Source organism: Hakea prostrata, chromosome 2 (assembly GCF_041222555.1).
Source record: "Hakea prostrata isolate BN-2017 chromosome 2, UWA_Hpros_2, whole genome shotgun sequence".
In the NCBI taxonomy this organism is placed as follows: Eukaryota; Viridiplantae; Streptophyta; class Magnoliopsida; order Proteales; family Proteaceae; genus Hakea; species Hakea prostrata.
In genome coordinates this window covers 47,931,553-47,989,363 of record NC_142601.1, presented here as the reverse complement: position 1 = coordinate 47,989,363, position 57,811 = coordinate 47,931,553, and the positions used below count along the sequence as shown (strand labels likewise).

At 37.5% G+C, this 57,811-nt stretch overlaps 2 protein-coding genes across 3 annotated transcripts; both read left to right on the top strand.

The window, feature by feature from the left end:
• Nucleotides 1–8,228: 8,228 nt before the first annotated feature.
• Nucleotides 8,229–13,730, top strand: LOC149024570 (subtilisin-like protease SBT5.4). Its single transcript, XM_089144807.1, has 7 exons — nt 8,229–8,492; nt 8,594–8,703; nt 8,798–8,895; nt 8,989–9,153; nt 10,769–10,877; nt 11,717–12,924; nt 13,015–13,730. The coding sequence occupies exons 1-7, from the start codon at nt 8,406–8,408 to the stop codon at nt 13,551–13,553; spliced, it is 2,316 nt and encodes a 771-aa protein (XP_089000933.1). The 5' UTR covers nt 8,229–8,405; the 3' UTR covers nt 13,554–13,730.
• Nucleotides 13,731–21,277: 7,547 nt separating this feature from the next.
• Nucleotides 21,278–43,940, top strand: LOC149024569 (enhancer of mRNA-decapping protein 4-like). 2 transcript variants are annotated; one of them, XM_089144806.1, is made up of 12 exons: nt 21,278–22,289; nt 24,076–24,125; nt 24,200–24,356; nt 24,497–24,715; nt 33,011–33,139; nt 33,901–35,499; nt 36,183–36,542; nt 37,695–37,814; nt 38,339–38,509; nt 41,414–41,578; nt 41,663–41,788; nt 43,031–43,940. In XM_089144806.1, the coding sequence occupies exons 1-12, from the start codon at nt 21,501–21,503 to the stop codon at nt 43,337–43,339; spliced, it is 4,194 nt and encodes a 1,397-aa protein (XP_089000932.1). In that variant the 5' UTR covers nt 21,278–21,500; the 3' UTR covers nt 43,340–43,940. The 2 variants fall into 2 exon arrangements, with proteins under 2 accessions (XP_089000932.1, XP_089000931.1); XM_089144805.1 differs by having other exon boundaries at nt 41,660–41,788.
• The last annotated feature ends 13,871 nt before the right edge of the window (nt 43,941–57,811 follow it).

Below are 57,811 nucleotides of genomic sequence, written 5' to 3'. Positions count from 1 at the left end.
GCTAATTTTCTGCAAAATATTATAGAAAGCAAGGAAGCAAAACAAATTTCAAAATTTTCTTCAAGAGACAGTAAAAGAGATCGATCTTGTTTCTCGAGAGGACAAAGGATCACCTCAACCATGTTTGCTTCTCGCTCAATTTTTGGAGTTTCCCGAACTATTGAAGTCTTCTTCTCGAAGCTATCTCTAGTTTCTTCTTCTTCAGGAGGCTCGATACAGTCAAGGGTCAAGTGGGCGGAACGGCTTGAAGAGCATGACACCCTTAATAGAGGCAATGGCATATCTCGGAGAACCCGGCTGGGGGCTTCTCGACTCGACAAGACTTTAGAGAAATGATGGCTATCATTCAAGACGACGCATTGGAATTTCTTCAAAAGAAAAAACCTTCAAAGAGGTGTGAGAAAAGCATTCCATACACTCGGGAGACCGATCGCACGGAATGGGGGGCTCTGTTGTGGAGAAAATATAGCCTGAGGGGCCCCCCAAGACGAACGTACACCCCCACTCGGGATAGAGAAGTCTTCTTAAGGGAAGTCCTCTTAGGAGGATTCTAAGAATCCCTTCTGGAGTAAAACACATACCCCCTCGGGACATGTGTTTTCTGCATGCTCGGGAGAAATAGTGTTCTCCCTTGAGAGGCACAGAAAACCCCCTCGGGACATGATTGTTCTGAAGACTCGGGAGGAATAGTGTTCTCCCTTGAGAAGCACAGAAAACCCCCTCGGGACATGATTATTCTGAAGACTCGAGAGGAATAGTGTTCTCCCTTGAGACACACAGAAAACCCCCTCGGGACATGATTATTCCGAAGACTCGGGAGGAATAGTGTTCTCCCTTGAGAGGCCCAGAAAACCCCCTCGGGACATGATTATTCTGAAGACTCGGGAGGAATAGTGTTCCCCCTTGAGAAGCACAAAAAACCCCATCGGGACATGATTATTCTGAAGACTCGGGAGGAATAGTGTTCTCCCTTGAGAGGCACAGAAAACCCCCTCGAGAGGAAGCATATTCACCCCTTCAGGGAACATGCACGGAATAAGCTCAAGAAGCCCATTTGGACTAAGTCCAAGAGAGACGTTGAAAAAGACGGCCAGGTCAAGAGAGTTAGTTACAGATAACTACTCAGTAAGAGCCGTTCCGAGAATTGGGGAGATGAGTCAACAGTTAACGGCTCTATTTGGTGTGACAAAGAAGGAGCCGTTATTCCAAGGACACTCCACTCACTCTCCAACGGCCGATCCGAAACTCAAGGAAGCGTCACCTCCAGGTAACCTCTATATAAACCCACCTCCTACATGGAGAAAGGTACGAGAACTTCATTTGATAAATTATTCATTACGTTATTGAGAACTCTCTCAAGAACTCTTATTGTTGCTTAGGCTGACTTGGGCGTCGAAGGCGGTTCCCCGGCCAAAACTAGGCCGGACCGTTCTTGCTTTCTTCATGTGTGCAGGCATCCCAGTTATTCCAACTTGGCTAGAGAGCTCTTAAGGTGGTCATCTCAATATCCGGCCCTCGAAGAAGTTCTAGACGCAACAACCCCATTTTGAAGGTGGAAGTGAAAACTGATGAGATAATATAAGAAGATAAAGGAATACTTTCCTTTTATGATATTTTCCAAGTTTTCTTTTTAGTAAGAATGTCTCACGTTGATACCATATTTAGAGTTACAATTGATCTTTTTCTTTTCATTTCTTTTCTTTTCTTTTCTTTTTTTTTTTTTTTTTTTTTTTTTTTTTCCTCTTTTTGGGATTGGATCAAAGGTTGATCCAAAGCTATAACTTATGCGTATCTCAACTACATCTTTAAAGTTATATATAAGGGTTTGTTTTGGAGGGAGGGTCAGATGTGTAAATTTATAACCAAGTACGAATTTGTTTAGTTAATTGGATTTTCGGAAATTTCAAAGCAATCGGATATTCGGATGTATAAAAATATACAAATCCAAATGGGGTCTTAAACTCATTCTTGAGTGTTGGGCCCAATTAATGTAATAGTGTATTGGTAGTTTAACGTAATTAGTGGCTATTGATTAATATTAATTATCAATAATGACCCCAAAATTAAACTTTCATCGCATCGGATGATAATCGTCAAATATCTAATCGAATCGGATTATATCAAACTTAAAATTAGCATAGCCGAATTCAAATATGAACCCAAAAAAGTTGAATTCGAATGCTTTTAAACGGAAAGGAGATCGAATTTTTGACTATCCATTTACATCCCTTTAAAGGAGATAACTATTTGTTTAGTTTATTGGATTTTTTTTTTTTATTTTAATATACAATGGAGTGTTACCGTTTTACACTATTAGGGGTTGTCTTTTACAAGCTAAGGCAACCTCTTTAAGTTTGTTTGAATTAATATTTTCATTTAACAAGGTGGGATGTTATAGTTGATTTTCTAAATTAGGTGGCATATGAAATTTACCCTTACATCGTTTTTATATTTGCTATTAAAGAAGAACTCTTCACCCACCTAAGGGTTGGGTATGGGAAGGTATTAAATGAGGGTAATTAAGTCTTTTACTACCCCATCAGTATTTGGTTATTTAAACCCCAATTAATAGAAATGGTACTATAGGCATGAATTGTAGTGAAAGCATGACTAGAGTGATATTTTGGTTTATGGGTTTATATCTCCCCATCTTAAAATTCCTCTAGAGACTTGTGTCCATTTGGTGACATAAAAAGTTAGTCAGCTTTTAATAGATTTGAAGTATCTCACAATATGATACTAGTCGGTACATATTCATATTGCATATAATCGATACTATATATATATATATATATATATATATACTTTATATTAGTATATTCAAATATAATAAACCAAAATTTTGGATAAACGCATTTAAAAAGTCTTAAATCCAAACACGCATGCGATGTGCTCTTTCTATAAATATTAGATATTAGGTAGTTGATAATCAAATCAGCTTCACATCAAACGTGGGTATTATCAATTAGAGGTGTAAATGGATTAGATTCGAATTAGATAATAATAATAATAATAATATCATATCAGCATCTTATTATATTTAGATGGATTAGGATAATATTCTATCGGTTTTCGGACATATTCAGTCAGATTTGGATGATAATCGGATAGTTATTTTCTTATGTAAATTCTTCTAAATAAGTATGAATACAAATTTTCGACTACCTATTGACATCTTTACCATTTTACTTGTGAGTCTAGGTTTGACATTTAAGAATTTAACAACTTTAGTAGTTATTTTAGTAGAAAATCTAGAAAAATAGTCACATATCTCAAGTAAAAAAATTATATAAATAAGAATAATAAATCCAAATAAGTACCTTAATCAAATAATTTTATCAGATGAATAATAATCGGTATGAAAGGGGAATATCACATTTGCATCATACTAGTAATCGGACGAATCTAAATACCGCTAAATAGATACGGATGCGAATTCAGGAGTAGATTTTGGTTATCCATTTACACCCCTCTTTCAAATAAAAGATTGTCCATGCTCACCTAATTTATATGACAAGCCCACTTTGATAGATATCCACCGACAGCATGGGCATGATAACTTCTTTGTTTATTTGAAGGGAGCTTTTACCAACATGGGCCTAATAACTTCGTGTGTGCTCACCTAATTTAATATGCAGCATTGCTTAGTTGATGAAACCAACAACTTGAACAAATTGATCATGGGTTTGATTCTACTTGATGGCAATATTGTTATCAATTTTGTTTCTCACTAAAATTAGGGTCAGTGTCAAAGTAAATTAGCGCCAACACGATCCTATCAGAGTATCAAGGTGGACCGTGTTTGATTGGGCCCTTGTCGGGTTTGGTTAGAATTTTGGATCTTTAAACCTTGACAAGGTTGGATGCTTGGGTTTCAATTTCAATCTCTAAGGTAGGATTAGGGTTCCAAGCTAACCTGACCCATTGATATCCCTAACATCTCTCACAAAGTTGAGAAGAGCCTATGGGAGAGAATATATATATATATATATATATATATATATATATATATATATATATATATATATATATATTTGAAACATGTACATATGATGAAGGGATGATAAAAAGGCAAGAAGCATCCGCCTTGTCCATTCAATAATCATTTCTAGTTCTCATGCAGTTTCCAACAGCAATTCCAGCCTCTTTGGAAAGAAATAGAAAAACTCAATATCTTATAAAAACTACAAAAACATAAACGAAAACCCAACTGGAATTGATATTATTTAATGCATTATCCTTTCGTACTTGTAAAGAACAAGAAAATAAAATAGATACAGAAACTGAATACAATCTTGCAACAATTTGGAAGCTCAAATTAAAACCAAACTAGCTTACAATTTGTTTGTTGCAAGATTGTGTTCAATTTCTGTATCTATTTTCTTTTCTTGTTCTTTGCAACTAAGAAAGAATTGTGTCCCTTATTTGATTATTTTAATAGCATAAAATCACACAAAACGTCATACCTAAAACCATGATTTTCTAAACAATTGTAATCAATTCACTAAACAAAATCTAGAATGGCTCATCTAAGCAGCCAATTATTTATTGCGTGTAATACTTCACCTTTAGCGTCTAGATATCATTTTGGTTTTTAGTTACGTTTTTTATATTAAGTTTATTGAATGCGCATTGAATAAATTAAACCCAATTACAGAAAACACCATCTGCTGTGCAGAACAGTACTCTTTTATGCCAAATAAGTGGTTGAGAAAATTTTAAAACTTTTGATGATTTTTTTTAGTTTAAAATTACACTTTTAATCATAGTCTTCTATTTGACATATAAATGCACTGCTGCGTGCAGTAAAAAGACGTGCGCAACAGAAATTTGTTTCCACCCAATTGCTTGCTAGAACCAAAGTCAAGCAATGAGATTTTCCAATTTTTATTGATATTTTTATTTATTTATTTGTAACTTGAGGTCAAAGGGTCAAATAGCATCTTAGTCATGGTCATTGGCATAATATTGTGTGTAACCCCCTTTTCTCGAACCTCTTCCAAACTCTGCTTGTTGATACGATTAAGAACTTATTTAAAGAAAACGCCTCTAATAAATCAAACATTTAGGTAAACGTCAGTAAAAAAATTTTTTTGGGGGTAAAAGTCTACTCTCCCATGCGTTTCGGAGGGAAGTCCCCTTCTAAACACTAACATGATGATTTTGCTTGGATTAATGTGTTGAATTATTCAGCGAGACATCGTGCGCTATTCGATCTATATCTGAGTCAAGATTTTGATCTTAACCTATTGAGAAATGAACAGTCGAGCGAAATGCGTGATCTAACGGCTTCAGATTTCACTAAAACAGTTTTGCACATTTACTAAAATAAAATCGTTAACAATATAATTTTTTGAGCAAATTGCGCTGGCACCCCCAAAATGAAAATTTTAAAGACTTGACAACCCACTTTATGTTTAAAAAACACAGACACCCAAAATTGAATTTTCACCGGATATATTAGTCCAATTTAACATTGGAATCTGTTAAATTACTATTTATAATAAGGATATTATTGAATTAAAATAAAATAAACTATGATTTCATAGTTTTTAGTGAAAAAATTTGCTAATAAAAATTTAATTTTGAGGTCTCTGTTTTTTTAAACATAAAGTAAGGATGTCGTGAGTGCTTTAAAACCTCAATTTTAGGGTACTAGTGCAATTTACTCCATTTTTTTATAATCAAATACTGAGAAGATGGACCGTTACCAAACACATGATGGCAAGATTAGAACAATAATGGTAAGGATAGAGAACAATAATAGTAAGGATAGAGGAATCAAAATCCACAACATGAACAGATGATGAAGACATGAAAACCTATTCCTTGTTTCTGAGAAAGGGACGTCAGCAATGGTGGTTCAGTTCGACAATGAAAGCAAGCTAACACCATCGAATCTGCTTTGGACTTTGTAGACTTTGTGGATTTTTCAATTCATGGAGATAGTCTAAAATTGTTTGCTTCAATGCCTTGTGACTTTAGACAAGTTCCATTCTCTTCTCTCTACTTGGACTATGACTACATGTTATCTATCCATGGGTCACAATCCTTGTGCATATGACTTGTTTGATAAAATGCCGAAAAGAACTGTAGCTGTTGAATAAATGCCCAATCAGACATGGTTTTTTCTAGTTTTGGAGCAAGAGGTAAGAACAAAACCATGGCCAGGACCACCTTCCGGTGTGAGAGAGATGGAAGGGCTTATCTATATCTGCGCCGGCGTTGACCATGAGCTTCTTATTGGGAGAAGCACTAAGAACCTCCACGAATCTCCATTTCAATTCAAGACTCCGAGGGTGGTGCGCACGTCAAACAAGATCAACCTCACCATCCCCACCAAGCGGCGATCATCTCAATGAACTAATGAAGGTGGACTGGAGATAAGTAACATGTGCTTTTAGCAGGCGACAATGACGGCGCAGGTCAAATGGAAGGTTCCCCAAGAGCTGCGTTAGATCTCATGTCAAGTTTGACTAATATTAATTCTAAATCGACGGCCATTCAAACTCTATGCTATGCGTGGAGCAAAGCACTTTATCCTATTGGAAGCTTCCAAGTGCCAAGTGGGTTGTTGATTCTGTTCTAACAGGTTTTGGCTCTTGGAAGATCTTTTACCTGTGGACTCACAAATTTGAAACTAGTGCCTTGGTTTGTATGATTGCTCATGAAAAGAATTTTATATTAATCAAGAAATTAGGATTCATGAATCTACCTGATCGAATTCCAATTTAGATCAATTTTTTTTTGGTCAAAAAAGTAGAATTTTACTAGAGAAATAATTTTAGAGGCACAAAGAGTTTGGTTTACAAAGAAAGCTGGTGGGCTATACCACCATAAATGAGAGACATTTAGCTGCTTTGGACACCTAGCAAGAAAATCTGCCTAAGTATTTACAGACCTAGGAAGACAACTGAAAATTAAAGACTTAAACTGTTAATGAAACTTGTTGATGACCTGAGCTAAGCTGTTACTTACCCAGTCTAAAGATAGGGATTGCTCATTTAGAGCCAATACACCTGATTTGCAGTCCAAAAACACCTACACTTTAGGCAGTTTTAAGGAAAATAGCCATGTCAAGAGCATCCCTTGTGGCTTCGAGTTCAAGTGAAGTGGTTAAGTACTAAAATAGCCAAAGGAGGAGGTTAATTTAGCTGTCATGGACTCTAATTCATGAGAAGAGATGAATGAGGAAGTGAACCCTAAAGTTTTAAATTTTGAAAATGATAGAGTGATAGACACGCTCCCAAAAGAGAGGGCCTATACGAAGTAATTTGCACAAGAGAAAGATTCTCAAAATTCGATTGATGGGGAGAACTTAGAGTCTACCACACAATAACTCGAGAGGGCCCACGTGGAGGGTGAATTGGTCTTACCAACCAAGCAACCTTGCGTTGGCAAAACCAGGGCATATTGGAGTCCTCTACCTACCTCACTGCCCTATCTATCACATATTTAGAAGGAATGTCCACCTTTGAATACTGACAAAATAAACCTCTCTTAGGTGTATAATGGAAGAAGGTCAGGGTCAAATTATCTAAACTGAACTCTTTATTTTTGGGGGGAGGGGGGTTTACTCGCAAATTCCTCAAAAATGCAATTCTATACAATTTATTTGGCAATTTTATTCTCTCTTGAATTCAACATGTGGGCCCTAAGAAATGGAATATGTCAACTCTTTCCTATAAAAATTTTATGAGAAATAGAGCCACAAATGTGAATTTGTCAAAGTTTTGGATCAACCAGCAACCCAACTCCACAACCGTATATACAAAGTTCATACCTCCAGAGAATAATAAGCATTCCTTTTCTTTTACTCTTAAGCTTAAAAATTAAGTCAGAATCTATATATAACTTTTCCTTTTTCCTTCTTTAATTTAATTTTCCAGAGACTTTTTTTTCCCTGGACTCTTGAGAGAGCAAATAAAGGATTGCAGTTTTGGGTAAGTGGATGAGTAAATCGAAAGCAATTTGTGCAGTTTTTCAAGAAACAGTAACCGTAAGTGAGTAATTTATGGAAATGGGTTGGTCACGTAGAAGGAAATTATTTCAAAACTTTAATAATAAGATTGGCATGATTTGCTCCATATCTACAGCTTCCAACAATATTCTGGCGATCACTTAAAGATTCCAAGCAGATTTTTGGTTTTTAAAAAAAGTTAAAATTCGTCTTTAATAATTAAATAATTATGGAAGATGAATATGATGTATGATAATGTATGTATTTTAATCTGGATGGTTGGTTTGAATAGAACAATTCCACCACTACATACCGTTATCGAAAAGATTTAGATCCCACAGGGATAGGGAGCTTCAGCAAAGCTTTTAAAAACGAACAGAGAGGGGGAAAGAAGAAGAAGAAGCAAAGCAGAGCAAATCAAATCTACAGAGAGAAGCTAGAGATCATGGGTTTTCCTAGGCTTTTCTCCCTTTTCATTCTTCCTCTATTGCTTTTCTCTATGTTGCCGAGAACAACTTTTGCTGTCAAAAAGGCAAGCAATCAACCGTTCTGTATTAAATCTTTCATCTTTTTGCTGTTTTCGTTTTTGTTTTGGAGAATGATTCTGAGACATCTTTCTTCTCTTTCTTTTAGTCTTATGTAGTATACATGGGAGCCCATTCTCATGGTCAGAGCATCTCTCCTAACAATGTTGAATTAGTTGCAAATTCTCATTACGAGTTTCTCGGATCTTTCTTGGGAAGGTAATAAGAAATGGACTACTTGAAATTTATAAACTGATCTCAAAATCCCTTCTTTACTCTTGAGAATTGTTCTTAAATTTGTTCTCAAATGCAGTACCCAGAAGGCAAAAGATGCAATTTTTTACTCATATGCAAATCATATCAATGGCTTTGCTGCAACCCTTGAAGAAGAAGAAGCAGCGAAGATCTCCAGTATGAACAAAGCACCCACCACTCATAACTCTCTTCTCCTTGTGTTCCTCTTTTCTGTTTCAACTCAATTTGTTTTCTCTTCAATCAATGCAGAGCATTCCAATGTTATTTCAGTCTTCCCAAACAGAGGAAGACGATTACACACAACAAGATCATGGGATTTTCTTGGGCTGGAGAAAGATGGCGTAGTTCATCCCAATTCTATCTGGGCAAAAGCCAACTATGGGCAAGATACAGTTATTGCGAATTTAGACACTGGTAAGTCATTCATCTGTTTTTCTCTCAAAGTCTCTGAATCATTTAAACAACTACCTGTTCTTCAATCTTGATTAGTGCTCACATCATAAACAAGTCACTGTCCATTAATCGTTTTCTTTTGAATAATTAAAAAAAGACTTTCTTTATCATTCAAAGACGGCATGCATTAGGTATTCTCTTTTGATTTCCAGTTGTTCCAGATTTGAAAATAGGCCTCGGGTAACCAATTATTACTTATTCTACTTATTCTCTTCGGAATAAACTATCCCAAATGGTCAACTCTCTGCACATTTTACAATAGGAATTAAATAAATTCACTGGTTGTTTTGATCAAATTGAGAACCATTTGTTGGGCTCTTTGTGATTTAACTTGCAAAAATTGCTGATGCGTTTGATAGTTGGAAAGCCTTGTGGGATTGATTTTTCTCTTCTTTGGTTTGATATGTTTGGTCATGAATAGATAATAATGGTAGCTGAAAGTTTAGTAAAGGAACCTTTTTCTTAAAATCATTTGAGAGGGAAAAGGGAGGTGGGGTTGTGGAACATGAGAATTTTTTTCTCACAAGATTGTTACTTTTGGAAAGTTTAGAAGATATCTATTTTAATTGATGATATGTTTATTCCAATGATCGGAACTGAATATTGAATGATGATGTATTTTAAACTATCCATAGTCAAAAGTTTAAGTCACCACGATGTTCCAACTATTAATGATCTAACTTACTTGGAAATTAGGGGATTGTTAAAGAATTTAAAAATATTACAAAAACTTGTGACACTTGCCTACTCAAATTAGCATTGAAATTGTCAAGTTGATTGCCTCAATTTTTATACAAAAGATACATCCCAAGAAAATGTCCCTACTTCCTTGATTATAGCCTTAATCTAAGCATTTATCCATAAAAATTTGCATGAATATGTATGATATTCGAAAGCTGAAAACATAATCAATTGCTTTGTTGTACTCAAATGAAACATGGTTCTTGTTATAAGTCTCTTTCACTTTGGGAGAGGGGAGGATGTGTTGAGAGTATTGTCTGGGGGAGGGTGTGCTGGGAGAGTAGTTCGAGGATAAAGGATAATCTTACCGTGGACCCCTCCTCCTCTACTAGCATATATTCTAAGGGATCTATCTTGTCTTTGTTTTGAGGTGAGCCTCTTCTTGAATGTCATGTGAATAAATGTTAAGTTGGATTAGCCTTTGCCTTGATCATAGTTCATGTGCTAGAAGTACGGGTCATACACCCGTGTCAATGCAAGGTTTGTAGAGTGGTAAGATCCATACTTCTCAGTGGAAAGGTCATATGTTTGACTCTTGCGGACGACAAAGCTCCCTTTGAGGACTGGCACGGATGAACCTCTGACATCAAAAAAAAAAATACACATGGGTTATAGGTAGGGTATAAGTGTCTCATTTCAGCACGTGGGTCTATATTCTATGTATGATGTGGATTTATCTTCCTTTGGTTTCTCCCCTTGCTCCTATGACTCATAAAGTGTACCATTGAATTGTGCTTATTACTCAAAGAGTTAAAAAGATGAGACATTCACTTTTTTTCTTTTTCTTATTATTCATTTTGGTTGTTGGTTTCATAACACTTTTGTACCCTAAAAGGTGTATGGCCTGAATCACAAAGCTTTAACGATTATGGGTATGAATCCATTCCATCAAAGTGGAAAGGGAGCTGTGTGGACATGAGTGATGATAAAGTTGTGTGTAACAGGTCAGTCTTTCTTTCCTTTTCCACTACTTTCTCCACTTTTGGATGATTTTATATTTTCTTTGATTTTTATAAACCAAATGTTTCCCTAGTTCCAAGGTCAAACTTCTAAACCAAGCTAACTCCAAAATTGGTGGAAGAAATTTTCTCCTAAGATAACAAATTCTAGAATTTGTTTTGGGAGATTAGAAAAATTATTGTTAAAATTGGTTTATTTTTCAGTTTAATATTCTTTCACTAAAAGCTGATTCTTAACAAGATTATGAAACTAATACAATTATTAGACCTAGGCAGTTTGCCATGTAACACTGATAATTGTCTAAGAAGAAAAATAGATTAATTGGTATTACTAAAAATTATTGAAATATAAATATAAACTATTTAATGAATCAAGTTGTCAAGTCCCATTGAATTTTGAGATATTAAGTCATTTTTTGTCACAAAAAAATCCCTGATTGGTTGTTAGGTGATGGTTACAAAAATCATTTTACACTTCTTTAAATTTAAGTGTTGAGCGTAAAACTTTTAACCTTTGTTAGGATGATGTATATGGAATTACCCGTTTTTTCTCGTACCATTGACATGGATGAACTGTTAGCTTTGGTGCTGACTCCAATTTGCCGTTTCCGAAAAGTCATTTCGCCCCGTTTTTTTCCTACCAATGTTAATGGAAAATTTCAAGTAATACAGGTTTTTTTTTTTGGGGTTTTCTTGTTTTTTTTATTTCTCCTATTATTTACTAAAGATAAATAAAATTTTTTTTTTTCGGTTTTTTCTTATGTGTATTTGGAGTAATAAATTTAATATCAAGATTGATATTTGTTTTCCTTTGGAATTTACAGGAAGTTGATTGGTGCAAAGTACTTCAACAAAGGTTATGATGCGGCTGTGGGTCCAATGGACTCATCCAATAACACGGCTCGTGATGTTGATGGTCATGGAACTCATACGTTATCGACAGCAGGAGGTGACTTTGTCTCAGGAGCTAGTGTCTTTGGATATGGAAATGGCACGGCTAAAGGAGGATCACCTAAAGCACGAGTGGCAGCTTATAAGGTGTGTTGGCCACCTGTGAATGGTAGTGAGTGCTTTGATGCTGATATCCTTGCAGCTTTCGATGCTGCTATCGATGATGGTGTTGATGTCATCTCTGTATCATTGGGTGGTGAAGCCACTGATTACTTCAATGATGGCATAGCTATTGGCTCATTCCATGCAGTCAAGCAAGGGGTCGTAGTTGTAAGCTCAGCTGGCAACTCTGGCCCAACTGATGGCTCTGTCTCTAATGTCGCTCCTTGGATGATTACTGTTGGTGCTAGTACCATGGATCGTGAATTCCCAGCTTATGTGAACCTAGGTAATGGCACAAATTTGACTGGCCAAAGCCTCTCCCCCAATTCTCTTCCAACAGAAAAGAAGTACCCATTGATGAGTGCAAGCGACGCGCGATTATCAAACGCTTCGGCTGAAAATGCCTTAGTATGTGAGTCTGGTACATTGGATCCAAAGAAGGCTAAGGGGAAGATACTAGTGTGTGTGAGGGGTGTGAATGCAAGGGTGGACAAGGGGGAGCAGGCACTTTTAGCAGGGGCTGTGGGGATGATTTTGGCCAATGACGAGCTGAGTGGCAATGAATTGATCGCTGATGTTCACATGTTGCCTGCTTCCCATATAACTTACCAAGATGGTCTTACATTGTTTGCCTACATAAACTCAACAGAATCCCCAACTGCTTACATCACTCGCCCATCGACTTTGCTAGGCACTAAGCCAGCACCCTTTATGGCGTCTTTCTCCTCAAAAGGTCCCAACACCATAACACCTGAGATACTCAAGCCTGACATCACTGCCCCAGGAGTGAGTGTCATTGCTGCCTTCACCAACGCAACAGGCCCAAGTGGTATGCCATATGATACTCGACGTGTAGCCTACAACGCTGAATCAGGAACCTCCATGTCTTGCCCTCATGTTTCTGGTATTTCCGGCCTCCTCAAGACTCTCTACCCCAGTTGGAGCCCTGCTGCTATTAAATCTGCCATCATGACTACAGGTAAGCTCTTTCATTTTCCCTTTTTGGGCCCGAAAAAGCAATTGTATATATATCATCTGTTTGGTAATATTCTTATGTGTTGTGGTGCAGCTAGAACTAGGGACAATAATATGGAACCGATGTTGAACTCATCATTCGAGAAAGCAACACCATTTAGTTATGGAGCAGGACATGTCTTCCCAAACCGCGCTGCAGATCCTGGCTTGGTCTATGATCTAACCACCAATGACTATTTGAACTTCTTATGTGCTATTGGCTACAATGACACCCGTATCAGCCTTTTTTCTAAATCAACTTACAAATGCCCTAAGTCTGTTGATCTCTTGGATTTCAACTATCCTACAATTACTGTCCCCAACCTTTCTGGCACTATCACTGTTACTCGAACCTTGAAGAATGTTGGCACACCCGGTACTTACAAGGCCAATGTTCATGGACCAAATGGAATTTCAGTTACAGTTGAGCCATCAAGCTTGACATTCTCCTCTAAAGATGAAGAGAAGACTTTCAGAGTCACTCTTAGCTCCAAAGGAACTAGCGCAGCTAAAGACTATGTGTTTGGTCAGCTTTTATGGTCAGATGGTAAACACTATGTCAGGAGTCAAATTGTGGTTAAGGCTGCAGCATAAGCATCAAGTATTAGTAAACAAACTTAGTTAACTTGCATAAGTTCTTGGGCAAGATACGAATCAAAACATTTCAAAAGCAAAGAAAGGTAGTATCTTTTCAACCTCATGTAGGGATTTTTAACCAAATTGTTTCAGTGTAATTTCATTTTGTCAATTGATTGAATAAATGAAATTCCATTTGCTGCTTCTTTAATCCTTAATGGCAATCCTGCAACTATAAGGTACGACCAAGAGCATAAATAATTTAATGAATTGAGATAAACAAACATAAGAATGCGTCTAGGTAACTTTGATTTGTTGGTTATGTTATTGGAGAACAATTTTAACATTTTTTTGTTATCTAAGGAAGAACAATGGCTTACAGGTGCTTCTTAAAAGGGTTTAATTGTTGCTTTGTCATTTTAAGCAACATATGGGTTCGATGACAAATGGGGTGGAGGGGTCTTAGGGAACATGTTTGATCATTCCATCTAGGATTAGGGTTTAGGACTCATAGTAATGTAACTTGGAATGGGTACATAACTCCTGTTAGTCTAGCTCAAAGATTCAATATTAGGAGTCAGTTCACAACTGCAGGGAAGTTAAGCACTTTGATTTCTCTGGTTGAATAAATATTCTTGTTAGATGTTGGTACGGGTGTCCAATTTGTAACCCAAATTGTTAAAATTGACTTGAACCAACACAAACTGAATCTTAATGGATTGTGCTTTGACTGAGAGGACAAAACCCAAAAGGTTTGGGCTAGTTCGCCAAACCGTTTCAGCCAGCCAGTATGCAGGCCTATTAGTCTGTTAGTCCTACTAAAATATTACTTTGGAGAGGTTTTAGTAGAGTAGTTCTACTAAGTCAGATTTTTTTTTTTTTTTTTTTTTTTGGGGGGGGGGTGGGGTGGGGTGGGGGAGGCTATAGTTTTAAAGTTAGAGCTTTCTATTCAATAGGTTCAATTTTGAACTTCAATTCTCTAAGGGCCTGTTTAGTTATATGAATCCAAAGATTTCAAATACCTGGATTCATGAATTGGAGATATATATATATATATATATATATATATATATATAATATATTGTTTTGTTGTAAAACATCTCTGGATTTAATAAATGCAAGGATTTCACATTTTTGCCTAAAAACGTTAATTAAGCCATTCTTTGGTATTGGGTAAAATCCATGGATTCCACTATAAGTGAAAAGTTGATGAGGATGTCCTTAAGTAATGAAGTCCATAATGGACCTTATGGACCTTGTCCTTAAGTAATTTTTATTATTTGTCCTTAATTAATTAAGTCCATTAAGTCCTTAACTTTTCCGCCATAAGTCCCTAATGGACCTAACTCAGTTAGAAGTGAGGGAACAAGATTCCTTTAGTAATTAAGCTATAGTATTGGGGGACAACGGTAATCATCCCTAGATGTTAAGATTTGAATAACCTCTCTTTCTTTGTCCTACCCAAAAGACAATAATCTCTCTTCATAGTCAATGGCACACGTTGATATCAAAATTCATATGCAAACTTACTAATGATGAAAAGCCTATGGATTAGATACTAAGAGTAGGTTTGGTAATGGGCCAAGGAACTATTTTAGACGTTCTGTCGTTCTCAGAGTACGAAAAAATAATAAAAATGTATTTTGCCAAATGAGTCGTTCTATCATTCTCAAGATGGTCTAAATTTAGTGCTTAAACTTTTTTGCAAAACAATTTTGGCTTGTTTCATCATTCTCAAAAATAGAAAGAGCTTCAACATTAGAAAATTCAAAAAAAAAAAAAAAAAAGTTTTTAGACAGCACACAATATTATTTAGATGAAACTAGTGACCATTCACTATTATTCTCTAAATTACATGGCACTCACAGTCAAAATTACAAGTTATTCATAATTAAGATTTTTAGTTAAATGATGGGTAAAATTACCTAAATGCCCTTATTTTTATTTAACTCATTTAAAATTTAATATATAAATTACCTAAATGCCCTTTGAGTAGTAAAATTACGTTATTACTCTCAATTTTGATTCACTAAATGACCTAAATGTCTTTGTCTCATTTAACTCATTCAAAAATTTAAAACATAAATTACCAAAGTGCCCTTTGGGCAGTGAAATTACAAAATCACCCCAACCTTACTCAACGCCTCCATCTCTCCACCAACCATACCACCTTGTGCAACCATCTTCTCCAAACAAGTTTGATTGTGTGATGAAAAAACTACATTGTACCAAGATATGGTGTGATCAGAATGAATGTGCTTATCTTATAAATGCCAAAGCAACTTTAGCTAGATAAACCGATTAATCTGAGAAGTTTCTTTGCCTGTTGTTGTGAGATTTTTCATTTCTGTCGACACATTTGCTGATAAAACTTTTTATATGTTTTTCACTATCACTTTCTATTTTATGAATATCTGATTTGATTCTTAAGTCTTATGAGTGAAAAGGAATGAGAGGGGAAGTTTTCTAGCTGTGGTTGTGAGATTTGTCTCTATCGACACATCTGCTTAGGGAATTGTTACATATTTTTTTGCCATCAGTTTCTGTTTTTCCAAATCTGCTTATCGATTTGCATTTGATCAATCTCAAATCTCTGGTAGCAGGGGTGTTGGTGTTCGAGCACCTTCTCGACAGATTAGGCATGGATGTTGTGATGCTTAGTATTGTTCTTGGGTGAAGCTTATTGATCGAATAGGGAAGAAAAATGTATATTGGTTTGAGAGATTCTTTTGCTTTTGATCTCTTCTTTATTTTATTTTTTTTTGTTGCCAACCCCGGTTTCCAAGGTTTTGCCTTGACTAATCCGGTGTTCGACCCGGGTCACACACCTGGCTGTGGTGGGTGAGTTTCCCAGCGGGGATTTTTTGCATCCACAAGGTTTCGATACCGGAACCTTGCTTAAATGGACCAACTGCTTACCACTTGGACCAACCCCCCATTGGTGCTTTTGATCTCTTCCATGCAACTGGAACGAAGTTAGTATCTAGACTGGATAATATGTCACACTACTCTTCTAGGAATCAATTGAGGTGCAAGCAATTCTAGATCATGTGGTGGGTTTTATGAATCATATCTCATTTCTCAACCCCAAGCATAGATGCAGTAGTTACAGAATACAAATCTAGTGAGAAATCACAATCCAGTTTTACAAATAGTCTCCTGCTTTCTTCTTCATTATCATCAATGGCATTTTCACTGACCATCCTTGATGTAAGCTCCCTTGCACTTCAAACACTCGTCTTCTTCTGCAGGTAGACTTTAGTCGACTGTTCCGGAAAAGGCGAGCACGTCGGAGGGGGTATGTGAGGAGAGAGAGGCAAATAGGTGAAGGAAGATGGAGATGGTGAGTTAGGTTGGGGTCAACATTGTAATTTCATTGCCTAAAGGGCATTTGGGTGATTTGAATTTCAAATGTTGAATGAGTTAAATGGGGTAAGGGCATTTATGTTATTTTAGTGATTTAGATTGGAGCAATATTGTAAATTTACTATCCAAAGGGCATTTCAATAATTTAAATTTTAAATGAGTTAAATAGAAATAAGAGCATTTTGGTAATTTATCTATCACTTAACTGAAAATCTCAATTGTGGGTAAATTTGTAATTTTTCATATGGGAGCCATGTAATTTAGGGTCTAATAATGGGTAGTCACTAGTTCTACTCCAATAATAGTGGGTGCCATGTAAAAAATAAATAAAAAATGACATTTTTTTATAAAACATGACTTAGCTCTCCTTTTGCCAAACAAATCTTCACGTAAATTTTTAATGAGATAGACATGAAAATTGTTTCTAAAACATTTTATTTTGGGTTGAACAAATAAAAAGAGAAAAATGTGTAGGGATTTGATAAAAAAAGAAATGGATAATTAGTGATGCCCTTTTATACTCTAACTTGATTATTAATTAAATCATACTTTTTATAAAATTACTATTGCATCCTTCACTTCTAATGGTATTACAAGACTGTTAAGGTCGGGTGTATGCCCAATTTTTCCCTTTGCTAGAACTAAGAAGTCAAAAGATAATATTACATTCACTTACAGAAATCATATGAAATACTAATCTTGCCCTTATATTCTAGTCATTTTGGATTTCAAAGAGCTGGATCCTAATGAGATGACATAAAGAGTAAATAAATAATAACACACTTCATGGTGACTTTCAAATTATTGAAAAATACAAAGATACCACTTCATCAATGTGCTAACACAGCTTAATGGTAGAGGGCATTAGTAATTTTAGGAAAGTCTAAAGTTGGAATAATAATTTCAAAAAGTACAGGGGATAAGATAGGCATATAAAGCATAAGGGGTATCCGTAATTACTCTAAAAATGATGTGCTAGCTACCTTACAATAAAAATTATCAAACAACCTTTAGATTCTTGTATTTTTAATATTGAAATATTATTTAATACATGAGACCTTAAAAGGGATTTTTTGGGGGTTTATTTTATATATATAAGAGATAATTACTGTTGTCCCCTGTAGTTTGATTTTATTACTAATAAAATCCTGTTCTTTACAAAATTACTGTTGCCCCCTTCCTTATAATGGTGTTCAGTAGCCGTTAAGTTTGAATATGTAATGTCTAATTTGCCCTTCATTAAATTAAAAAATCAAAAGACAATGATACCCCATTTATAAAAATTTAAATGTCAATTTTATCCTAAACTTCATTTATTTTGAATTAATGAAATGGGCAAAATCCAAATCCAATTTGATTTCCCACCTTCACTAAACTTCATTTATTTTGAATTAAATAAATTGGCAAAATTCAAATCCGATTTGGTTTCCCGTCTTCACTAAGCTTCATTTATTTTGAATTAAAGAAATGGGCAAAATCCAAATCCGATTTGGTTTCTCACCTTCACTAAACTTCACTTATTTTGAATTAAAGAAATGAGCAAAATCCAAATCGGATTTGGTTTCCCACTTTCACTAAACTTCATTTATTTTGAAAATATTTTAGGGTCTGTTTGGTTACTTGAGTCTATAGATTTAAAAAATTTAGAGATTTCAAATCTACAGACTTCAAATCTCTAGAGTCATGGTTCCGTAAAATTAACTGTTTGGTTAGTTTGAATTTTTGGAATGAAATTTTTAGATTTATCCTAAAAAAATATTTATTGAATTATGGTTCAAATCTTTAACGCTTTGATAATGTAGGTGAAATCTCTGGATTTCACCTCATACCTATAAATCTACAGATTCACGTTTTTAGTGTAAAAATGTGAATCTCTAGATTTCATGAATCTAGAGATTCACACAACCAAACAGGTAAAAATCTCCCATTTGTGAATCCAGAGATTTCAAATCTCTGGATTCGCATAACCAAACAGGCCCTTAGGTGATATTCAGTGATTTTTCTTCTTCTTTGGTTTCTATTTGAGTTTTATTCAATCATTCTCTCTTTATTTAGTGATTTTTTTTAAGAAGAAAATAGATTATAACAATTAATTAAGGTACTACTGTCACTTGACAAACGGGTAAACTAGCAAAGAGATAAGTATAAAGGTATTTTGGGGGGTTTTTGAGAAAATATAAATATGCCACATCATCATTAAACTAAAGGAATTTAACGGTATGGGGGCAATAGTAATTGTAGACAAAGTTAAAGGTTGGATTAGTAATTTTAAAAAGTACAAGGGATACAGTAGTAATAAAATTACGGGTAATTTTCATCTGGACCCCTGAGGTTTGGTCCATGTCATTTTTAGTCCAAAAAAATAGATACTTTGCATCTGCCTCCCTTGAAGTTTTCTATAAGATCAATTAAGGACAATTTGTGATTTTTATGACCAAAATACTCTCACATCTATTCTACCGTAAGATTTGCATATTTTTTCACAATTAAATCTAACGGTAAAAATCAAAAGAGTGGGCCGTTAGATAAAAATACACATTTCTAAGTCCCCAAATCTCTCTCATCTCCTTCATCATCCCCATCTTCAGTCTGCGTTGCCCATCTCTACCTTTTTTTTCCTCTTCAACTCCAACGACAGATCTTAAATATTTATTATCTCTACCAATGGGAACCCTTTGCAACAAAAATGCTTGCTTCACTTCCACTATTGGCGAAAGATAAAACACAACACCAGAATCAGAAACTCTTTCAATATTCTCGCCGGAAACCATGGCGGCTCTGCAAAATCTGCAATTGCATTTCAATCCAAGTCACCACCTGCAACGCGAGTCTCAGGTAAGGTCGTAGCTCCCAAGACTGTCCGATTATCATTTGCGGCGTAGCATCTCATCCTTTAGGGTTCCAAACTTGCGACGAAGTTAATAAATTTATCAAAGACTATCCCAGTAAAAATCAAATTTAAAATAAACCCAAAAACCTAATCGAAACGATTCATGAATCTTAAAACCCTAGCCCTTTGCCCTCTTGATAGCAATGGATAAAGTACTTCTGCTCAAATGCTTGATTTGGATTTGCTACTGCACCTGTCAAAGCCAAGGGTCTGCAAGACTAGACTGAGAAAGAAAATCGATTCAACGAAAAGAAAAATTCTAATTATCAGACATTCAATTGAGTACCAGTTGTCAAAAACAATAGACCTTCAATAAGAATACTTCATCGAAAGTTATCTGCAAACCATAGCTGAATAAGAAATGGGTGAGGCGCTAAAGTAAGAAGAAACTATAAAAGAAAATCAATTGGGAATAACATGGGAGGGAAAGTGAAGGTAAACGCTGTTGTGTCATTCGGCACTTCATCTTCTTCTAAAAAAAATAGTCTTAGAAAGTGATTGTATTATTCAGCATTCCTCCTCCTTCTCGTTGTTCCATCCCACAGTGGTGAGCGGAGGAAGGGGTCGTTGTGTCATTCGGCACTTCGTCTTCTTCTAAAAAAAAAACAGTCTAAGAAAGTGATTGTATTATTTAGCATTCCTCCTCCTTCGGTTATTCCATCCCATAGGTAGGTGAAGAGTAAAAAAAATGCAAAAATGGAGGGAACGCCGTACTGAAGATGGAGACGATGAAGGAGATGAGAGAGAATTAGGGATTTATAAATGTATATTTTTTCAGATAGATTTATGTTCATCCGATTGAAATGATCCACATGTCTAAAATCTAACGACCCACTCTTTTGATTTTTACCGTTAGATTTAATTGTGAAGAAAATATGCAAATCTTACGGTAGAATAGATGTGAGCGTATTTTGGTCATAAAAATCACAAATTGTCCTTAATTGATCTTATTGAATACCTCGGGGAGAGGGATGCAAAGTGTCTATTTTTTTGGACTAAAAATGACATGGACCAAACCTCAGGGGGTCCAGATGAAAATTATCCTAAAATTAAAGTACATGGGACAATAGTAATTATCCCTATATATAATAATGATATTCTTTCTTGTCATACGAATCGTTCTTTAGAATAAAAGTTGGCAAATATCAATTTATTCCACAATCGTTCTTGAACATTTTGAGCATAGATTGTACTGAACAATCAATAATTATGCTCAGAGTATTGGTCTTTGATGAAAACACTAGAAAACGATTTTGAGAAACAATGTCGTTCTCAAGAAAGAAGATAGAGATTGTAAGGTATAACTTAACATTTCAACCTAAGATTTCAAATTGAATGTGCCTTAAACCTTGTGCATATATGGAGGGAGCTTATTGTTTTCTCCTTGTAAGGGGTGGACCAGACTTGGGTCAGTGCGTGAACCCAATTAAGCTAAAACTGGTTCAGTTTTGAAATTAACGTTCAATACAGATGACCCATATCGGTAACTGCCGAAACAGATACGACATCGCTGCTGCTGCTGAAACCTATTTTGGGTTTGGCTGATGCTTGGAACTCCAAATTCATCAGATCTCAGGTCGTGGATCTCTCGGCCGTAAGCCTCCTTCTTCTCTGTATCTCCTCCTTTCTCTTTCATTCAAGAATTGGATTTCATAGAGATCTATTTTTTACTCTTATTTCCCCGAGTTTGATTCTAATTTCCCATTCCCATGGCTTCCGCCGGGAATCCAAATCAACAACCTGCAAATTTCGACATGCAACAGTTCTTCAAACCCTCGACAAACCCTTCTTCCCCTAACCCTAGTAATCCCAACTTATCGCAATTTCCAGCGTCTTCTTATCCTCCGCCTTCTGGTCCTTTCTCCTATCCACCTCAGAGTACCCCATTTCATCATCCTCACTTCCTCCCTTCTTTTACACAAGAGCAGCTCTCAGGTGTACATCACCAGAGACCCGTTTCCTATACCACCGCCCCTCTTCAGCCATCTCCTCACATTTCATCTCCCAATCCCAATCCCAATCCCAATCCTAATCATGGAGCGAGACTTATGGCTCTACTGGGCACCACCGCTCCATCGAACATGGAACCCCCGACTCCTGCAATGCCGTCAACTTCTATGGTGTCTCCAGTGGCTATTCCATCAGAATTCCCCTTGCTCAACAATCCTCAAATCTTGCATTCATTGCCGTCTGCACCACCAGTTAACATGCCGCTCTCTCAGCCGGCCCCAATGAGGTTGCCGAGCAGCAAACCCCCCAAGGGACGACATTTGGTTGGCGACCACGTACTGTATGATGTCACCGTTAGGTTGCAGGGCGAGGTCCAGCCCCAGCTGGAAGTTACCCCAATCACCAAGTATGTATCGGATCCTGGACTTGTCGTCGGCCGTCAGATTGCAGTGAATAGGACCTATATCTGCTATGGGTTGAAGTTGGGGGCTATCCGGGTTCTTAATATCAACACTGCTTTGAGATCTTTGCTGCGTGGACACAATCAGGTCGGCTGTTCTCAACAACTGTTTATTATTTCTTTTTGTCTACACATCACATTTTCGTTAGGTGATACAAACTCACAATGTTGAATTCATGAATATTCCTTGAAAAAATTCGCATAAATTATGGCGCATGATTCAATTCATTTAAGCTTATGTCACAACGTCAAAATTCGCTTGAACCCATTGTTATTGGCATTTGAGCATTTCTGCTTTCTCGATAGTGTTCACTTGAGGCTGCTGTAAGTTTTGGGCTTTAATTTGAAGGAGAAGAAGAATGTGTATCTTTCATATAAAGAGTGCCTCTATCAGAGATTCCAGTTGAATTTGATCATATATCCATTTGTTGCTCTTTATGATTGTTGGAACCCACAATAAACACTGTAATAGATTTTATGAGTGTAATCTCTTCAACCAAGTGAACAAAAAGTCCCTATTTTTGGACATTAATTCTACATTAACAGATAGTACATTTTCTTTCTAGAGTTAGCTGTTAAAACAAAACTAATTACCTCAACAAAATTATATCAGCAGATTCTTGTATTTAAAAACTATTGTTGATATTTGAAGTGCATCAAGTCCAAAGGCATCATCCAGTGTATAAACGTCAATTACTGAGCTGAAATGTGTACCTTATAGTCTGTGATCAGAACAGTTTGGTACAGCCGCAGGAATTTTATTCCTATTCTACCATTTGTGCTCCATATTTTTCAATTGTCAGATAGAGCAATACTACATTACGGTTATTACAGCACAGTTCCACATCTTTATACATTTTGGTTTCATGGGTTTTTCTTTACATATCACCAATTAGACACACTGTGTGAACCTGGAACTTAACATTATTTCTGTAGTTTAGGTGATTATGGTATTGCAGATTTCGCTTCTGGATTATTATCACTGCCACTTACCCTTAGGAATTTCAACCATGCTATTCAGTTGATTCTGATCTCCAAGGATCCTTCGCTCAAAATGTATAGGGTACCGTGGACATTCAATTGGCAACACTATATTGTGTACACTGTTCTCTAAGTACCATTATTAACATAACTTTGAATCATTTTGAAAGTTGTAGTAATTTTTAGTTGTTGTCATTTTCATCAGGAATTGTGGGTCTTCATCATGGCTCCTAGTTGTAGTTTTTAAGGCATTGCCTTTGTATCCAGGTGCCCTTGCTGGAAGGGTGCTTAAGTAGCCTAGATGTTGCTCGTATTCCTGGTTTCCTTATTTTTCCCCCTCTCCTCCAACACAAGCTGTGTCAGTTTTGCTTCTAATCCCTAGATTGGTTTAGTAGCGAATGCAGATTATTTTGCTATTTTCTTATGATTCATTTTCTCATGTTTATTGTTTCTATTGGCATAATCTTATATCACATTTCTGGTCATTGAATAATACATTTATCACTTTCATGTAACATTGTTTAGGTTTGTTTATGATATGTGTGCATCCTGGAATCCTATTTAATGTTGAATATTATTTATTGCTTTGGCCTGTGCTATCTTTTACTCAAGGTTCTAAACCTTGGTTTTGGAGCCAGTTTGACCTCTGGCCAAAATCAAGGTATCCCAGGTTTTAACCAAAATCTTCTGGGCAAAACTCAGCATGTAGTGAGTTGGAGAAAACTGGTCAAAACAACTGAAACTTGGCATGAGTCATTATCCACTCAAGGTTATGACTCGATTTCTGTCACAACCGAGAGAACTGTACTTTTTCTGGGTTTGCCTGTTTCAAAACTGTTATTTTTCTGTTTCTTTCAAATTGTTAATTATGTTTTATTGTCTTTTTCCATCAGAGGGTCACCGATATGGCTTTCTTTGCTGAGGAAGTTCACCTTTTAGCCAGGTTGCTTTTTGTATTTATTTCTTCATTCTGTTGAGCTGTTATCCTTGGAGATGTCCTGACTTGCTTGTGTACAGTGCAAGCATAGATGGGAGGGTATTTGTGTGGAAGATTAATGAAGGTCCAGATGAAGAAGATAAGCCACAAATTACCGGAAAAATTGTTGTTGCCATTCAGATAATTGGAGAGGGGGATTCGGTACATCCACGAATTTGTTGGCACTCTCACAAACAAGTATGGGCACATTATTAATCATTTCTCCAATGGTATTTCTTTTTATGACACAACGGTATTTTGTTTTCTCAAATGAAAATGTGAGTTTGTATTTTAGCTTCTGAAATAGTGGCAATATGTATGCAAACACATGTTTACAGGAGATTCTGATAGTAGGTATTGGAAAGCTTGTGCTGAAAATTGATACAACAAAGGTTGTAAAAGGAGAAGGTTTTTCAGCAGAAGAGCCTCTCAGGTGTCCTATTGATAGACTGATTGAGGGTGTGCAGATTGTTGGTAAGCATGAAGGGGAAGTGACCGAGTTGTCAATGTGCCAGTGGATGACCAGCCGCTTAGCTTCTGCATCAGCAGATGGCACGGTTTGAACTTTCCCTGACTGTTCTATTCATCATGGTGTTTCCTATTTGATTTATTGATCGAATTAAGTTTTCTGAACAGCTATATGTATTTAATTATAAACATATCCTTTTTGGTAGGCAAAGAAAATGTGTGAAAATTGTATTAACTACCCACCCAATAACTACTTTTCTTTCTAATTATCTCTCCGTCCATCATAGTAACTCCTATGTACTCACCCATGTTATCTTTATTCAGTCCTCCAGCAAGTGCTGTCCCCCCTTAAACCCGAGATATTATGGTGTTGACATATTCCAGTGGTATTTTACATGTGGAGTTAGAAAAATAAGAAAAAAATAAAGGAAGTAATCAAATTTTTAAAAGAATTGGCTCAGCCTCTGCTTGTATATGAAGCCAGGTGTTACTTTATTGTTATTATTGTTCTCTCACTTCATCCACTATCAGGTCCATTTTAGAGATTTCTTTTCTGGTTCTAGTTACTAATTAGATCTGTCCATCTGTTTGACATCAGAATATCAGGGTATCTTTCTCATCTCCTTTTGGTAATCTTCACTTTACCCTAGTTCGGTTTTGATTTACAGTTCAGCCCCTACTGTGAATTTCAATTCTGATGCTATTATCATATAAAGTTACCACTGAGATATCACTCTAGGTTGTAGCTCTGTCTCCCATCTAGTTGGTGTTCTAGAAACCTTTCAAATCTGGACTTCATTCTTCGGGAAAATTTCTTCTTTGGTAATTTTTTTTATTACTCAAATAAATAAGTTCTACATTACTTGGACTGGTCATGTGAGAGAATGGTGGACAGTCCATAATGAGAAGCTTAAAGTTAGAAGGCACAAACCTAGTACTTGGGAAGACATGAAGCACGAGTTGAAGAGTAAGTACCGACCAGAGCATATCCCAAGGATGTTCACCCCTTGACTGGGTTACTTCGAAGAGGTTAGAGTAGCTAAGTCTGAATCAATTGAAGATGATGTGACGGTCGAGAACACTCCACAAAAAATTGACATTTATGTTGATGTTCTTGAGGAGGTAGAGCCTGTGTCTCAAATCTTCAAAGACAAAGTACTTAAAAGTTGATTATTGCACTACACAACTTTTTGAAAATACAGTTAAAAAGATAGTACCAGCAGAGGTCATAAGGAAGATTCAAGCACATCATGTATGAAGTCTTCGCCACCTCTCATGTACACCTACGATTGGAGAACCTATTGAGTTTGTGTTCTCACCTCACTACCTTGGAGAGAACTCCCAGAGTTCAAGATTTTATTTAACATTCCTCCATTACTCAGTTTGGAAGTGGTCCAAGATGTTACTCGCATGTTGTTTCCTCATTGTTACCAAATTCGAGGACAAATTTTCAAGTTTGGGAGAGTTGATGTAGATTCATGACTATGTGGTAGTATTTCTAAAGGGCTAAAGACATTCTCAAAAGAGGAAGCCCAAGGGGCTTGATCAATAAATGGCCGAGGAGTATGATCTAAATAAATCCATGGTTTTCATGGGCCAAGAGTATTTAAGTGGGTTAGAGTTAGCCCACATATTATGATCTTTTACAAACTAGACCTAAGCCCAAGTCAGGTCTAATGCAAAAGGTAACTTGAGAAATGTCTAAAAGTCAATAAAAGGGGCTATAGTCTGAAAATCGAGCTCCGTTTCCAAGGAGCTTTTCTTTGCCAAGAGTTAGGTAGTAGTTGAGTCAATGTTAGGTTTGAGTTAATGCTATTGCTGGTGGCTGTTAGCTAGTTGTTGGTTCATGTATTCAATATCGGTGCTGTAGTTTTGATTGTATAAAGGGACTTCTTTAAGAGGGTTGATCACCTCAATTATGTTGAAACTAGTATTTGTTTTTGCAAGTCATTCTTATCTATGGAGTAATCTTGGGTTTGATCAAGGTAGGTTGGTCTTCGATCCTACCAATCCACCTTGTGGTGTGAAGCTTGGGTGTTACTTTGTCGTCATTATTGTTCGCTCACTTCTCTCATCCATTATTGCATTCATTTTAGTGATTTCCTTTCTGATTTTAGTTACTAGTCAGATATGTCCAACCATTTGACATCAGTTCATGGTATCTTTCTCATCTCTATTTGGTAATCTTCACTTCAGCATAGTTCAGCTCTGATTTACAGTTCTGCTCCTTTACTTTGAATTTACAATTCTGTCCGCATTGTCGTACCTGTGCTAGAATCATGGGATTTCCCTCCCTTTTTGTGCTTTTACATATATTCTAATAGCACTGATGTTTTAGACTCGTATGAGAGGCACATTACCACGTAAACATTTAACAGGGTGCAGCGAAGCCCAATTCTTAGATGACCGGGAAGGCAAGCCAGTTGATAGGGATAAACTCAAGTCAAGGGTTCAAGGTAGCCATCGCTTAAAAGAGAAAGGTTCTTCTCTTGGTAAGCAAGCTGTGGTTTTTCTCTTCTTGTCAAAAAGAGAAGACCGAAGCATGATTCGGAGTGCTGTGCACCTTTAGCAACGGGCGAAGCCTACTGAAATGAAAGGGAAATATATTGATTGTATCAGGGGAATTTGACTTTCTTCCGTAAGGCAAGGTCCTGGTTGCATGAAGTTCAGAGGAAAAAGCTGTGTTTCAGGCACGTATACCAGCGGGGGGGGGGGGGATAGAAAAGGCCTTTCATTTCCCCCCTTATTGGTCCTTGCTGCCTTCCAACAGAAGCCCTCGAGCCTCCTTTGTGCCGCCTTCCTCATAGAAGCCACCGGGCTGACCCTGAGGACCAAATTCTATGGTAGAGAACGCTGTAATAATAATTGGGTCATGAGAGACCTTATTTAGTATTGCAAAAGAAGGGCCTGCTGATAGAGCTGGGCGAGGAGGTGATACCAGTTATCAGGTCAGAGAGAGGCCTGGCTTGTAAGCTGGCCCCCAACAAAACCCATTACTTAATAAGGATTTTTTACACGTCAATAATCAGAGAAAAGAATAGGAAAGGCAAGGTTATGAAATAGGCAAAGCAAGCTCAGTCAGATTCAATTGACTGAGACTGAAAATGACTCCTAAAGAGGGAGGATTCCCAAGTTTCAGTAAGTGACGGGCTTAGGGGTGGGGCTTACCATGTTTAATAGAAGGCCAGCCTAACCAAGCCAGTAGTTAGAGAGCACCACTGGAGAACCAACTACACAAAGAGAAAAAGACCCAGGGTGGGGTTCGTTGAAGAAACTCAATGGTCGCATTCAGCTCTTTTAGTGGTCTCTTCAAAATAGAGTATTGAATTGGAATCCTGGAGGGAAAGTTCTCTGAGGTCTCACTCTTGCCAGCTTTCTGGCCAGGGTGACTTGTTCTCACGTGCAACCCCCATATGATCCAAACCTAGGGTTATTCCTAGGAAATTTCTCTGCGGTTGATCTGCATCAGGATGCATAGGTGATGCCTTGATAAGTGTGATTTTCATGCAACCCCTTAAAACCTGAACTTAAGGCCCAACCAAACTAATACTAAAACCTAGTCCATAAACCAGGCTTGCATTAACCAGTAAACCAGAGGCAAACTAAGCAGGCTACCCCCTGGGAGTACTTTGAAAAAGAGTAAACATGAGTTTTCCATGAACTCAGTCCGTTACAAAAAATTTCAGATATGCTGGTAGAAATGATAATGTGTGATTGTCAGACCCTTCTGTAACTACGCAGAATTTGGCATTTAACTCTTAGCCATGACTATATCTGAACTTTTCCAGTTTACTCAACATTGCCAACCTGTGCTAGTGCTGCTGTCCATCTTTTGGATATAAAAGGGACCTCCTGAAATGCGAGTTTATTGTGGCTGATATACTCAATGAATTTTGCTGCAGCACCCACTGCTCTCCTGAGGGCATATCTGTTGAAGTATATTCTTCTTTTTGATCAATAAAGGACTCATTTGATAACTCACCAACAAACAGTTTCTATGTTTCTTGCTTCAAGAAACAAAAAAATTGGCCAAAAATTGTTTGTTAAAGCTGTTTGTTTCTGTTGGTTTTCGCAACATAAATTGAAATTAGTGAAAATTTTTGCTTTGAGGAACGCTTCTGATGCCACTTGTTGCATCTGTTTTCTGAAGCAAAAGTTGGCACCGGCTGGGTTTAAGTGAAATAGTTTAAACAGTGCTATTCATGGAATTTGACATCCTAAACATAAGAACCCTACTAAACAAGATGGAACTCTAACAATGGTTGCTTCTTCAACCCTAAAGATGGGGACTTTTTGGTTCTTCTTCTCTGTCTCTGGTGACCAAAGGTCCTCTTCATCTTCTCTATCTTTAGTGAAACCCTAGCTCATGTCTTTGCAAAAGGCATCCTGTTCTTCATCTTCTTTATCTCCAACTACTGGGATAAAATGCCTGCTGATACTGTTTTTGCTTCCAAAAGCAAGTTTTGCCAAATGCCTACAAAGGTCTTTCTATTTCAAGAAACATTCAGAACCGCTTCTGATGTTTCTCATAACAGAAGCACTTGGTGGGTTATCAAATGGGTCCTAAAGCCGCTTACTAGAAATCACAAACGACTAGGAAACTGATATTTCTCACTTCTTCAACTCATAATGCTAGGTATCATTTGATTTTTCATCTTCTCTATCTCTAGTTACTGCGATAGAACACCTGCTGATATTGTTTCTGCTTCTAAATGTAACTTTTATCAAACACCTATTAAGTTCTTTTTGCTTCAAAAAACACTCAAAACTATCTTTGGTGCAGAAATATTTGGTGGGTTATCAAACGGGTCCCAAAACCCCTTACTGGAAAGCCCAAACAACTCGCAAACTAATATTGAAATTCTGTTTTACATGCTCAATCGAAGTCACCTTATCAACTAAATTGGTTTGTGAACAAGAATTTTGAGCTACTAATTAAAGAAATAGGCTTGATAAAGAATTCTTGTGGATCCTCAATCCCTTCTTAATAAAGAAGGGAGAAATCTTACAAATTAGGCATCTTTGGCGGGTCCTCAGCTTTCCTATTAATCTTGAAGTACTAATTGAAGAAATGTATTTGAAATAATTCTTAATTCGATAAAACTTCCTACTTCCTAGAATGGAATCCTTCAGTTTTACAGGTCTGAATCCCATGAGTATATTGTTTATAGCTTCTTCAAAACAACTTTCAACTACAAGATTTTCATTTTGTTGCACAGATGGCTTGATAGCATTTCTCAAGCACAATGTCGTGTGCAACAAGTAAGTTTTACATCTCTATTATCAATGGGTCACTAACGTGCTTTATGGGCACCATGATGTAACCCACGATTCTAGGGTTCGGGTTTTGTAATTGTTGTTCCTAGAATTAGGGCTGGCCCAGAATCCTTCTTTGTTTGATCTAGCGGTTAGATATCCAAACCTATTCTTAAAGATTGCTAACAATTCTAGATGAGATTGTCAAGATTGGGAAATTTGGGTTTTGGGAAATTGGGATTAACAAAAAATATGGGTTGGAGAATTTGGTAGACGGATAAATGTGGGATCTCTTTAAGGTTTTGTTGAGGATCTTTGGAAGGAGTTAGGGTTTTACTGAATTCCCATGGGATGATCTTGAGATACTTGATATCACCCTAGGGTTGAGAGAATAGTGGTCGATAGATTTGGAAAGGTTTAGGGAAGCTATGGGTTGAATCTTTGGATGAGGAAGGGTCTTGGGATCTTGGTAAGTTCTTGGGCACTCTCCAGATCTTTTCTCTTTTCTTTCTTCTTTCTTTTTTGTCTTTTCTTTCTTTCTTTCTTCTTCTCTTCTTTTCTGCTTTTCAGATCTGCTGCATGAATTAGAAGAAAGAAGGGCCAAATGGGAGAAAGAGGAGGAGGAGAGGTGCCGTGGGGTTTAAGGAAGCCAGGAGAAGGGTTCTAGGGATGCTGCAGGGGTGGGGAGGTTTCTTAGCTGCTACCTAGTTGGGGGAGGGGTCCTAAATGGTTGCAAGGAGGAGCGGGGATAGGGAATGGTTCTTGGTTGGATCATGTGGTGGGGAAGGACTGTGCTTACTTGGCTTCAAAAATCTGCTGCTGGAGTTGCCGAATTAGTTCTGGAACTTGAAGAAGCTTGTTGGAGTTGACGAAGAGGCCCTTCTAAAACCACCGTGGCCCTCCCAAGAAAGTCACAGCTTCATTTCCCTCAAGATTCTCAAATTTCTAATTCAATTCAGCTTGTCTTACAATGAAGTAGGGTGGGCTATTTATAGCCTTACAAGTAGAGAGCAAAAGACTAGGAATCTGAAAAGGAAACCTAACTTGACTCAACTAGGGAATCCCTTATAGACTACCATGCTCTTTACAACTCAATAAATAACAACCATAAATAAAAATAAAAAAAACCATCTTGGAAAATAACACCTAATTATCCAAAAGGAATCTTAATGTAAAATAGATTCTAATTGTCTATTGGGATTCCAACTACATCTAGGATTCTCAATTCTACACAATCAAAGAAATAAAGTTAGATATGGATTCACAAAAACAAGATGAAAATTACTGGACCAAAATAACCATCAACAGAAGCAAGCAAATGATCAAAACACCTCTACCAGGATTTGGCCAACCTACTGTTGCTCCACTTTGAGTTGGATCTGGGGCCTAAATTCGTCGTTTGGCTGGGGGGAGGATTCCTACTTACATCACACCAATGCAATCATCCACCTTTTGTACATGTCAAAAAAAATTTAGGCTTTATTCTCTAGGCTATGCCAAAGGGATGCCTTGTACACAACAGTGACGCCTTATGAGGTGAGCAGTAGCTTTATTTGACATTTTGTATTTAGACTTAATTTTTTGACTCTTTGTAAATGATCAAAATTTATTCCATAGCACCACATATTATTGGTTGAATACTTTGTTACCATGTAACAAGAAGTATGGGGCCATTTAAAGATTAAACGGTAAGAATAGATTATAGGACAATAAGAACCTAATCGTAAGAGACACCAAATCAGTTGGGACTTTCTAGAAATCAGATTAGGAGAAAAAAAAGAAACTCCATTCCATACACACATCAAAATCATTGCTTGTTTGATATCATAAAGGTAAGTGTAACTACTTCCATTTTCATCATCTTTATATAAATCATAATCATATGTTATTATGCTATGTTTCTATGTATTATGATGATGATAAGAACTTATGTTTGTTTTTTGTCCCTTTTCACGATAATCTTGCATTGGATCATAAATATTTCTTTGGCTGATAAGTAGATTATATTAGTTTAGTATGTTATTTGTGCCACATAAAATGGTTGTATTCAAAAATGTACACTAAAATGCTTTGTTTGCCAATGCAACGCCTTGCGGCTGCCTATCATCATGGTGCTTAGGAAGGTCCCAAACGCCTTGTTCGCCTTGATAACTATGTTTTAAACATCCAACCTTCCCATATGCAATACCCCAACTGCCAAAAACTAATCAATGCTTTATGGAAGATATCCAGACAACTCAATTAGGCTATTGACATGCTCCTGCATTATTTTTATTTTGGTATTCACCATTTCGGTAAATAATATTGCTCTTCTCTTTGTGTTGGCATCTTTTTTATTTTCTTCCCTTTCTAGTGTGTCCCGCCGGGGGGGGGGTAAAGTGTAATTTATGTTTTTTGTCATCTGCCGTCTTAGTGTATATTTCATTGTTTATAACTGTCAATTATGTGATCCTAATTCCTACGTTATAATTTTGAGAGCTTCTTGCATTTGTTGTTGTATGGTAACCAGCTAGGCATCATCTAGTCAATGCTTTGGCTTGAGAGGGCCAAGCTTAGGCCTCAATTTTGCTGGTATGATAGCCTATGCTGGCCTGTGGTCCTGTCATATTATTTGGACCCACCTGGTTTCCATTTGGAGTCTCGTGCACAGCTTGTGACTTTGTAGTAGAAGCCTTTTTATTGGTTATTGGCTTAGATTGAAAGTCCTTTCAAGCTCATCTATCTTTATAGTCATCATCATATTCTTATTTATTGTCATGAATTTTTTATATGCAAAACTCAAATCTATTATCTATGGTGCACAAGGGCATTGTGTTATTTTTATATTTAGTTAAAATAGCTTTGTGATGTTTGACCAAATAAATCTTTCATCGCATAGTGTAGTCCATGGTACTTATTCATTTTAGAGAGACAAACATTTCCCTATTTGATTTTTCTTTTATTTCCTAAGGTAGGCACACAATGCTACGGTAGTGTTTGCAATATTTCTTTATTGATATTTTCCTTTTAATCCCCCCCCCCCGAACAAAAAGAAAATTTTTTTTCCTGACATTTGTTTCAAATTCCTGTTTAGTGTTAAACCATCTTATGATTGTTTTATTGCCTTCGTGATATCCTTGCTGCAACAGGTTAGGATATGGGAAGACCGTAAGGCGCTGCCCCTTGCGGTGTTAAGGCCATATGATGGTCGGCCTGTTAACTCGGTTACATTCTTAACTGCTCCTAGTCGCCCTGATCATATTAATCTTATCACAGCGGTGTGTACTCCTTTACTGTTTCCTGCTTATAAACTATACTTTTTTAATACTTCTCTCCTGCTCCCCAATGAATAATTAAAATTTAAGAAAAGAGAACAATGAATTGTTACAATCAACATGGCTCTTGTGGTGTTTTGTTTTTTCTGGGTTGAGTATTTTAGTTAATGTGGCATGGTTTTTTTTTTTTTTTTGGTGAGCCCAACTAGGGGAGGAATCTTTAGCTGCCACTTGGTTGCTTGAGAGTGCCATGTGTTGAGCACTGTTTGCGAAGAGGTTATTAATATCATAAGTTTTAAGCTTCAGCCAAAACCAGAGCCTGATGTAATGCCATGATGAACACATGGGAAGCCATATATTTGAGTTGGGCCTTGGAACTTGACTGACGGTCAATCCACGTGATTCCCTATCTATTCACAGGATAAAAGGAGCCATGTTACCTCTCTACTGATTTTTTTCAGTTGAAACTGCATTAATACAAAGCAGCAGACTAGATGGAGGAACATACCTTTGAGATATTCCATGACGCTTGATATATATGTTGCTAAAGGTGATATATTTATTGGACAGATTACTAAAATCTGTCCCTTAACGGTTGGGGTATAAACAATTGACTTAGTGATTTCCTCCTTTGTCTCCACCTTCTCAAGGAAGTCTTTTCTTCCATATCATTTTGTAATATGCAAAAGGCTAAATATCAATCACTGGTATTGGTATCTTAGGCTGCATCAAATGAATGACTTTTGAGTGTATTTTCTTTGCAGGGGCCACTCAATCGGGAAGTGAAGATATGGGCCTCAGCTAGTGAAGAAGGTTGGCTGTTACCAAGTGATGCTGAATCATGGCAGTGTACTCAGACATTGGAGTTAAGGAGTTCTGAGGAGCCTCGAGATGAGGAGGCATTCTTTAATCAAGTTGTAGCCTTGCCACGTGCAGGCCTTATTCTTCTTGCAAATGCTAAGAAAAATGCTATATATGCCATACACATAGAATATGGTCCCAACCCGCTCTCAACTCGCTTCAATTATATTGCAGAGTTTACTGTTACAATGCCAATTTTGAGTCTTACTGGTACAAGTGAGTACATGTCTGAAGAACATGTGGTTCAGATTTACTGTGTCCAGACACAGGCTATTCAGCAGTATGCACTGAATCTTTCTCAATGCTTGCCACCACCATTGGAGAATATGGGATTAGAGAAGACAGAGTCGAGTGGGTCTCGTGCTATAGATGCAACTAGTTTAGATGGATTGGCTTCTTCAGAGCCATCTAATCTGGTTAGTATTGAGATGGCTGTTGGAAATGCTGCATTCAGACCAACTGTCTTAGTTAGCAATTCCGAGAGTGCACCTGCTGGCAGGTATACCTTAGTCTTAGATTCTGATGAGGTTCGTAGTTTACATGACTCAGTGACATCAGGAATAGAATCCAAACCAAATGCTTTTCCACCACCTTCTTCTGATGCTGATAGTATCCATCTTGCATCACCAACTCTTCCTTTGAGTCCAAGGCTATCAGGAAAACTGTCTGGTTTTAGAACACCATCAAATAGTTTTGATCAAGTTTCCCAACTAGGTGATTGTAGCAGCGACCAGTCAGTTCTTGATTATTCAGTAGATAGGAGAGTAGACAATGTTCTTACTAACTTGCCAGATATTTCTTCCTTGGATGGAAGCTCTAGAAAGGAAGAAAGCAAAGTTACACCTGTGATATTCAAACATCCAACCCATTTAGTAACTCCTTCAGAGATATTATCAATGTCTGTTACGTCCTCTGAAAATAGTCAGGTCAATCAAGCTATAAAAAGGGATGAGGCAAAGGTACAAGATGTGGTTGTCAACAATGATACAGAGAGCATTAACCTAGAGGTTAAAGTTGTTGGTGAGGTCGGGTCAAGTCAGAATGATGAGTTTGATTCCCAGAAAGAGCCACACATTTTTATTGCAGAGAAAAGGAAGAAATCCTTTTGCTCCCAGGCTTCAGATTTAAGCATGGAGATGGCCAGAGGCTGCAGTGGAACTTTTGGTGTGGATGATACTCGGCAAGTCGATGATTTTTGTGCAACTGAAGTGCTAGAGCAGCCTCAAAATGTTGTTGAGGAAGAAGTGCAAGATTCTTCAAAAGATGCACATGGAACTGCTTCGGAGTCCACTGCAACTACAACAGTTCTGCACTCTCCAGCACCAGCAGTGAAAGGAAAGAAACAGAAAAGTAAAAACTCTCAAGTATCAGGTCCAGCTTCCCCTTCTCCGAGTCCTTTCAATTCCACCGATTCTTCCAATGAACCAGGTGTCAGTCCTGCTGTCGCTTCTACAGAGGCCGCTTTTGGACAAATCGCTGCCATGCAAGAAACACTGAATCAGGTGAGCAAAAAGAGTGCATGTATTGATGATGTTATTACTTACATTTACAATTACTTAAGTGCTAAATAATGGACCTTTTGTGGTGTTCATAGCTTAACTGTGTTTATTTCTTCCAAGTTTGAAATTTGCACTGTGCTTGTTTTCCTATCAACTAATTGTGGATACATGTTTAATTGATTTGTGAAATAAAAAGACTAAAATCCTCTTAAATCATGAGGAGAAAATGCACTTGCTGGAATCTTAGCTGGTATGTTATTGGGAGGGTTATTACCCAAAGAAAAATGTTATCATGTGGGTGGTGAATTGTTTTTGGTAGGACAGTTCCGAATTATCACTGACTACAGAATTCCAGGTGAAAATCTTAATTGTTCCACCCTGCCAATTATCTGGGTTATCTCATAATTTTATGTTTTAAACCCTTGCAAGGAATGGTAGAAGGTAGGAAGATGGGTCCAGGAGAGAGCAGTGCAGGGTCACTTTGCTCCTTCCTCTTCCTTACTATTATACCTGATCTGCTGAATTTGTTAAATTAAATGATAAAATGGTGGTGGATGGGCAAAATACCTTGCCACTTGTTTCTCTGTGGTCCTCTCTGGCTTTTTCTTGACTGAAATATCTGAAAATAAGTTTCTTTTTCTGTGATTGTTTTTCTTCTTAACTTTGTTTGTTTGTTATATTTGCAGCTAATGACCATGCAAAGAGAAATGCAGAAACAGTTGTCTGTCATGGTGGCTGTCCCAGTCACCAAAGAAGGCAAAAGACTTGAGGCAGCTCTAGGCAAGAGCATGGAAAAAGTTGTTAAGGCCAACAATGATGCTCTTTGGGTTCGTCTTCAAGAAGAGAATGCAAAGCATGAGAAAGTAGAACGTGATCGTACACAGCAAATGACTAGTATCATTGCCAACTATATGAGCAAAGACTTGCCTGCTCTGCTGGAGAAAATATTGAAGAAGGAAATGGCTTCTGTTGGACCTTCTGTAGCTCGTGCTATTACTCCAGTTGTGGAGAAAACACTTTCTTCAGTCGTTGCAGAGACATTCCAGGTTCAAATTTTAGTGAACTATCTACCATATTAGTTACTAGTTTTATAGGGTGCTTCTCAACTGACATGGGCGACTGAAATTTCTAGGAACATAGTGAAGGGTTTGATGCTCTGTTTATGAAGTACTGATAGCCAGTATACTTTTTTGTGGTTATCAATTTATGCAATACTGTGCATCTCTGTGGATTTAATCTCAATACTTGAGTCTGATAGAACTAATTATAATTAATGCATGGTTACATATATAATTGCCAACTATACTGATATGTATACATTATGATTAGCTACATATCTTGATGGCTTCATTTGTTTGTCACATTGATCTGAACGAAGGAAATGCTAGATAAATTGTTTACAGTTGCACCAGACAGGTTCAAACATTGTATGAGATCCTCTGAAAGATTAATTTAGAGAACAAACTACTACTTGAAGCTGGAGGAATTCTTTTATTCTTCATATTAGGTAGATTTATGGAGGAAGCTGTTGTTCTACCTAGGCAATTAGATGAAGAAGTTAAGTGATATTAGAATTTCCTCGGTCTATTTAACTGTGATACTATCACAGCATCATTTTGTGTATTGATGTTTAAGTTGTGAGGGTGCTACTCGGATTTTGTTGCCACTAGTTTACAATAAGTTTTGAATCGAGACTTGTGAATTGTTGGGTGTTGGTCTTTGTATGCAAGTAATTATTTTTCTTCTCTTAATAGTTACGATGTTATGAAAAATAGAACGAGGCATAACCATACTATACAACTCCAACAATAACTACAGTGACCAGTCCAAGATAATTCAACTCAAGGAGATTACCATGATGGGAATCTGTTACGATTACAGGTTATATTTGAGCTTATATGTTACAGTACTTTAATTTGTATGCATGTATGCATCATATAGTACCATCTTGTGTGGCACTATGTTACCCCTCTGTAAACATCAAACAAGGGATCCACCTCAATAGAATCAGATCAAAAGTGGCTAGTAAATTCTCTGTCGCTGAGATGAGTATCTTTGATTTGCCTTATTATTTTTCTCTCGTCTCCCTACCTACACACCACAAATTGATTCCTCCCCCTCACCCCTTTCTTTCTCTTCTCTTCTTTGAAGTTTGAATGTTCTTGTTCTGTTGGAATCTTATTAAAACCTTTTTGCAGAGAGGGGTTGGAGACAAGGCTGTGAGTCAGTTGGAAAAATCCGTCAACTTGAAACTCGAAGCTACGGTGGCTAGGCAAATTCAAGCTCAATTCCAAACTTCAGGAAAGCAAGCTCTTCAGGTAGTCTTTCTCAATATGTTAGGTGTCTTGCATTAATTTTATCTTGTATAATTTCCACTTTGGCTTGGATTTTGAGTATCATCTGTTTTCAATAGTCGCAAAGTGTTGCTTTTTTATTTTATCCCTGCCTGTCCCGTTTAGTGGATTCAAAAGTTCTAGGGACAACCACCACCTATGGTTGAGTTCCTGTATTGCATTGTAACCTTGCGTATGGATCAAACTTGAGGAGTAGGGTGCATGTCTGTGAATATTCATAAGTTGCTCTGCCTTTCCCTTGATGATGCTTGTAATCAAACTGTGACATGATTTGAGTTTTACTAAATTCTTGTTCATTTCTGAAAGTGGTGATTGGCCCTAGATTCCATTCAATGTCTTTAGAAATCACCAGTTACTAAGAATTGAGACCTTAATAAATATATATATGCTTTTCTCTTTTAATAACATATATTTGAAGTTTGTCTCATTTGAAATAATTATGGTGATGAATCTAATGAAGTTAGTTGATCCATATTTGAAACATGCAGGATGCACTGAGGTCTAGCTTCGAAGCTTCGGTAATTCCAGCATTTGAGATGTCATGCAAATCCATGTTCGAGCAAGTTGATGCTGCATTCCAGAAAGGGATGATTGAACATGCTGCTGCAGTTCAGCAGCAGTTTGAGTCTGCACATTCTTCATTGGCTGTTGCTTTGAGGGTATTTAGACTGATATCTATAATAGCTTTATTGGTTTGTTCGATTTTGCTTCATTTTGTGATTTGTAACTCTTTTTCATGAGGAGTTCTCAAGATAAGTTGTATACTGGAGGTACTTTGTCTAGTATAGGGGCCCTCACATGTACCTCATGAATAGGCACGTTAGTGTACTTAGCTTAAGCTTAGACTGAAGAGCCAAGTGTTAATGACAAGAGGCTTGGTGCCTGGTATTTGATAGGTCTCAATTCAGAGATTAACCTCAAGAAAAAACTAGCTGCTGATTTTATTTTTATTTTTTGTCTTTTTTGGATGAAAGGTAATCTGTATTATAAGGAGGAAAGAGTAGTAGAGCATAACCTCTCTGGGCTAGCCAGAAGTTATTAAAAAAAGATAAAGTACAAAAATTCAAACTAATGAGAACTCCTGTAGCAAAAAGTAGGGCCAAAGGCGGATATTCGGAAGGGAGTTTGTTGAGGCTAAATCTTGATCTCCCTTGAGCGTTCATATGGAGCTCCATTTGAAGCAACACTGGCCAGTCTAAGGAAAGAAGAACCAAAATTTGCAGCTGACTTTGCTAAATAATCTGCTATCAGGTCTGTATTGCGGTTGCAATGTGTAAGCTTCCATTCCTCTGAGGTTGGAATGGGGGGGGGGGGGGAGGATTGCTTGCCATCTTTTTCAAACCAACCATGGAAAATGTCGCTTGTCTGCCAGCATTTCCATTATAGAGTTGCTTTCATTTCAAAAGTGTGGAATATTCAGACTAGCTTTCTCCAGACAGCATATAAATCCTTGAGTTCTACCACTTTCATTTTTGACTCCCAACGAGCTTCTGAAATGATCACCCTCCCTGGCATTGCAGTTTGTAAAAATGCCACCAGCTCCTGCAATGCCCAGAATTAAAACTCCTAGCCTCCTTGCAGATAATAGATTAGATTTGGAGAGAGGGTGTCATCTGGTCATAGCAGGTTGGAAACAAAGATCCTTTGTTACCAGCGATAAGATGTAGCGAGAACCAGTGTAGAAGAACCATCAAATCCCTGTGCTTTCCTTTCCATGTAAGTGTAATATGGAACCAAGATGCAGCACTTTAGCCAAGTACAGTTGAGAGACTAGATTGGCCTTTGCATTTCCACCAAGCCACAAGATCAAAAGAATTGGCATACCCCATGATTCAGATCCAGCATTAAGTTGGACCCTTTTATTTTTTTCTTAGGAAATAGCCTAGAGTTGATATAAAGTCCAAAAAATTTCCAAGAGATCCTTTAGCTTGAGGGTGGGATTGAAATTACTAGCCTTATCACATATAATAGATTAGATTTGGAGAGATGGTGTCATCTGGCCCTAGCAGGTTGAGAACAAAGATCCTCCATCCCGAGAGATAAGAAGCAAGAACCAGCTTTGAAAAACCATTGAATTCCTACGTTTTCCCTTCATTCCATGCGTTTCCACTGTAATCAGCCTAGTTGTTGGACCTAAAACGTCATTGAATTCAAAATCCCACGTTTAGTTTTATTTCAGTCCCTTGTATGTTTTCCTTGGTGAACCATAGGTTCAAATGTTCAATTAGTTCGGCTGGTTTACTTTGGGTTGATTCAAGCTTTCATGTGATTACTAAGTCTGTCTCATGACCCCATAGTATCTTTCAATTAGTTTCTTTTATGCATCCACACATGAGAGAAGATCTTTTATTTTAAGTTAGTTTTGCGTTGGATTTTAGTTCCCTAGGTTTTAGAAAATCCGTCCTAGTTAAGAATTAATTCCTCCTATTACTTGAAATTTGCTTTCAAAAGCCCCCTTTTCAAAACTCATTGTGGGAGAGTGTTATACAAACTTGATTTTGATAATTGATTGCCTATGGCAAGAGCTATTGCTGCTGGTGGTCTTCTTTTTCATATGAACATATCTGGTGTTCATATTCAAATTGATTTGGTGAGTAGTATCCAAGATCCATCTTGACTGTGGAACAGTCTTTACTCCATCCTTTCTCTCTTTCCCCCGTCCCCCTTTTTTTTTATTGGTCTACAGATTATACCTTCCCATTCAAATCTGTTTCCATCAGTCCTATTCTGCCATTAGAAACATTCAAAATCAGCAAGGAATTCCTGTTACAGTAGCCACTTTGATCCACCTGAGCCCCCCTCCCCATACTCTTTTCCACCAAACCTTGAGCTCCATTAAAGGCCCAACTTCCTAAACTCTGCAACTACAGATTTCTCACATTTTGCGCATCAGATTTTCACAATTTTCTAAAGGAATCACCTTCGCTAGAGCCCCCCTCCCTCGATCCAAAACTGGCGCCAAATGATCCTGGAGTTTGAGACATCGTTCACCATTAACCCCTATTTTCTCTCAACTGCTCTAAAAGCTAGGAATCCTCTACTAACTTGTGGCGGGGTGGAACTAGGATATTCACTGTCCTGGGTGATGTAGTCTCATAAGATTAGGAACCAGTTTGGGTCCTTAAAAATTCTAGACTACCCTTGCTTTTTACTCTTTTCATTAACTCCCTACTATTTTCTTCATTTTTTTCAAGTTGTAATTATATTATACTCTCATGCTATATAGTTCTGAGGGTAGTCATACTGCATGAATGATCAGGTGTTCTCATATTTCATCCGGAATAGGTGATGCCTGGATTCTTTTAACAGATGCACCTCAGTGGGCCTTAGGTCACAGTTCATCTATTGTGTAGGAAATTGGTAGACCAGTGAATTACCTTTTCGTCTTTGCATTTCATATATCATTGAATTCTTTTCTGTTACTGTTCTTTGAAAGATTGCATTGTTGGTTGTTCAGTAATGGAATGTTGAGGAACCCCTAAAATATGTGCAAAACGAGGCTATACATGACATTGTTTTATTTTCTTCTTCCTTGTAACAATAATCCCAAACTGATGTTGCAGGATGCAATTAATTCAGCCTCATCAGTTACTCAAATCTTGACTGGAGAGATTGCAGATGGCCAGCGTAAGCTTTTAGCTTTTGCAGCTGCAGGTGCAAACTCAAACACAGGAAATCCTTTGGCTACACAAATAAGTAATGGTCCCTTAGGTGGCCACCATGAAATGGTTTGTTCTCTTCTCTTGATTGTGTTCCTTGTATACTGGTTTCTTACTAGTAGATGTATTCAGCAAACTATATATGTACAGCAGGTTGAAGCACCTTTGGATCCAACCAAAGAGATATCCAGATTGATATCTGAACGCAAATTTGAGGAAGCATTCACTGCAGCTTTGCAAAGAAGTGATGTCTCTATTGTATCGTGGCTATGTTCTCAGGTATGACTTTGCATCCAATGTCATATACTAGACAGGGTGATAATTAGTTCACACTGTTCAGATTGCTCAAATGCATTATTATATCACATGTTGGAAGAAGTTTCAAAACATATCAGTGTAAATACATGGGATCTGTTATTCCAATATTATAGTTAGCTTTAGATACTTTTTCTGCTTTTGAAAATTGTTCGAGTTAGTCACACTGAATGAGGTGCTTGCTTAAATTAATCTCGTCGTGAGTGGAAAAATTTCAGTTATTTTTCTGCATAGGATGGAAAGAGGTAAGTCGATAAGGTGAAAAGAGAATGTAAGTACTTTTCTTACCCAGCATCATTATCAATAGTATTGCTGGTTGATTCACCCAAAAAGAAAATTACGTCATTCGTTGATCACTAAGAAAGCGTCAGAGGGCATATCAAAATTTCCTGAAATTGTTAGATTAATGTGACTTACAGATTCAGTATTTGAATTTCATTTTTTAAATTGTACAGGGTAGAACGTTGAGTTATTTCTGTGATGGTCTGTGAAGTCTGGTCAATTGCGTGTTGAGAGTCACATTATATGCAGAATCCTTCATACTATATTTTTTTGTCTTCCTTCATTCACTTCTTTCATTATTTATTTTGGGGTGTGTCTGAAAATTTTCCTTTATTAGGCACCGTTTGCTGGAATAAAGGTGGGGGTGAGAAAAAGTTTGAAAAAACAAACTTTTGTATAAAATCCCAAAGTGTAGCTTGTTTGGTTCACTAGGGTGGGAAAGTTGGTAGACAATTAAGGAAGCATATCTGCTAAGGTGGCATGCTAACTTTCCCACCCCATGCCTTTTCAAAACCCTATAAAATAAGTATAAATTTGTGGAAAAGTATGGAAAACAACAAAATGGGACCCACAGTTAACACTTTTCTATAAAATCCCTTTCTTACTTTTCCTTTTCCCTCACCCATCCACCTTTGCAAACAAATGCAGCTTAGTGTATAACTAGTCGGTCTTTTGATGTATTTTGTAAATAATTCAGGTTATTGTTACAGTTGTTATTTCAATTTTCTAATGTAAATAAATTTTAGTGCACTTTCACCTCATCCAAGGTTTGGATACCTGCTGGTACTAATAGATTATCTCACAGTGTTTCAGCATCTATTATATGCTTCCTGGGTCCTGATTATAGCTATTAACAGCGGCAGAACAACTTTTTCAATTGTGTTTTCTAGTTTCTAAACTGGTGCTACCCAATGTCCTGTTCAGGTTGATTTAAAGGGTATCTTGTCAATGATGCCTCAGCCTCTGAGTCAAAGAGTTCTGCTTTCCCTTCTCCAGCAGTTAGCCTATGATATCAGCAAGGAGACATCGCGGAAACTGGCGTGGATGACATACGTGGCTGTTGCCATAAATCCAGCAGACTCGATGGTTGCCATCCATGTAAGGCCTATCTTGGAGCAGGTTTATCAAATATTGGCCCATAATGCCAGCTTACCGACTGTGATTTCAAATGATGTTACAAGCATGCACATTGTCATGCACATCATCAACTCGATGTTGATGTCCTGTAAATGATTCCTGTCTCTCTGAAGTGTGCAAGATTATGTAGGACAAAATTTTCCCCCCTTAGAAAGTGGGTCTTGTATAGCTACATTATGTGGGTATTTATTGAATAGGAACTTTTACTGCGTAGACTACATTATGTTGTATGTAAAGTAGACTTGTGATAACTATACCTTGGTGGTTAAAGCTTCTTCCCGTTTGATTAATTCTTTCACATTACAGGCCTTTGTTTCCTTTGGTGGTAGAAGTGTAGAACCATGATTGCTTCTTCTGGTCTTTTCAATGTATTTTATTTGTGTTTTGGTTTGGGCCTAGTGGGGTTGGAGACTGTAAGAGATGGGCAAAGGCAAAGGGTGGCCGTTGACAGACTAGAAAATGTCGGCAAAGTGTGCTGCTTCCCAATTCAATGAAATGACTTGATTGAATTTTTAATTTAGCTACTTCTTACTGGAGTGCCAGTTAATGGCATCCACGCTGGGATTCTGATATCTCAAAGTCTGTTCTAAAAATATGCTCCATCCCATCCATCTCTTCCATCTCTCCCCATGTGAACAATTATTAGGAGGGAAAGAGAGAGAGAATGAATGTGCAAGCCGTATTCTTGGACTTTGAATCCATCAAAGTGGGTTCCATATATATATATGGATTCCATGTTTCTGCTTCAAGACTTGTAGAAAAGGTAATTGGGAGGGATTATGAATGCTAGATTTTTCGTTGGACAAATTGGGCACGGGAATCGTAGTCTACCTTGGCAGGCTATCTGTCTCTGCGTCGGTCGAATGATATCTTTATCAAGGAAATATTTGTTTCACTACTGGCATCACCATGAGCTTTTAGAATTTAAGGCTGTTTAGGTTTGGTGTCGAGATCCTAAAGCTGGGGTGGCGAGGCAGAGAATGGGTGGATAAAACTAATCTTGAAAATAAATGTGTAAATTTTTTACTTTTTCTTTAAATCTCAAATTGGTATATTGTTTGGTTGCTTGGGGGGAAAAGTGCCTAATTAAAAATCAAGGCCCTTTCCGTTGTAGTCATAGAAAACTTCTCTATTTATGCCTGGGTGTCAATCCCAACTTTCCCACCCCATATCATTTTAAAACCCCACATATTTGGTGGGACTTTGTGGGAAAGTTGGGAAAAATAAAAAGTGGAACCCACTCCTATCACTTTTTCACAAAATCCTTTCCTTCTCTCTCACCCTACTACACTTGGGACCCACATATTTTTTTTTCCCACCCCACCTTTGCAAACAAACGCAGCCTTAAGGGTCTTTAGAATAGTGAAGTTTGGAGTCGATGATTCGTAAATCTTCTGTCTCAAGTCAAAAAATTGCCGGATTAACAACTCCCAATCCTCTATCTCCAACATAAATGGAGAAATTAGAATCGGGGCTAGTTGATTCAACAAGCGAGTTGTTACACACTTTTTAATAGTGGCAAGCGAACAGGGAAGAGCCTAACTTAAAAATCAGGAGTCCCTATCGTCCGAATTGTAGTCTATAGAGGCATCCTCAACGGCAAACCCTAGCTCCCTAAGGGTGTCAATCGGTTCCAGCTTCCTTGAACGTGAGTGGAGATTTCGTGCCAATATGGGCCAAAGAAACTAGCCCAACCGTAGTTTACCATACAAAATTTAGGCAATGATTCTTTGCCAAATTTGCCCATTTACAAAAAGCATAAAAATGGTTCGCTGAAGTGAGAATTTTCACGAATGGTTACCACAACCCCTAAATCGGTATAGGAAAACGGATTAAACACGGTATCTAGTGCGATACAATTTTTGTACGAATGAACTTATGCCACTTTTGTTATTGGTTCATTAAGATCCTAATGAAATTGTGATCAACCAATCAAATATAATTTGAAATTAACATAGATAAAACAAATAAAACTAATTAATAGAGATAAAACAAATAAATCTAATAAGAGAAGTCAATGATGAAACGAAAAACTAAAATAGGGAATTAGGGATAGGAAAAAAGTTTAGTGTTTTAATTGTAAAATTATAATTTATATCTATTAATTTGGTACGGTACCAATTCGGTATAATTTTGGTACATATCAACGGTATGAGTACCTAAAACCGGAACCGTTGAAGAAATTCGGTTTCAATACATACCATATCAAATTTTGAACAGTACGGTATGATACAATTTTAGACGGAGCGGTTCGATACGGTTAAATGGTTTCGATACGCAATTGACACCCTTACTGGGCTCCAATACCCTGGAAGGGAGTGCCAAAGAGGGTGAGAGTCACATTGTGTCCTGTTACACCACGAAGTGCTATTGGCGAGTCGAGTTGTTTGGGAATGCAACCCCAATTAGACGGTAAATTTGGTCTAAGACAAAATATTGAGAAAGATGAAAAATCAAAGAGGGAGGAAAGCCGATGGAGGCCGACGATGCATCTCCATAGGATGCAAAACTGTCACGGCCGGCCGGTCTGTTGCTTGGCTCGAGGAGTGGATCGATGCAGATTGCGGCAGCGCCCCAAGCCCGAATTGTCGCATTGTGCCCGTGGAATCATTGTTCCCTCGATCGTGGGAGGCAGCATGCGCCTGAGGCGTGGTTAGCCAGCGGCACCCGAGAAATAAATTTAAAAGCGAGAAAGAGAGAGAGAAGCGCAGGAAAGACTAAAGTAAGAAACTGGTTTTCTGATCTTGAGGGTTAATGAAAACCGTCAAAAATTGATGAACCAAATCACGTAGATATCTGATTTTGGTTTCAAACAAGAAAATTAAAAAAAGAAAGAAAAAAGAAGACAGACTAATGGTCCTCGCAGATGATATCGTGCCACGTCGTTGATATTTGTACAAGTGGCGCGGCGCGTTGTCAGTAGAGTCCATACACGTGTGAGGTGTGTGGTGAACCGCACGTCACCAACCAACCAGCTACCAGCACTGGTCAGTTTCCCACCTCCTAGTCCGACCAACGACGAAACCGGATCGTATATCGTCACCACCGGCTGCGGCGGCGGAGGAACTTAAGCTGAAATGTCTTCGAGCGCCGATTGAGAGATCGTAACGCTCTCTTGCCGTAGGGTCTGAAAGAGTGGCGTATGCGTTATGGATCTCAATGAAATCATTGACAGCGGAGTCGCCGGAAGTCGCCGCATCCGGATGATAAAGCTTGGCGAGGCTCCGGTAGGCGCTCTTGATCTCAACAGGCGAGGCAGTTTGCTTGACTTGCAAGACTTCGTAAAGGTTATTCCTGGCCATTGGTTTCATCGCCTCCATTCTTCTCCTCGAACTGCTTCTCCCACTGCTATTGCTGCTGCTGCTGCCTGTGGTGGTTTCCGCAAAAGCTTCAACGCTAATCCTATATGAATAAGTAGAACTTCCGGCACCGGTGAAAGACATACTACCGCAGGCAGCACCTGAAGACCTAGAGCTTCCTTGGAAGGACAATCGAGTTCCAGATAAGAACTGTGTAGGGGCACCAGTTGCGATTGCGCAATTTCCTAACATTGAAGAAAATTTCTCGATTGGAATTGTAAAATTTGGGAGCAAATGGGTTGCCTTGTTCTTGTAGTGAAAGAAGAAGAGAAGTGTGAAATGGATTGACGGAAAGAAAGAGGTGAAGATTGTTGATTTTTATAAGGTTAGGTATGGACCCAGTACAGTAGTGAGAGAGAATCTCTCTTTCTCTCTCTATATCGGTTGAGCAAGGACTGACGAAAGATTAGAGCATGAGACAGAAAGACAGAAAGAAAGAAAAGAGAGCGAGAACCACAAGAAAATTTTAGTGGCCGTCTGTCTTCTAGAAGCCTTTCTCTCCAAGGAAATATTTGGGTGGACCAAAAGATGACCCAAATACCGGTCTGAAATGAATATCTATTCTCGGTTTAACAGAGATTAAATGGTTGGACCGGGACTCTTCCTCAAATATAGTGAGATTAGATTGGCGACCTCGTCAACCAAATCCACCAATGCGGTAAACGGTCCTTTCTTTCGTGTACTGATGCCGTGGCTTTAAACCTTCTAGAAGCTCTTCCCATGCTCAAGGTTCGTGGTGTTTTCTTATTTTCATATGAAAAATCTTCCAAAATTTAAGTATTAAAAAAATGGAAAAAGTGGTTTAAGTGGTCCCCACTCCCCAGTGCACATACCTACATCGTTGAGGTTGGCGTGCACCAATCGGGATTAGCATTGACGACGGTGAAATATGGCACGTGCCAGGGCTTCTAGAAACCTAAACTTTTCCTTTTGGCATTTAAACATTACAAAGCCTTCGGGAAGATTAATTTTCCCATTTCGAGCATAACAGTAAAGGTAGTCGGTTAAAAAAATAAGAGTAAATTGCATTGACACTCCCAAAACGAAGGCCTTAAAGCATTGACACTCCCACTTTATGTTTAAAAAGCACAGATATTCAAAATTAGATTTTTATTGGATATATATATTTAATTTGTCACTGAAAAACTTTCAAACACTGTTTATTATAAGGATTTTTTGGAAATAAACAGTGATTTAACTGTTTTCAGTAATAAGTTTGATAAATATATTCAATAAAAATCTAATTTTTTGGGTCTTTGTACTTTTTAAATATAAAGTAGGGTGTTAGTGCTTTAAGACTTCCATTTTGAGATGTCAGTGCAATTTGCTCAAAAAATAATAATAAGAGAAGTCTTCTGTAAGCTAAATTCTCTACAAGGTTTAAAATATCCCACAATACCATACGATACTATTTGATACGTATCCATATTTGACCCAATCGATACGATACATTTTGATACGTTTCTCCATTAAATTACACTAAAATACATTAGCTAGAGCGATACAATACTCGATACAATACTTGATACAGAACGATAAGTCTCTTAAAATCACCTGACCGATACGATACTCAATACCGATACTTTAAACCTTGACTCTCTACATATCTTATGCAATACTTAAGGAGTCTCAACTCTAATTAGATCTTCCATCTGTTAGAGTAGAGGTTTACATTTTCTTTTTCTCTCTTTGGAGAAGGATCCACTTTAGAGTTTTGACAAGATGAATCAAATGAGTGACTATTCCTCCTAGTATGTGGTGAAGAAATGTGAGAGAGAAGCACAAACGTACTTTATAGATAGAAAAATTTTACCAAAAAAAAAAAATAGATAGAAAAATTTGTTGTTGGCCTTTGGATTCTTTGAGGTGTGGGTAAAGATGGTGATGTCTTGTGTGACTTTAGTGACCTATAGTATCTTAAGTTTTATAAATGGTATTAAAATCAGAAATAGAACTCCCCCCCCCCCCCCCCCCCCCCCCCCTCCTCTCCCATCTATGACAAGGGTGGAAAACAACCTTCTCTCACATGTAGGCAATGAGATCCTAATCAAATTAGTGGCTCTATTTAGCTTAAACTCTACTGTCTCTCATTTTAGAATTCCCAACTCATAGCACAAGAGACTAAAAAGTGCCATCTCTAAATTTTATTAGGTAGTAGCCAAAGGTGAATAGAAGATAACCTGGGTTTTATGGAGGAGAATAAGCAAATCTAAGGAAAAGGGGGGGGGGTTGGGCTTTAGAGACTCCTCTCTTCAAAATAAGGCTCTATTAGGCTAGTTGTCCTAGAGATTATGGTCACATATTGAGTCTTTTTGGGTTGGGTTTTATAAGCAAATTTACTTCCGACACTCGGATTTTCTTGAAGCTAAGTTGACTTCTAATCCTTCATGGGCCTGGGGGGAATCCTAGAAGGAAGAAAGGTGTTGAAGGCTGGTCTATTGTTGGTAAGGGAAACAAAATTATGGTGTGGGAGGATGGCTGGATCCCTACAAATAAGGTCTTATACCAGGAGAATAGAAGCCTTACAATTACTTGGGTTGCTGACTTAATTGACCAAGACTCAAGAGGGGGGGGGGGGTGTTTTCATCGTGAAGAGCGGTGTGTTGCGCTTTTTCCCGGTTTAAAGTAGATACAGATAAAAATCAAGGAGTGTTTTCATCTTGAAGATGCTAAGGGCTATTTTGTAGATTTGTCTAGCTCTTTTCCCCAAGGAAGATCAACAAGTGTGGGTTGCAACTTCAAATGATCTATTTTGTACTAAATTTGCATATCATTTGCTTTCTGATGAACTTGACAGACATAATTAGGAATGCTTCCAATGGAGGGCCCTATATCGAAGGTTAGAGCACCCCCAAAAATTCAATGCTTCCAATGGAGGGCCCTATATGGTGGTTTGGTGATTGTTGCTCCATTAAAGATTAGATAGATTAGTGTTAACTTTTGCTGCCCTTGGTGTGGGGAAGAAGATGAAACTATTGAACATCTTTTGTTGGACCGTCATGTGGCCAGGCTTGTTTGGTTTTTGGCCCCTCTTGGCTTTTCAGCCCCATCCTCAACCTCTCTCTCTCCCTTCTTTCATAGAATCGTGGAGCAAGTTGGGAATTGACAAGAAGGATAATCAAAGTATCTCAAGTATTGTAGCACATATATGTTGGGAATTGTGGAAGGCAAGGTGCAAGTTTCTCTTTGAAGGAAATAGATGTCCCCAATGGAAATTTTCAAACAAGTTGTTCGGGGTGCTAAGGAGTTTGTAGATGCCAATTCAATTTCGCATGCACCAGCCAAGGTCTGAGGAAGCTGTGGATCGATTGCAAGTTTGGGAACCTCCTCCATCAAGATGTTTCAAGCTAAACATAGACGCTACCATCAAGGGAAGCAAAGGGGGGCCTTGGGTGTGTGATTCGTAAAGAAATTGGGGGTTTCACTGTAGCAATGTCAATTCCCATTGTCTTCAAAACAGCTATAGAGGGTGAAGCTTTAAGTATCTGAGAAGGTTTGATGTTAGCAATTCAATTGCCTTCTCTCTCCTCTTAAATTCCTGGAATGATGTCGGGTCATCATTGGGGTCATCCTCAATCATTGGGTCCACTTCCAAACTCTCGGGCTCGACTTGAATGGCCCACATTTGTCGTCAACTCAAAGCCCGAGTTCGCGATCCTGAAATCATGGGTTGAAATGTTAGAAATCTGAGGGATTTCACATTGGGTGTGTGATTTGTAAAGAAATTGGGGATTTCATTGCAACAATGTCAAATTCCCATTGCCTTCAAAAAAAGCTATGGAGGGTGAAGCTTTAAGCATTTGAGAAGGTTTTATGTTAGCAGGGTGGAAAGTGATTGTAAGGAACTGATAAAGATGTTGAACTCTGAGATGTAGGTTCCTAATAGCTTGATAAACATTGTGGAGGATATCACCCATATGTCATCCTATTTTCTTTCTTGTTCTTTTGTCTTTATTCCTAAAGAGTGTAATCTAGTAGCCCACTCTCCAACTTGAAGGGTAGTCTTCTAAGTAGTCTCATAGGTTTGACTGGCCATTATCCACCTCTTGGATATCAGATATTTGTAAGTTTGATTCCTTGCGTTTTTTCTGCTCTGTTGAATGAAAGTTCCTTTACCCGAAAAAAGAAAGAAAAGAAAGATAGATAGAGAATCCAAAATTAATCGAGAACCGATTACTCCATGAGCACTTTGTTTGGCTTAACAAAACAAATTGTCCAAACATGTACTAAAGTTTGGTGCTTTGGTAGTTACTGCATTAGGACGTTCAAATATTGATAAAGTTTCTTCACTTTGTCATCAACTAGGGGAGTGGCATGCTACTTTTAAGGATATGGTTATTGATAACCGTCGAGGAGAAATTCACTCTACTCATTTTTACTCTTCTTTGACTGAGGACATTCCAGTTTGGTTGCCTGAAGCGTTGGGAAAGTTTACGATGCAATCCACTTGGGAAGCAATACGAGAACGACGAGAACCAGTTCCTTGGGCGCATCTCATTTGGTTCCCTTCTAGTCAACCACGATTTTCCTTCTTTACATGGATTGCCATCAACGAGAGGTTGCCGACACGATGCCGTCTAATCCAACGAGGTATTGATTTGCTAGCAGAATGTGTTTTATGTGGTGTGGCTCCAGAGACTGAAGATCATCTCTTTTGGGCATGTAGTTTTTCTACTATAATTTGGACTCGTCTCCTTCAACTCAATGGCTTCAATCGTGGCATCCTCCCTACATGGCGTGGGGAAATCAATTGGTTGCAAGAACACTTGAGAGGCCCCTCTTTGATGCAAGAGGTAAGAAAATTCTGCTTTACTGCCGTTGTATACCACATATGGAAGACTAGAAATCGTTATATTTTTCATCATGAGAGACCCTCGGCTAGCACCGTTTTATACCATGTCATCAGTGATATTCGTGCTCATTTCTCCCCATCATGCCATCGCTTGGAAGACACACCATTACATCATCATTTTTTTGACTCATGGAATATTGAGGTCATCTTCTACCATCCTGTGGAGCGGCCTTTAATTTGGAACATACCGTTTGAAGGTTGGGTTGCGATTAATTGTGATGGCTCCTTGATAGGACAACGTGGAGGGTACGGAACCTTAGGACAAAATTTTCATGGCGAAGTCCTTTTTGCCATAGCCGGAGGGCTTACCACTAATAGTGTGCTTCGAACGGAATTAACGGTGATTGTTGTGGGCCTCAGAGCTGCGTGCGAACGACAATATGTCGATGTGGAGGTACGCAGTGACTCTTTGCAAGCAATTAATCACATTAATGATCCTCTTTATACAACATGGTTAATTCGTGATTTGTTGGAAGAGATTTGGGGGCTTTGTGTTGGATTCCGCCAATGTGTTTTCATTCATCACTTGCGCGAAGTTAATGCTGCTGCTGATTATCTTGCAAGTCATGTTATGACTGAAACAGAGATCTCTTACTTGGTTTCATACCTACCGGATGAGCTCAGTGCAATCACTGATGCGGACCGGAATGGTCATATTTATTACCGTATTTAAATTTACAATGTATTAGATATATCTATTATTATAATATAAAGCGGATTTTACCGGGAAAAAAAAACATGTACTAATTGTCATTTGGAAGTATTTTGGAGTAGATTAATTTATATATAAAAAAAAATTGATAAAAAAGTTATAGATTCAACTCTCCCTAATAATTTATGTAATATTTCCACCCCTAATATAAAGCTTTTCATCCAACAAAAAGAAAGGAAAAAGGTTGAATTTGAATAAATCATTATTTATATCATTTCAAGCTTTTGAGATTAGATATTTGGAATATTAGAAACAAGTGTGATTATCAGCTTTATGGGACCTATTAAGCATTATACTAATCAATCTTATCTAATATCCTCTCACCCAAGTATGGTGGGCTCGATACACAATTATTATTATTTTTTTTTGCAAAAAGGATTTTTAAAATGGTTTTTATGTTACTTTTTATGGTTTTTCTTTCCGTTATTTTAGGTTGTGGTGGAAAGCTGGTTATGGGCAATTTTGAAGACCTTCTAGAAGCCCTTTGTTGGATAGGTTGTGGTGGAAAGCTGGTTATGGGCAATTTTCAAAACCTTCTAGAAGCCCTTCGCTTTCCAACAAAGAAGACCACACAAAAACACTTACGAAGCAGCAACATGACAACGCAGCGGGGGTGGGGCCCACTTCCAGACCCCAATAGCAATTGTGATTTTGCGAGGCGCATTCTGCCTTTAATTGAGTAACGTGACCGCCGGTTCTACCCCAAGATTATGGCATTTCATCATCATGGTCTCATGGATAGACTTTGCCACGTCGGATATGCTTCTTCTAGAAGATTTTGGTTTTTCTTTTACGTTAAAATTTTACTTTTTATTTTTCTTCTTAATATATATATATAAAACTCTGAGAGGTGGCTTAGGTGGCAAAACCCGACACCTCTTCAAAAATATATGGGTCGGGAGTTTGAGTCAAATAACCATTTGAAACACATAGGTTGTCTAGAGCGCTTCTATATAATTAATATAGATCGGGACTTCGCCCTGGGTGTGATCTTCCCATAGCTCGAGGGAATTACGAGGCTTGATGGGTTGGCCTCCGAGATATAGCATAAATGAACAAATAGATGGGAAACAGGAGGAACTTTGATGAGACGGGGGAGCTGATGATTAATTTGAAAATGGTCGCATCTTTCTTTCTTAAAGGCACCAAAAATGAACAAATAGATCCGGATGAACCTCATTCAAAAAAACATATGTGAAGAATGCTGAGAACACTTATACCATTCTTTTGTTTTCAAAGAACAGAAGAATAGAGATGAACCATTTGTTTGAACACAAAAGGAAATGTTTTGTCCAGAGAACTCCTGTGTCTTGAACTCTTTTACTTTGGTTTCTTGTCCAAACCCTAAAATAATTTTTTTCATATCACTAGCTATAATATATCTTAGAGTCGAAACGTCGCCATACGCATTCCAAAAAGATTCCCATACCATCAAATAGTTAAATCAATGACCTCCTCTCCTCTTTTCTTCTATGTTTGTTTGTTTCTTAATGGAAATGATGTCTCACTTCCACTCCTACTCCCATATGCTAAAGGATAAGACTTTAGTTGAACTTTAGACACTATTGATGGCTACTAGTAACTTAGTTTACACCATCCATCATTATTTAATGTATCTATTTATATAAATGTCCAAGCATCTCCAAAAATATATACATTTTTTTTTCTATTTTTTAAAAAAGTTCATTATCCAAATGCTTTCTTTGGCCATATTTAAATAATTCCATCATACTCATACATTGGACACTTTGATACTTAAAAGTAAGTTGGTGGGTGTGTATGGTGAAGATGAGTATAAATTAATGCTACATTGCTTTCTTTGTCAATTTTGATCAAGTTTGGTAGTTAGTGTCAATAAAACTTTGTCAGCTTAAACCGGTCTAACCCGCCTTAAGTCCGGTCCAAATTAATTCATACATATTCTTATTTTTGAAATTAAAAATCAAATTTGGATTAAGGTAAATTAGGGTTTATCTGATCATATCAGCGTAACTAGGTCAATCTTAGGAGAATTCTTACAGGGTAAGGTCTAGATTTGAGTTTCTCAAACCCTGACAAGTTTAGATAGGACTTGGGATTAGGTTGGATTTAAACTGACCCGACTCTACTTGGCCAAGTTTTTATTGGATAAATAGATATTTTATTAGAAGCACTATCGAGAAAATCACCCAGTTGACAACACACTACACACGAGGGATTGAATAACACACTACTTGGCCAATTGACACTAGATCTTAATGTTTGCAAATATATTTTTGAGATGTATTTCCAAGTCAATAGTGCATTCTAAAATAAAAACAATAAATTATATTCTGGATATTACACTTGGAGAGACCCATAGGGGTTAAGAAAAGATTTACTGTTGTAAGAGATCATTCATGGTGTCATCTGATATGAAAAATTCACTAATTAACTCTCTCTCTCTTTTATTTTTTTAATTCATTCTTTATAAGAATGTCTGATTTTTCATCTTTAAGTGATTTAAAATTCAAACAAAGTCGATCTATCTTAACGTAAAAGTGAATAGGAAAAGAATTTAGAGATAGAGAATTGTATCTTTTTATCATAGATATTCTACCAGACTTCATATCTATCAAACATCCTATGTTAGTCCATAGATATTCTACCAGATTTCATATCTATCAAAGATCCTAGATTAGTCCATAGATATTCTACCAGATTTCATATCTATCAAAGATCCTAGATTAGTCCTAACATATCCATTGGTCTTAGTTACTTCCTTCGTTGCCAAGTTAACAAAAAAAATTAAAAGAGTGGGGGATTGAAAAGTAGAGCACGCAACTTCTTTCAGATCTTTCAATTTTACTACTAAATCCAGTAGGTTTGCCAAGTGTTGTAGCGGCCAAACTGTCTTTGAAGACTTGGTTGGAAGGACATGATTCTATACGGTAACTAGTCTGCCATTTACACTTATCCCTGCACTCCATCCTTCTTTCTTTAGAGATGCATTAGGTACCTCTGTTCTGCATAAAATAAAACTGGTGAAGGAAGCATAGATATTCTCTAGATACATAATGTACATGTTGTTCCAAGATAAGAATATTTTCGGTTGTTGAGATTCTTCGGGTGGGTGCACAGTTGAAGATCCCAAATAAAACTTTGCTATCCAAAAACATAGACACAGATAATTCAATATAATATCAGGTGATACAACAAAGTTTTCAACATCCTAAATCACTCATTAAAAGGGACATAAAACATGTATCTTATGAGACTTGTAAGTTAATCACTCTTATTATTATTGTTGTTATTACTATTAATTATTATTTTTTTGTTGAGGGGACAAGAAAACAACCTTGTTAGTTGGTGCTTTCCAATCTTTTAGCTAATCTTTTAGCTAATCTTGCAACATGGAACCTCATTTGCTTTTTTTCTTTTTCTTCTTCTTTTTCTGGTAGGGACAGTTAAAGAGTTTGGGAAAACGACTAACCACTAACCTGCTCTTTCTTATATTAAATTTCATGTTATTAGACTTAAGATTTTAGATTTTAGGCATTATTAGTCATCTTTCAAGTCTCACTCGACCTTACAAACCTGGTATATACATTAAGTACTGTTAATCAGAACTGTGGATCCCTTTTTAAGTTTCAATGGGTTAATTTAAATTAATCAAATAATTATGAACTAGGTCTTCAACAAGGCCAAAATGGATCATATATTTTGAAATCTTGATCTTAATCTTGAATTTTCTATCTTAACCACAAAATAATGTCAATTCATTACTCTTATCCATTAGGGTTTCACTTTTGCTTTTTGAGATAGCAACCCTTCTTAGTTAGTTGATATTTTTCCAAATTGTAGGATTACCTAATAAATTATTGACATAATTAATTTGCCTAATCTGCCAATCCAAATAGTAAGTGATTTGGACGCTTTCTGGTGGGGGTGGGGGTGGGGGTTGGAGAGGGAAAAGTGGGAGCGTTGAGCCAATTAAGAATTGGGAAAATGACTAACCACTGACCCTGCTGCTCTTTGTAGTTTTGTGCTTAATAAATGGGTATAGAAAAATTGCAAGATTTGGATATCATTAATCAACATTGTAGGCCTTTTTATTGATGATCTAAACCTGCCCTAAAAGTCCACCCTGAGATTGAACTAAGAAATTCAACATCACATTTAGGGTTTTACAAAGCCCAAATCAACCCACCATCTTGCAACCTTAGTATAAAGGGTAGGCCAATTGTTTTTTTCTTCTATTTGATCTGTTTGAAAATTTTAACTTAGGGGTTGTGCAGTTGCTCTAACAAATGCTATCTCATCTTGGATGAACCATTTAAGACACTTATTAGCAAATGGGTAGTGTAATATGTAACATGGGCATTTTGGTCTTTCTACATGTGTTAGGATAGACTGTGTCTTATGTATTTGTTAGAGGGGTAAGAGGGTAATTTCACTTGTTTTATTTCATTGTATGTAATTGGGGGTTTAGGAATTTCAATCTCATTCGATCAAATCTCTCTCTCTCTCCTCTCGATCTCTCTGGCTCTCGTTCTCTTCTCTGGTTCTTCTTCTTTCTATGAGTGAAGGGTTCGGTTGGCTCTAGTGTTGATCTTGGTGATGTATCTTGGCTCTCATGGTAGTCTGTAACAGCATCTGCTGTTGATGCGTGGAAAGGCACTGGTGTTTTGGTGTTCTTGGATTCACGCAGGAAGGGAGTTGAAGTTTCGGTTGTCTACAAAATTAGGTGTAGTCATTCCCTAGTCTTGGTTGTTTTCTCCCTTGTCCATGTATAGCTTTCTTACCTCAAGATCTTAGGGCTGTAATCTTTTTCTGTTATTTGATGATTGCATGAGCTTGGTGAGTGGTCAACTCATCCTTGGATGTAGGTCTCTGACCGAACCAAGTAAATTGTGGTGTTTTGTCTCTTATTTCTTTCTTCTCAATCTTTCTTGGTGATAATCCACTGCGTGTATATAAGAGATTTCTTAACAGGTAGCTTAATTTTCAATTTTGCTTCTTTTTAGTGAAGAATTAGGAAAATTTTCAACACTGCTCCTTGAGTTATCCCTTCAAATTAATCCAACCTTTGAGTCGTCTAATTTCTCAACCGGACCCCTTATAGCATAAAAATATATTATGGACACCCCTAACATTTGGAAATTGTAGTTGACTGTTTGTGTATAAGAAGTTAAACTTTCAACCATAAAAATAAATAAATAAATAAGCAGTTAAACTTTTCAAAAAAAATAAGAATAATCTTGAATGAAAAATCTTTAGCTCAATTCGTTTATTTATCTTCCTTGCCATCTATGGCTTTGGCCATTAATCTTAGGATCTCTAGTGGGACCTACATGGGCCCACACAATATTTGTGGTTAAAAGAAACATTAGTGCTCTTACAACGGGAAGGTGATCCGGACTCTCATTCTTCACCCCCCCCCCCAAATGTTGAATTCTGATTCCACCTTTGGCCAAGGGTGATCTTTTTTATGCGGTTTATGTCTACTACTGACCAATTGGCCGACATCCTCATCAAAGGACTCTTTTCCACTTGTTTTCAATTTCTTTGCTTTAAAGTCAGTCAAGTACCTTGAAGCATGGAACGATGGAACGAAGTTTTGGTAATATCGCCCGGTTTGTTACCCAGCGAACCGGGCGATCTGGCGACTCGGCCATATTTCGCCC

What these genes read in the sequence shown, in the direction of transcription:
- LOC149024569 (XM_089144805.1), top strand. Translation starts at nt 21,501, where the DNA reads ATGGCTTCCGCCGGGAATCCAAATCAACAACCTGCAAATTTCGACATG. An exon ending in TGCAAGAAACACTGAATCAG is followed by an intron (nt 35,500 to 36,182) that starts GTGAGCAAAAAG and finishes TTATATTTGCAG; the next exon opens with CTAATGACCATGCAAAGAGA. An exon ending in TAGGTGGCCACCATGAAATG is followed by an intron (nt 41,579 to 41,659) that starts GTTTGTTCTCTT and finishes ATATATGTACAG; the next exon opens with CAGGTTGAAGCACCTTTGGA.
- LOC149024570 (XM_089144807.1), top strand. Translation starts at nt 8,406, where the DNA reads ATGGGTTTTCCTAGGCTTTTCTCCCTTTTCATTCTTCCTCTATTGCTT. An exon ending in CTCGGATCTTTCTTGGGAAG is followed by an intron (nt 8,704 to 8,797) that starts GTAATAAGAAAT and finishes TCTCAAATGCAG; the next exon opens with TACCCAGAAGGCAAAAGATG. An exon ending in TATTGCGAATTTAGACACTG is followed by an intron (nt 9,154 to 10,768) that starts GTAAGTCATTCA and finishes GTACCCTAAAAG; the next exon opens with GTGTATGGCCTGAATCACAA.